This window comes from Herpailurus yagouaroundi, unplaced genomic scaffold (genome assembly GCF_014898765.1).
Source record: "Herpailurus yagouaroundi ecotype Mexico unplaced genomic scaffold, PumYag 139, whole genome shotgun sequence".
NCBI classification, from domain to species: domain Eukaryota; kingdom Metazoa; phylum Chordata; class Mammalia; order Carnivora; family Felidae; genus Herpailurus; species Herpailurus yagouaroundi.
This window is the reverse complement of record NW_024412394.1, coordinates 39,794,636-39,866,724: the sequence shown is the minus strand read 5'-3', so window position 1 is coordinate 39,866,724 and position 72,089 is coordinate 39,794,636. Positions and strand designations below refer to the sequence as shown.

General features: G+C 38.9%; 1 protein-coding gene across 5 annotated transcripts; it reads left to right on the top strand.

Moving 5' to 3' along the window:
- The first annotated feature begins 22,026 nt into the window (after positions 1-22,026).
- HMGN3 (high mobility group nucleosomal binding domain 3) lies at positions 22,027-54,275 on the top strand. Of its 5 annotated transcripts, none has more exons than XM_040474005.1 (7): positions 22,043-22,295; positions 41,942-41,992; positions 48,698-48,727; positions 51,688-51,738; positions 53,142-53,255; positions 53,376-53,475; positions 53,792-54,275. In XM_040474005.1, exons 1-7 carry the CDS (start codon positions 22,281-22,283, stop codon positions 53,803-53,805), a joined length of 375 nt encoding a protein of 124 aa, XP_040329939.1. In that variant the 5' UTR covers positions 22,043-22,280; the 3' UTR covers positions 53,806-54,275. The 5 variants fall into 5 exon arrangements, 4 of the variants coding, with proteins under 4 accessions (XP_040329938.1, XP_040329939.1, XP_040329941.1 ...); XM_040474007.1 differs by having other exon boundaries at positions 22,083-22,295; positions 53,376-53,418; XM_040474004.1 differs by lacking the exon at positions 53,792-54,275 and having other exon boundaries at positions 22,027-22,295; positions 53,376-53,628.
- Positions 54,276-72,089: the final 17,814 nt, after the last annotated feature.

Genomic DNA, 72,089 nt, shown 5'->3' with positions numbered 1-72,089 from the left:
TTGCTTGTGTTTCGGTGTCATCTAAGAAGACATTGCCTAGTCAAAAGTCTTAAATATTTAAAGCTCTGTTTTCTTTTAAGAGTTTTGTAGTTTCGGGGCGCCTGGGTGGCGTAGTCGGTTAAGCGTCCGACTTCAGCCAGGTCACGATCTCGCACTCCGTGAGTTCGAGCCCCGCGTCGGGCTCTGGGCTGATGGCTCAGAGCCTGGATCCTGTTTCCGATTCTGTGTCTCCCTCTCTCTCTGCCCCTCCCCCGTTCATGCTCTGTCTCTCTCTGTCCCAAAAATAAATAAACGTTGAAAAAAAAAATTTTTTTTAAAAAAAGAGTTTTGTAGTTTCAGATTTTACATTTAGGTCTTTGATTCATTTTGAATTAATTTTTGCATATGATGTGAAAAAGGGGTCCAAATTCATTCTTTTGTATGTGGATCTCCAGTTGTCCCAGCACTATTTGTTGAAAAGACTACTTTTCCCCCATTTGAATGGTTTTGGCACCCTTGTCCAAAATCAATTGACCATAAATGTATGAGTCAATTTTTGGACTCTGATTCTATGCCACTGATCTATATATTTATATTCTATGCCACTGATCTATATATTTATATTTATATTTATATTTATATTTATATATTTATTTATATAAATATATATTTATATTTATGCCGGTACCATACTGTTTTGATTATCGTTTTTTTGAAGTTGGGTGTGAAATAAAGAAGTGTGAGTCCTTTAACTTTGTTCTTCTTTTTTAAGATTATTTTGACTATTTGGAGTTCCTTGTAATTCAATATGAATTTTAGGATCAGCTTGTCCATTTCTGTTAATAAATCAATCAATAAATAAATAGCAGTTGAAATTTTGATCTGTAGGATCAAATGAGATGGTACTTCACAGCCATTAGGATGGCTATAGAAATAAAAAAGGGGGCACCTGGTTTCCTCAGTCAGTTAAGCATCTGACTCTTGGTTTCAGCTCAGGTCATGATCTTACAGTTTGTGAGATTGAGTCCTGCATGGGTATCTGTGCTGACAGTGCAAATTTTGTATCTGTAGATTAATTTGGGTGTAGATTAATTGCCATCTTAACAGTATTAAGTCTTCCAATCCATGAGCACTGGATGTCTTTCTATTTACTTAGGCATTCTTTAATTTCTTTCAGAAATGTCATAATTTTAAGTGTACGAATTATGTGTCTATTTGGCTTAGTTTATTCCAAAGTATTTTATTCTTGTTTATGCTATTACAAGTGAAATAATTTTCTTAATTTCATTTTTGGATTACTCATTCTATTGTATAAAACACAACTCACTTTTGTATATTGATCTTGTATCCTGCAAACTTGTGAACCTTGTTATTATTAACCATAATAGCTTTTCTGCAAACAGATATGGTTTTACTCCTTCCACTCCAATCTGGATTCTTCCCTTCCCCCCATTGAATAGAAGTTATAAAAGCAGACATTCTTTATTTGTTCCTGATCTTAGGGGGAAAGCTTTGGGCCTTTTGCCATTAAGTATGATATCAGCTGTGGGTTATTCATAGATGTTTATTCGTTTGAGGATATTCCATTCTGCCTCTAGTTATTGAATATTTTTATCATGAAAGAGTACTAGATTTGGTCAAATGCTTTTTCTGCTTCTATTGAAATGGTCATGTGAAGGTTTTTTTTCTTTTATTCTATAATATGGTGTATTTCATTGATTCATTTTTTATGTTGAAACAACCTTGGATTCCTGGAACAAATCCCACTTGGTCATGTTGTATAATTCTTTTTATATGTTGCTGGATTTGGTTTACTAGTATTTTGTTGAAGATTCACAAGGATATTGGTCTGTAGTTTTCTTTTCACATGATGATGTCCTTATCTGGCTTTTGTATCAGGGTAATGGTGGCCTTATAGAATGGGTTAGGAAGGGTTCCTTTCTCTCCAGTTTTTGAAAGAGTTTGTGAAGGATTGGTGCTAATTTTTCTATAAATATTTGGTAGAATTAGGGGCACCTGGGTGGCTCAGTCAGTTAAGCATCCGACTTCAGCTCAGGTCATGATCTCATGGTTTGTGAGTTTGAGCCCCACATGAGGCTCTGTGTTGACAGCTCAGAGCTTGGAGCCTGCTTCAGATTCTGTGTCTCCCTCTCTCTCTTCCCCTCCCCCCAACTCAAAGATAAATAAACATGAAAAAAAAAAATTTTTTTTTTAATATTTGGTAGAATTCACCAGTGGAGCCAAATGGTCCTGGGTTTTTCTCTGATGTAAGGTTTTTTGATTACTGATTCAATCTCCTTGCTTCTTATAGAGCAATACATGTTTTCTATTTCTTCTTGAGGCAGTGTTGTAATTTGTATCTTCATAAGAATTTTTCCATTTTATCTAGGTAATCTAATTTGTTTGCATATCATTATTCATAGTATTTCATTTTAAGCTTTTTAAATTTCTATATGGTTGGTTAAAATGTTCCCTCTTTCATTCCTATTTTAGTAATTAAATCTTCTCTTTTTTTTTATCATGGTCAGTCTAGTTAAATGTCAGTTTTGCTGATCTCTTCAAAAATTAGCTTTTAGTTTCTTTCATTTCCTGTGTTATTTTTCTATTCTCTATTTTGTTTATTTCAGCTCTAATCTTTATTCCACCCTTCTGCTTTCTTTGGGTTTTATTTGCTCTTCTTTTTCTAATATCTTAAGGTAGAAGTTTAGATTATTGATCTGAAACATTCCTTCTTTTCCTCAGAGCTTACAGCTATAAATTTCCCTTTGTTAACTGTTTTTTTTTTTCCTATTTCCCATAAGTTTTGGTATGTTGTGCTTTCACTTTCATTCATCTAAATTTCATTGTGGTTTCTTCTTGGAATCACTGGTTCTGCAGACGTTTTGTTTAATTCCCACATATGCATGTACTTTCAAATTTTCCTTTTGTTTTTTATTCCTAATTTCCTTCAATTGTAGTTGAAAGAACATATTTTGTATAATTTCAATCCTTTTAAATTTATTGAAATGTGTTTAACATAATTGCCTAACAATGGTATATCCTGGTAAACATTCCATGAGCACTTGAGAAGAATATGTATTCTGCTGTTGTTGGATAGAGAGTTCTATAGATGTGTTAAGTCTAGTTGGTTTACAGTGTTATTCAAATTTATTTGCTTGTTGATCTTCTGTCTAGTTCCTTATTCATTATGGCAAATGAGATATCAAAGTTTTCAAGTATTACTATTGCATTGACCATTTCTGTGTTCAATTTTGTCAGCTTTTGCTTCATATATATTGGGTCTCTATTAGGCATATATGTGTCCATATTTGTTGTATCTTTCTAGTATATTGACTTTTCATCACTATAGTATGTCCACTTTGTCTCTAGTATTATAAATTATAAAAATAATTTTTATTTTTGCTTATTTTGTCTGATATTACTATAACTACTACAACTCTCTTTTGGTTACTATTTACAAGTATCTCATTTCTATCTTTTCACTGTTTTTTAACGTTTATTTATTTATTTTTGAGAGAGAGAACATGAGCAGGGAAGGGGCAGAGAGGGAGACAGAGAATCCCAAGCAGGCTCCATGCTAATAGCACAGAGCCCAACATGGGCTGGAACAACACGGGGCTCAAACTCATGAACCGTGAGATCATGACCTGAGCTGAAAGCAAGAGTCCGACACTTAACTGACTGAGCCACCCAGGTGCCCCTCTATCCTTTCACTTTTAACATATTTTTGTCTATTAAAGTAAGTCTCTTAGGAGCATACTGTTGGATCATTTTTGTTGTTTTGTTTTTAAATCCATATGCCGATCTCTGCTTTCCCCCCAATCTCTGTCTTTTACGTAAAGAATTAATCCATTTACATTTAATGTAGTTATTGATAAAACAGGATTTGCTATCTATAGGTGTGCATTAGGTCTATAGATAATAAATTTTATTCTATTTTATTTTGCAGTTTCTTTTATATATGTTTTATGTCTTTTGTGTTCTTCAGTTCCTCAATTACTGCCTTCTTTTGTGTTAAATACTTTGTAGTGTACTATTTTAATTCCCTCATAGACTTTATCTTTTACTATATATCTTAGTTATTCTCTTAGTGGTTTCCTTGGGGATTACCATTAATATCTTAAGTTCAGCTCATTAACAACCTTAATTCCATCTGTAACTTTAATTCCTTTTTGCCATATAACATTCACAGGTTCTAGAGATTAGGATGTGGAAAGTTTGAGGGGACCATTATTCTGCCTACTACAGGCACCTAAAAGTCACTATGTCCAAACCTTTTTATTAAATGTTGCCCACAAATACGCAATCTCACACACACACACACACACACACACACACACACACACACACTAATAGATTCTACAAAATAAACAAGCAAATGACAAACTCCTGGTACTCTCCCAGTGCTTCCTGTATCTCAGTGTCTGGCTGAATCATTTGTTATTGTGCAAACTAGACCTAGGAATTACCTTTCATACTTTCCTTTCTCCCATTCTCCAAATGTCACTCATCATCAAATCATAGTACCTTACCTCCCCCAAATTTTCTGCATTTCTGCACTTCTACTTCCATCACCCTAATCTAAATCATCTTTACTAATCTTTTCCTTATTATTATGCCCTAAGAAGCCTTTTTAGGCATTTTTTCTAATTGCCCCATCCACAAAATGTAAGCACCACAAATATATTGCATAGCTGTAATTTATATATAAAAACAGTAAGTATATTGAATACAGGAGTTTTTTGTTTACTACCGGATTAAGAATGGCTGAGTAAAATTTTTAAGTTAAAAGATAATTTGGAAAGCTATCAACATTTAACTTAACATTAAAACTATATTTGCTGAGTAACTCTTTTTTAACAAATAAGCAAATTAGCTATTCATTACAAACCAGGTAGTCTGATACATGCTTTTGAAACATGTCATTTAATCTTTTTTACAATATTTAATTTTTATCAACATCGTATATGTACATTGTTTTAAATGTTAAATGAAGCTTACTATGGAAAATAGCAATCCTCTACTTTTGTCCTTTCCCTTTCCCAATTTACACGAGGTAAATTTTAATGTAATTTATATGCTTATGTAAATCATAAAGTATCAAATATGTGCATATATGCAAATGAGTGATTTATATAAATACATACTATTAATAGACACAGAATCAAGTTCTTTTTTAATCATTAAATTGTATTTTCCAGCAAAAGTATGACTTTAAGAACTGAATTAATTTCTTAAAAATTATTTTAGTTAACTTTTGACTCTTGCTTGATATTGGAAAATAAAATTTAGCTTCACTGGCTGCTAGATATCTATTCAGATATTGTTAAAATTTTTCTTTTCAGCATTTGGCAAGATGAATGATGAGTTGATTAACTTCTGTCAAGTTAAATAACAAAATATAAACTGTTTTTACTTAATTCTCAAAGCCCAACTCACACACAAGATCATTAAGATCAAACACAAACAACATCTACAAGGTAGCCAAAAGCAGCCTCTACCCAAGCTCAGACAATCTCTTGCAATAATTAACTCAAGATCAAATAATCCTACAAAAGAAAGTCCCCAGTTACAGCCACATATTCCTGTAGTTATATAGCACTGATCTTGCATACATTTTGTGTATCATCCATAAATCCAATGCCAATGTTGCTCATGTGATACCTCAAAACAACACTGAAATGCAATGAAAGACATTAAATACTGAGGAATAAGATTTTATCAATTAGAGTTGAGTTTTGGAGGGTTACAAACTATAATAATAATACTGAAGATTTTTTTCCCCAATGAACCAATTTTTGCTCTGTTGGGAGTGATATCACCCCTATGAAGAGTTCATGGTCTAAACAATTAGCATTTATCACTTGCATTCCTAAAATAATCTCCTGATAGTTCTCAATACCTCCTTCTTGCCTCTCTGATCTGTTCTTTGCAAAGCTGTCAGACTGATTTTCCAAAACAAAATTTGATCACCTCACCTCCTTCAATGCTTTCAGCAGCTCTCCAAATAGAGCAAAAAGGCATAACATTGCCTACAAATTATGCATGATCTGGTCCTAGTTCACATAATCTCCTATAAAAACCTCCAACTCTCTCTGCACTCCAGCAACACTGCCCTTTATTTCATTGAGCCATCCTTTCACCACAGGGACTTTGCATATGCTATTCTGCCTGGAAGACCCTTCTCTGCCTTCTTTGCTTATTTAAACGCTATTTCTTCAGATTTTTGCTTAATCATTCCTTCCTCAAGGGATCTTTTTCTGTTATCCCCAATGTTATCAAATCTGCCTTTAGTAAAATGTAACATCACCATACCCTCCCTTCAATGACACTCATCACAATTGTAATTTTATATTATTTGTTCTGTAAGTTCTATAGTCCCTAAGTTGTATGTGTCTTTTTTCCACCAGTAACTACCCAGTATCTAGAATAAATCTGGCACAAAGTAAGTGCTCAATAATTTACTGAATGAATCCATAATTGATGAATTGTGTTTTAAAGAACTCAACAGATTAACTAGTTTGAACAAGTAAAAAAAAAAAAAAAAAACCAACATTGAAATCCATACCACAATCATAAGCAAAGGCTTCATGAAGCAAAAATAAAACTATAATAACAAGTATAAACTATAAAAACAAGCAATATGAGTCTAGACCTTGAGTCTTCTATTATATTGTATTCCAGAAATCTTATTTTAGAGTCCAATTAAGCAAAACGTGTTTGACTGAGACTTGCCATATTGTCACCTTAGAATGCTATCAAATGTAGTAAATGCTAAAACTGTTCCAAATATAATAAGTCTTTGAAACTTCAGATCACATCCTGAGAACCTGCAGTGCCTTAGGGACATTGTTGCAAACCACAATTATCACAGCACAACTCAGCAGTCACAGACAACACGAGCTTGCTTTCAGCGATCTGTCAAAAATGCTGCACCAGTATTCTGCCTCCCAGCCTTCTGCTGTGTCTGAGCTGACGACAATGCCCTGGCATACAAGCAGGCATTCAGAAGTAGCTCTTACAAGCCTTAGAGTGTGAAGGCAGCCACTAACCTCTATCCACAAAAAACAGCCTTCATGCCACTTATGGCACAGCATTTAATACTGTCAATGCTGAGGACAGCATTAATGTAGTGAAAAGAATGACAGGTTTTAGTCAGAAATTTGGACTTAGTCCTATCCCCATCATTAATCAGTTGCAAGAGCTTAGAAAATGCACTTGACCCCATTTTACCTCTGTAGAACGTTAAACCGGATAAGTAGTTGAAACATTTTCACTACTAAATTCTCCTGCTAACAATTTTTAACCATGGACCTTGTATTTCAAAATATTACGTCTAGAAAAAGTCACTTAGTGAGCAATAATTGTTTCATTTTCTGTTTTGCTAAAAATTCTGACAAATCTCTAAAGGGGATTAGGAATGGCGGCCACACAGGGGAAGCTGTGGGAGGCAGAGGGCAGTGTAGGTGACTAGGCTAGAAGGAGATGTCACTTTCATCAAGTAATTAAGCAACAATTTGATGTCCTGTTTTTATAGAACAAAGACCCATAAAACTGAGCACATTAGGGGGAAAAAAGCCCAGCAAGAGTATGATTTTGCCAAGGCATTTTGAAATATTGAAAATAGCTCACGACATCCCATTACCTTTATAATTATTCAAAGATCTCAGACTGGACACACTGCACAAGATGATTCCCCAAGTCCCTAGAAAAAGTGCACTCCAAAATGAATTTCTATTTAATGAATTTCATGAATTCATTAAATGAATTAAATGACTTCTGTAATCAAGTTAGGGAAATTTTTTAGGAGGAGGGCAGTCATCCCTTATCCATGTAAAATTATATGTAAGAGGTCAAAAAAATTAAATTATGTAATTGAAGGGAAAATATATTTTTCTTGCAAATATTCACTTTATAAATATTTTCTATCACTGTTTTAAATTTTTTAAATGTTTATTTATTTTTGAGAGGGGGGGGGAGAGATACAGAGATACACAGAGAGAGAGAGAGAGAGAGAGAGCAGGGGAAGGACAGAGAGAGAGAGAGGGAGACGCAGAATCCCAAGCAGGCTCCAGGCTCTGAGCTGTCAGCACAGAACCTGATGAGGGGCTCAAAATTCATAGACCCCGAGATGATGACCTGAGCTGAAGTCGGAAGCTTAACCCACTAAGCCACCCAGGCGCCCCTTCTATTGTTTTAAATTCATTTACATTATGCATTCTCAGTGGGGCACTGTTGCACCAAACAGGACAAAAATTATTCCTTGGGGAGTGTTAAAAAAAAAACAACAACTGGGGCGCCTGGGTGGCTCAGTCGGTTAAGCATCCGACTTCAGCTCAGGTCACGATCTCGCGGTCCGCAAGTTCGAGCCCCGCATGGGGCTCTGGGCTGACAGCTGACAGCTGACGGCTGACGGCTCAGAGCCTGGAGCCTGCTTCTGATTCTGGGTGTCTCCCTCTCTCTCTGCCCCTCCCCCGTTCATGCTCTGTCTCTCTCTGTCTCAACAATAAATAAACATTAAAAAAAAATTAAAAACAACAACAACAACAACAACAACTTAATATTATAGTGGTATGTGGCTCTCCAAAGTGCAACTGTACCTTATAAAATATTATTCCTTCGTATTTCATTCCTTTTGTTGGGTTTTGAGTCCTTAGGGGTATCACACGAGCAGCACTGACATTGAATTCACAGAGGGTACCAAATGTATTCCAGGTCAGTTCTACAAAACTATGGCTAATAGAAGGCTGTGAATTGAGGACTTTCTCTTGCTTAATTGATCTTGATCTCAAAGTTGCATTGCAAGAGGTGGCCTGCACATGGCTCTGGGATGCTGTTGGCCTGGTGGCTACTTATGTTTGTTCCTCATGCTTTTGGGTACCAGTTGAATTTTGAAAATTAAATAAAAATAGTTCATATTTTACCGCTTAACTTGATAAAAACTATTTGATATTTTATTACTTATGTCAAGTGCTAAAAAGAAAAAATTCAACAATATCTGCATGATAAATTAGCAGCTAAATGAAAGGTTATGTTTTCTTTTTTTTTTTTTTTTCTTAATTTTTTTTTTCAACGTGTATTTATTTTTGGGACAGAGAGAGACAGAGCATGAGTGGGGGAGGGGCAGAGAGAGAGGGAGACACAGAACCAGAAACAGGCTCCAGGCTCTGAGCCATCAGCCCAGAGCCTGACGCGGGGCTCGAACTCACGGACCGTGAGATCGTGACCTGGCTGAAGTCGGACGCTTAACCGACTGCGCCACCCAGGCGCCCCGAAAGGTTATGTTTTCATATCAAGCAAAAGACTAAAGTTTACTTAAAAAGTTAAGAAATTATTTTATTTTTTCAATAGCTTTAGTTTTGCTTAAAAATAACACTTTTGAGGGATTTCTTTAAAAATTAAGCTACATTGCTATCATTATTATATATTTATATATATTGCTAGGATGGAATTTAGTTTCTTTTGTCTTTGTCTTTTTTTTTCTTCATTTAATAGCTCTCTTTTTTTAAATATGATTTTCTCAGTTCATGTAATTTTTTTTCTATTTAAGGATGGAAGGGATTGTCACACTGTCTACATCATAACTGGAACAGAATGTCATTTGTTTTAATTTTGCCATTTTGATAAAGGGAAAAATCAATAGCATACAGGGATTTTATATGTTTGATTTAAGCCTTTAAGAAAGAAGGAGCATGTCAACATCTGAAATGAAGATTACTTCTCCAGTCTAAAGACACTGACACACAGGTCATTTACTCTGAAGGGGGTCTCAGTACAGGGAGGTAACCAAAATGAAAGTTTTAGAAATGGGCTACAATTCTGTGAGCAGTGCTAATTCTCAGACTGTGGGACAAGAGCTGTTCACATTCTTCCTGTGTAAAGTCAGTTGCTCCTCACTTTGTAACTAAAATCTCTCATGGTTTCCATTTTGGGTCAAAAGCAAAAATGAAGCCTCATTAGAGTTTTTCCTCTTTGGCCTAGCAAGAGATGTGAGTCAAAATAGTATAAAATGCCAGACTAGACCAAAGATCTACAGAGGGGTTCTACTAAGTAGAAGAGATGTGTGGGATTTAAGGGATTTCTCCCTTGGACAGAAAGGGAGTCTATTCTATGTGAAGAAAAAAGGTGTGCACAGATATTTGGGTTACCAGAGATGCTGGTGTACTCGTTTTCTATTGTTGCTGTAACAAATTATCACAAACAGTGTCTTAAGACAACAAACAATTATTATCTTACAGTTTTATAGGTCAGCATGTCTCCCTGGGTTAAGATTAAGGTGTTGGCTGGCCTCCTTTTTGGAGGCTCTAGGGAATAATCTGTTCTCCTGCCTTTCCAGCTTCTAAAGGCCACCTGCATTCTTTGGCTCATGGTCCCCTTTCTTCAAACCCAGAAGTGGTGGGTTGAGTCTTCTTCACATAGAACTTCTCTGACCCTCCTTCTTGTCGCATTTACCTTCTGACCATAGCCAAGAAAAGTTCTCTGCTTTTAAGTTTTTATATTGGGCCCACCTAGATAATCAATAATAATCTCCCCATCTTAAGGTCCATACTGCAAAGTCATTTTTTTCCACGAAAAGTAACATATTCACAGGAATATTCTGGGAATAAGGGTGTGGATATCTCTGGGGGGCAATTATTCTGCTTGTCATAGCTAGTTAAACCTCAATATCTATTTTCCTGTCCTTCAAAAGTAGAACCTCCATGTTATTTACTGAAAGTAGGGAACATCACTGCTCAGAAAGAGGACCATGTTTTCTAGCTTCCTTTAATATGTTTAACGTGACTAAATTCTACCGTAGGATATAAGTGGAAGTGCTATATGCAGCTTTTGGAAGCTGCCTCAAAGAAAAAGAGCAATTCTCTCTTTCTCTTTTATCCTTCCTGCTCGCTAAAATGTACACATAAGGAATAAAGCTGGATCAGCCATCTTGGAAGAGGACATAGAAGCTGCATAATGAGGATGACAAAGTAATGAGTTAAGAAACTGAATCCTGGGGCGCCTGGGTGGCGCAGTCGGTTAAGCGTCCAACTTCAGCCAGGTCACGATCTCGCGGTCCGTGAGTTCGAGCCCGGCGTCAGGCTCTGGGCTGATGGCTCAGAGCCTGTTTCCAATTCTGTGTCTCCCTCTCTCTCTGCCCCTCCCCCGTTCATGCTCTGTCTCTCTCTGTCCCAAAAATAAATAAACATTGAAAAAAAAAATTTTTTTTTTTAAAAAAGAAACTGAATCCTAATTTGTCATGGAATTACCACATCAACCCTGTGATTTTAATGTGAAAAAAGTTAGCTTCTATCTTCCTAGCCTCTGTTATTAGGGGATTTTGATGCCCAAACATACTTATATCAAATGCAGTGTGCAATGACATTGACCGTTCAAAGTATACAAAACAAGATCAACAGGTAAGGCAGGAGACAGGGGGTCTTGGGATTTCTCCAGGCTTTGGCCAGCTACAGAAAAAAAAAGTCATGTGTATGACCATAGAATACAAAACAAGAACAAACAAAACACAGCAAAACAAAACAAAACAAAACAAAGCCTTCAAGAAGAAGGTGTAAGTAACCAAAGAGACACAATGGAGGTACAAGGTTCAAATACAGCAGCCTTTGCCACTGCAAGAGCCTGTTCATTATTTTTCTCTGCAAACTTTGAAAGAGTCAAATTTTAATTTTAAAAGTTAAAACCTTATCAGTTTTCCGTAGGGGGAAAAAGGACCCCAAATCTCAGTGGCTTAAAATAACAAAGGCTTATTTCTATTCACTGTGCATGTTCCATGCAGGTCAGCAGGGAGCACTGCTCATTTCAATAATTCAAGGATCCGGGCTGAGGGAAGCTCATCTTCATGTGTGCCTCTTTGTTCATGGCATCAGGAAAAAGAGAGTTTGGGGAATCATACACTGACTCTTAAAAATGGTGCTCAGCATAGCACACTATTTACAATAGCTAGAAGGTGGAAGCAACCCAAATGTCCATTGGCAGATGGATTCATAAATAAAATGTAGTATAGTCACACAATGCAATATTATTCAACCTTAAAAAGGAAGAAAATCCAGGGTGGCTCAATAGGTTGAGTGTCTGACTTTGGCTCAGGTCATGATTTCACAGCTTGTGAGTTTGAGCCCCACATGGGGCTTTGTGCTGACAGCTGGGAGCCTGGAGCCTGCTTCAGATTCTGTGTCTCCTCTCTCTCTGCCCCTCCCCCACTCAGGCTCACTCTCTCGCTTTCGCTCTCTCTCTCTCTCCAATGGAATACTACTTGGCAATGAGAAAGAATGAAATCATGCCATTTGCAGCAACATGGATGGAACTGGAAGGTATTATCCTGAGTGAAATAAGTCAGTCAGAGAAAGACATATCATATGTTTTCACTCATATGTGGATCTTGAAAAACTTAACAGAAGACCATGGGGGAAGGGAAGGGGAAAAAATTAGTTACAAACAGAGAGGGAGGGAGGCAAACCATGAGACTCTTAAATACAGAGAACAAACTGAGGGTTGATGGGGGGGTGGGGGAGAGGGAAAATGGGTGTTGGGCAATGAGGAGGGCACTTGCTGGGATGAGCACTGGGTGTCACATGTAAGCAATGAACGACAGGAATCTACCCCAAAAACCAAGAGCATACTTTACACACTGTATGCTATCAAATTGACAATGAATTATATTTAAAGAAAAAAAATTTTTTAATTCAAAAAAAAGGCAGAAAATCCTGTCACATACTATAACATGGATGAACCTTGAAGACATTATACTAAGTAAAATAGGCAGTCCAGACAAATACTGCACAGTTGATTTCATTTATACGAGGTACCTAGAGTAGTCAAATTTCTAGAGACAGAAAGTACAACCAGGGGCTGGGGCAGGTGGGGGAGAAAGAGAAGTTGTTGTTTAATGAGTACAGGGTTTCAGTTCTGCAAGATGAAAAAACTATGGAGATCTGTTTCATAAGCATGTTCATGTGAACATGCTTAACACTACAGAATAGTATACTTAAAAGTGGTTATGATAGCAAATTTTGTTATGTGGTCTTTACCACACAGAAAAAAAAATGGTGCTCTGAAAAGACAAATGACACTTATGTTCACATTTAATTAGCCAAAGTAAGTTATATAGCTATGCCTAACTTTAAAAGTGTTAGGGGGTGAGGGGCACCTGGGTGGCTCAGTCAGTCAAGCATCCCACTTCGGCTCAGGTCATGATCTCACAGTTCATGAGTTCAAGCCCTGTGTCAGGCCCTGTGCTGACAGCTCAGAGCCTGGAGCCTGCTTCGGATTCTGTGTCTCCCTCTCCCTCTGCCCCTCCCCCGTTCATGCTCTGTCTCTCTCTGTCTCAAAAATAAACAAACATTTTTTTAAATAAATGAAATGAAATGAAATGAAATGAAATGAAATGAAATGAAATAGAATAGAACAGAATAGAATAAAATAAAATAAAATAAAATAAGGTGGGAGGGGGAGAATGATAATCCCATTAGAAGTAAAGCTGACACAGGTGTTGAACAGTACTGACTATTATCACAGCCTCCTCTTCTGGAAGTGAAATCTTTCTTTCACTCTCCTTCCTGCAAACAAAATGCACTTATTAAATCCCTTTGCAGTGAAGAGAACTCGAAAGTCCCAGTGATGACATTAAGCTCAAAGCCCAGGGTCTCTGGGTGATGTGTGGTAGTCTTTATATCAGAGAATAATGGCCTCTGCAACAGGTCCATGTGCATGTCCTCTCAATCCACGGACCTGCCCCTCCCTGTAGTGGTGGAACAGGGATGATGTCAATCCCTGGGATGATGTCAATAAATACTCATATGAAAATAGGAAGAATGGGAAGCACATGGCAGTCATTGGCCTATTACAATTCTGATATTAGACTCAGCAGAAGTTGGTCTCATACCCCAAAGGTGAGGAATTTTTTCCCTGAATAGGTTTCATGTAGGTTTCCTAGGAGGGGCTCCCCTGTCTATTCAACTCCATGGTACTTGGATCTGCCCTTTGGGAAGCTCCTCTTTTTCCAATACCCTTCTGGGCGCCTTGTCTGAAGTAGGCATTGAAGAATATATCTGCCTTAGAGATTGAGCAGTTTTCTCAGTATACTTCTCATCCATCAAAGGTATGGAACCTAAGGGTCATTTTAAGTCTCATACAGCTACAGTGGCATTTAATCCAGGTTGGTGCCTCTTTATCAGTAAAACCATCTTCCAAACTTAAACTTGTTTGACTTCTTACCTGCTCTCATGTTTCCTTTCTAGACATATGCCTTTGCCATATTTCTGTGTTCTCTTGCCCCAATGCCTGTCTCCCTCTCCCTCCTCCTCTCCCTCTCTGTCTTCCTCTCTGTCTGTCTATATCCCTCTTTCTCTCTTTCCCTCCCTCCCTCCTGCCTTCTCTTCCTAATTGTAGGCTTTTTGAGCCTAGTAGTGACAATACCTTTCCCCCTGAACCATTTCATGTTATTTTGAGCCATTTGGTCCAATTGAAAGGAATTTCAAGCCAGCACACCCTAGTCCATGTTCAGTGAAGTGATCCTTGCTACAAAGCTGAGTTTTAATAGTCCCTTGTGGCTCAAAGTATCAATTTTATCCTTTAATGTTTGGGTTGAGAAGCAGTTGCATTTGAATCCCTGAATTTGTAGACTTTCTTTTTTATCCTTACAAACGGACCAATTTTTCTCCAAACTTATCTCTCTCTTGTATTTTGCCAAATGCAGTTGCTGGCAGCCAGTTAAATGGGAATAATAATGTTTTCAATCTCTTCCCTAAAATTAGGTAAATTAGGTAATACCTTCGAATTTACTGAAGGCAACACTTTTACCAAGTGTTTCACCACTAGAAAATCCATTCTTCCAGTCTTCAGCAATGGTTTCTTTCATACTCTCTGACCAGCTATGAAGTCAATGCCACATATTTTAGGCTTTATTTTATTATTAAAACAGCACCCCAAGCTCTTAGGTTCTAAGTTCTATGTCACTTTGTAATAAGATAGATAAACCTGTGGTAACAAATCCCCCCCAAATATCAACAGCTTAAATAAGAGGTTTATTTTCACCTGTGTCCCATATCCACTTGAGGAGACTTCAGAGGGCTCTGCTCACAGTGGTCACTCAGGGACACACATAGTCTGCATCTCAACATCTGCTTCTATAACCACAGATTCAAATGGAAGAGAGGGTGCCCCTTAAAGCTGGAAATATTTCATAAACAACACTAAGAGAAGTTCTATAGCTCTGATTTCAGATGCAGGGAACAGAACCCATTTTACCTAACTTAAGGAGGAAGAAATACATTCAAGGAATCAATGGCTCATGGACGGTAGGGAGGGCTAAAGAAATAGACTTGACATTGAACTTTCAGGAAACTCCCCCAAAGTCACACCCCAGAACCAGGTCATCAAAGGAGCTGTGTGCTCTTTCTGCCCTCATGACTCCACCAGTGTCAAGACTCCATGATAATAACAATGCTTTCTCAGTCAGGAAGCCACTATTGTTCCCCGTTCCAGACCACACCACACCTGCTACAGTCTACGTGTACAAAGTGGATGCAGAGAGTCCTGTCTATCAAAACCCACAAAGCCAGTGCCTGGGATCTCTGCTGATATTGTTGCAGGAAAACAGAAAGCAGCAGACACAGCAGACGTAGCCTAGTGTGGCCTCCTCCTAATCTCTACTTGCCAAATTTCACGCTAGTGCATCTAATTGGCCAAATCCAAATCACACCCAAAACCCGAGCTGCAGCGAGCTCTGGGATATGCTTTTTAGATTCTAGCATCTACAGTACAAGGAGGCCTACTACCACAAAGATGGAGTTGAACAACAAGCCAAAATATCCTGGCCTTAGGCCATAGTCTAGGGCAGCACATTCTACAGCATCAGTTTATAATGTTTATCTCTGCCTATTTTAAAGTAATTTTAAGAGGTTTACACTAAACATTCATAATCAGGCCCTCAGGGATTCAGGGAAAGTTAAAATTTTTCTGTGTTCTCTTTTATAATCTATGGGGGGTTATAATACACTTTCTTGAAACAAAATATGGTAAGTACTATGCTGCAGGCATACAAGCGTTCGCATAGTTACTGTCTCCGGTTTTCACACCAATTCTGTGAGGTAGTCTACCAGTTAGGGATTATATTCAGCTGCATGTCACAGGCACCCACCTACAGTGGCTGGATCAAGCATGCTGTTTATTTTCCATGCATTAAAAAGTAGTAGAGTGGTAGCCAGTACAGGGCCCGGGATGTCTTTCTCTTTCATCCTTGACTTGTCAGGCTCTCATTCTCTTGGACACAAGATAGATGTTCTACTTCTAGACATTATTATCAACTTCCAGGATGGAGGAGGGGGAAGAACAAAGGCAGAAGGCAGCTGTGGGGCTGGGTCTGCCCCTGGCCCTGTTATAGGTGGTGTTTACAGCACTACCTTGTGACTTTGGCACACATCTCATTCACCAAAACAGTGTCATGTAGCAACCTCTCTGCTGGGGAACCAGAGAGGTAAAGTTTTTGCTTTGCTTTGGCCAGGCCCATTGCCAAAATCAGAATTCCGTCAGTAAGACAGAAGACTAGTGTGAATACTCAGCCAGTAACTAGCAGTGTCTGCCTTGGATACAATTATCATCATTTTACGACAACAACAACAACAACAACAACAAAACAGAGTTCAAAGAGGTTAAATAATTCGATTGCAGCTCAATGACTTGGGATTTTGAGTTCAAGCCTTATGACTCCAAATTCAGGTTTTTGGATAAGCATTTATGCAAAAAAATAGTTAAAACTTCAGAAAATTTTTGACATATAATATATATAAAGAGATAAATTGGATTAATCAGAAAAAAAATTTTTTTGTTAAAGTTTCCAAAGAGCAGAAGTGGGAGTAGGAATGAAAAAGAGGGGAAGGATGAGATTTTATGGGGGAATAACACAATTCCATGTTTTAAAAACAACAACAAAAACAGCAACAACTCTGTGCTTAAAAGCAGCCTTAAAGACTATGGCACATTTCAGGCTAGTTTTCCACTGCTGTATAAAAATGTATTGCTTTGAGAATTATGAAAGTTATTAACCACGCTAACCTGAAAAATCATCTCCAATTGCCTTATGGTGTTTTTCAGAATGATTCTCATTTCTCTAAGCCTCGATTTTTTTTAATTTGTTTTCACTGAGAAAAGGAAATGGTCTGATCTGCCCTGAAAGGCAGGACCACTGTGAGCAGTGACAGGAATGGGGCTGTTGGATGTTTCTTACAAGATTCCAAGGATTCTGAGGTTTGAAGGAAATGCAGAAGACATCGGACATGGGTAGCCAAGCTCCCCAGCTTAGAAGGCAGGGTGTGGTCCTGACTGAGAGTGTACTGGCAATGGCAGTAATCTACAAGAATGTGTAACTCCGTCTCAGAAATCTGCAATAACCCCTAAACTAGTCTCTGGCACTTTGCAGCTTGTGGCTTTTCCCCAAAGGGAAGAGATGTGTCTTTTCCTTGCTGTGTCCTCACCATGAAGCTTCAGGAGTCCCTTCCCTTAACTTTAACCTCCTTGAACATGGTTGGATCTTGGCACTGGACATGTTCTCAATCTGGCAGAAAGGGATGGCTGAACAAATGTAGCCCAATCCCCGGTTCTAGTTACTGAGCATGGCTAATTCATCCCCAAATAGTCATTTGGGAGCTACAAAGAGCAAATTAATTACACTCTGATGAGTTTAAGCGGCAGCAACAAGAAGAAGAAGAGGTAGACAACACAGAGATTGAACCTGAAAAGGACTGAGGGTGGGAAAACTGTATAGAAGAACTGTGTAGAAGAACACACATAGGGTAAAGAATGTGCACATAGATTAAATTTGATTGAAGGCTGGGAAAAACAACAAGTTGGTTCCTGTTGGAAGATTACAGAATGCCCTGGCCCCCTTGCTGTTAATGCAATTACAAGGTATGCTTGTACAACCACTGAAATAATACAACATTGAAAAGGTGTGGTTTGTGGAGCTTTGGGCAAGTTAGGTTCCCTTTGAGGATGTGGGGTCAGGGAATTTAATCTTATCAGAGGCTCAGGGAGCTGCCTAGAGTGCTGCCTGGGAAGATAGGAAGAGGCGCTATTCTAGGGACCTCAGGGTCTACAGTTTTCAATGATCCTTCAGGCTCCTTGCAAGTCAAGAGGAGGGAGAAGAATGTGGACTAAGCATGTAGTGCCAGGCTAAGCTGGAACTGAGGAGAAAGCAAAGGGGAGGCCCATGGTAGGGAAATTTCACCTACAGAATTATGCTCCTTCTCTGGAAGTGTGTTAAGGAGGCAGCAGCCTTTTATATCATTTGAATCTAAGTACCAGCGGTCAACAAAAATTTGTTGAGACCTAAGGTAGAGTCTAAAATTCTCAAATTCTAGTATAAAAATCATAGGACAAACTTGTTTGAAGTGCATATTCCCAGGTCCAGGCATGAAGAATTCTGATTCAGTAAGCTCGGGTTAGGGCCTGGGTACCTGCATTATCATCAGGCAGCTCCTATGATTTGGGATTCATGGCTCTTAGAGTATCCTGGTTACTTTGTAAAATTAAACATGGTGCCTTTAAAAGTTAGCATCCAATCAAACTAGAGATTTGACTGATAAAAATACAAACAAAATAGAGTATTCCTTTGCTACCTCTTGTCAATTGTTCTTGACGTTGTTTTGTTATACTCCTGAATTCATTCACTTCGGGAATTCTTTGGCCGATTACCGAATAATTTATTCCAGAATTAGAGTTATCAGAAGCAACAGTCTACAGATTCTAGATATTAATTCTCCAGAAATTTGCCATTAATTACAGCAAAACCCTGCCTGTGCCTGCCTGAAAGAGGGAAGAAGTGACAGATCAAGAGGGAGGTGATCCTTTCCCTTCAAAATTTCCTTTCAAGATTTGAAGATTAAACACCCTTCTTCCAGAGGAAGAAATTACTGGAACCCCAAAGATCCACAAGATTCATTAGGGCTGTGAAGTAGCTTTAAAGTTTTTTCACCAACACCCATCTTCAAATACATTTCAAGTTACAACCTAGAACACACACATTTACACACACACACACACACACAAACACACACATGCACACAACTATATGCGTACATGTGTGATGTGTATGTTTATGTGGGAATGTGTGAAAAATGGAAACATTTTATAAAACACTACTTAACTTTACCATGTGAAACACTCTGATATTTTCCATGCTCTGCCCTTTCTTTTCTTTTCCCTTCTCCTTCTTTCTCTTTCTTAATGATACTCATGATACCATCAACGACTTTGTCCTGCTGTTTGAAAAATGCTGAGGCAGGTTTAGGATTCCAACTGTTTCAAGTAGGAAAGAAGTAGAGAGGAATTGGAATTGGAAAAGAAGTTTGTTCACTAATTTTTCCTTCTTTCTTCCTCAGGCAGTAACTCCCTGCATTTATCCATCATCTGTCTTCACTAAAATAGTCTCATAGAGAAGACTATACTGGCTTAGAGGTTGATGTTTCAAAGCAAGAGAAACACTCAGCAGAATATACTGCCAAACAAATGAGTCTTTACTTCTTACCACGTTGACCTTGCCTCCTCACGTGGCATGCTCCTTTCTGCTCAAGTGTCTTATCTCCTAATCTGGAATTCTAGCTACCCACTAAATCATTCTCTTTGCCTACTCTTCTTTCCTCCAGAGGTCTGTGCTTATTTTCTCAGACGTTGGAAGATACTGAAGATACAGGGAGAACTCTATTCCCCAGTGTTCTGCTCAAGCAGGTGTAATCCACTTCAAAGGAAAGAGAATTCATGCTGTTATTCATTTCAAAACTAACCTGTTATTTTTGTCACTTATAAATGCACTAAGAGGCTCAAATGACCCAAGGTTCCCACAATCAACTTTCTTTATCCAACTAGCTAGTTTCGTTTTCATTGCAGTTATTTTATTATGTGCAGTAAAAACATTCACAATTTTGTTTGTTGTTGTTGATAGTTTAGCCTTGAAAAATATAAACTAAAGAAGCCAACTTTACACTTACCATCACAGAGGGAAAAATTCACCCTAGACTACCTTTGTTGTGAAGCCTTTCCATCTCCGTAAAGAAAAAAATTTTCAACCCAGATTACAAGTGCTACCGAGTATCCTTCCACACATATCTCATTAAAAGTGTCTTCACTGGCTTTTTTCTTAACCACCTAGCATTTTGCAAATTAACTCTCTTCCAAGACAGCTCCATTATAAATATTATTTTTATGGTAAAATTATTAACCTCAAAGTTTATCCAATTCTCAAGCAATGAACTGGTTTTATTCAGATTATTTTTAGTATATTGTGATCCACTGAATGCCTGAAAGTGAAAAATCTATCAAAGACAACTGGGATCATGTCAAAATGACTAATTTGGGCAATATGAGTATAAAAAATAGTAATAATAGCAATAGATTGAAGTGTACCAAATACATAAAAATCCATAAGTTCCTAAAGATATTACAAAAAGAAAGTCATTGACCACTTCTAGAGTTTGCTAGGATGCTAATTTGTTATTCTGAAAATTAATAAGGAAAAAATCCAAGCATTAAAATTATTTAATGACATTGTTTAATGCATATTTTCAGCATCTGCATGACCAAAGTGAATTTGGCCATGTTTGTGGTGTAAGACTTCAATACATTTTCCTATGATGTGAACTTTTGCCTTTCAATATGATTATGAAACTAAGCTTGCCTAATTTTACCTTTTCTGTAACTTCAAAAGAATGAAATTATTCAATATGGTCTTTTGTATTTGACTTCTTTCATGTGGCATTTTGTTTCTGGCATTCATTCATGAAGGAATATTGTATTCCTTTTAATTGCTGAGTAATATTCTATTGTGTATGGTTACCATAATTTGCTCACCCATTCACTAGTGCTTTTCCTGTATCTGCTGAAATGATCATATTGGTTTTTTTCCTTTATTCTATTATTATGGTGAATTACACTGATTGGTTTTCAGATGTTGAACCAACTTTGAATTCCTAGGATAAACCTCACTGGTCATGATGTCTTATCATTTTAAATGCTGTTGGGTTTGATTTACTAAAATTTTGTTCAAGATTTTTGTGTCTATGTTTATAAAGGATATCAGTCTCTAGCTCTCTTTTCTTCTGAGGTCTTATACCAGTTTTGGTATCAGGGTAACACTGATCACGTAAAATAAATTCGGAAGTGTATCTGCAAAGCCTGTTTAATGCCTTGCAGAACTTTGACAAACATTAAAATATGTATATTTTAAATACGCTTATTTAAATGTTTCAAATGTAAAATAATCTGTTCTGACCTTGTTCATTCTTTTTCTGATTTCCATAACAAATATACCCTATTCATCTTTGAGCCTAGTTTGAAGTTGGCTGAATTAAAATGAACATTTAAAAAAAAATTTTTTTTTTAAGGTGTGCCTGGGTGGCTCAGTTGGTGAAGATTCAGACTTCTGCTCAGGTCATGATCTCACCATTCATGAGTTCAGTTCATGAGTTCAAGTCCCCAGTAGGGCTCTGTGTTGATAGCTCAGAGCCTGAAGCCTACTTCAGATTCTGTCTCTGCCCCTCCCCAGCTCACGCTCTGTCTTTCTGTCTCTCTCTCTCAAATATAAGTAAACATTAAACAAATTTTTTTTGAAGTTGACTGAATTAGTTATTTGTAATCACAGATTTTAAGATATTAAAACTAAGTAATTTTAGAGATTATTGTCACTAGATATCTAGAACAGGAAGCTGAGACCCTTAGAAATTGCCACACTCTTCCAGAACAGGGTATCTTCCCTCTCTTACAGGTCTCCATCACATAACATTCATTACGAGCCTTTATGGGTAGGAAACCTATAAAGTGCCTGCTGTGCATATACTTACACTATAAAGTTAATGTGTCCATCCTTACTCTTTTTCCTGTCTCTAAAGGCCCACGCTGTTCCTAGTGACACAATCCAAAAAGGGAGCAGGAAAACAATGAAACTCCAGGACCCTGTAGCTTGGAGGTTACTAGTTGAACTGGGCATGCCCAGTCACCAGGCAGATTTTTTTTCGATGAAGTGGAAACTACAACAGCGCTTACCGTGTGCGCGGAGGTGGGCGTGCCCTCGTGGAATTTAGAATGTTGCCGCAGCCAATGGGGCCTCGCGGCCGGCTGCCGGGGCTCCTCATTGGGTGAGCGAGGAGCCGAGCGAGTAGAGGGCCCCTGGAGGGAGCCGCGGAGGTGCAGGTCGGAGAGGCCGGGTACGCCGTGCCCTGCGCGTGAGCAGCTGCAGGGGCAGCGGCAGCATCCAGCGGCGGTGTCTGCAGTTCCACCCCGTTGCTTTACTTTTTAGCTGCACGAACGTAATCATTATGCCGAAGAGAAAGGTAAGTCTCACCAAAAAGATTTCAAAGGCCTTCAAATTGTGCTTACAGCAGATCTTGTCATTGCAATGGATTGCGCGGAATGCACTTGGTAGTAACTCCGGGTTTGCGAATCTTTTTGCTTCTCCACGCTTGTTTTCAGATGCCTGTTGCAGACATTCCTCCTTCCCTCCCTTCCTCCCTCGGTCCCCAAGGATTTCTGAATGTTACTTTCTCTCCAGCGACGCCGCTTCCCTTCTTTTTTGAACTCCTGGTAACTGGAATGGTTTCCACCTTCCAACAAGAAGAAGCAAAAGCGCTTTCCATTCCCCTTTCCAGGAGGGGAGTTTCCTCTTTGAAACTGCCGGGTTGTGGAAAAGCAGTGATTGGGGGAAAACAAGTCCATGCATAGAGAGATCGCAAAAAATAAATAAGTCGGGCAGATGTTGGGGTTATTCCCAGGTGGGCCTAGCCCACGGCTGGGCGCGCCGCGTTGGCTCTGAGGCCAAGAGAGAGGGAAAGCCATGTTTAAAATAGCACTCACCCCCCTGCTCGCCTCCGCTGCAGACCCGTATGTACCAACTCCAGTGTCAATCAGGGCTGGGGACGGCGCAGGCGGGGCCGGGCTGCTGGGACCTGCCCGCAGTTCGCGGCGGGAGCGGCGGAGTTAGCCACGCACCGGACGGGACGGCGCCAGTGGCGCCCACTCTGGCTGCCAAGGGCAGGGGCCACCGGGTCCACTCTGGCGACCCAAGCCCACACGCAGTCGGGCAAGGCGGGGTGCGCGAGCTCCCAAGTCCCTCGGTGCTCACCGGGAACTGGGATCATTTTCGTCTCGGCTTCGGTTCCTTTTGGACTATTACGTCCCCTTCCGCGCGGGTCGCGGACACCAAGTATCGCACACCGCGACGCACGTTTCCGTAGGTGCCGGGCTCGGACCCCGTCATTGTCCCGGGGAGGGAAGGGAAGGCTTGCCTCCACCCTGAGAAAACCGGTGTGTGGCGGCTGTTCTGAGAAAATGCTTTGCACCATCCCACCGCCTGCCAGCAGTGTGAGCCAGTGAGTGTATTAAATTTGAGGCAAAATTACAAATAATATCCTGCATTATCAATTAAAAACTGTGGACTGATTGGTGTAAATGAATGCATTACTTTAAAATATTGAAGTTTCAAAAATACAGAAGGTTTTGGTTTCTTACCTACCATTACTAAGAATTTGGTGGAAACTTGTCTCCACTTTTTAACAAATATAACGAAAGTGTTTTTTTTTTTTTCTTAGAGTTTATCGTGCACATACTATGTGTTTCATATTGTGGGAAGAATTTGGCTTGCATGATTTCATTTACTCCTCAGTACACCCCATTGAACTAGGGCTTAGAGACATGAGTTACCCAACATTTCACCAACCAGTTGCTAGTAACCAAGGTTTAATTAGATACTGTAGGTTCAGAGTCCTTACTTTCAAACATTATTCACTCATTCTTTTCATTTAGTGGTGGTAGGTGAAGAGGAATTTAGGAAATGCAGAGATTCCCAGTCCTAGAAAACGGATGGCATTTACTAATATTTGAGATTCATTATTTAAAATTAATGTTTATGAAAGTATTGTTTTTCTAGCCCTGTTTTACTAGAACTAAGATATTTAAAATGATGCCACTATTTTCAGCATTTTATCTGAGGTTCAGTGACAGGGTTGGGAATTCTAGTAGAGTCACATCCTTACAGAGAGAATGGTGCCTTCCCCTTTCCTGAGAATTATTAACAAATTTAAATGAACAGTAACTTAGATGTGCACAAAACCCATTATTATAATGGACCCTGATGTGCTGGAGTCCTTGTTGTTAAAGGGCCAGAATTGGTGAAATCATTCTTACCTTCCCTTGCTGTCCACCTTTCTAAAGGAAACAGTAGGGAAGAAAAGAATTACAGTAGAGGAACTGTCTTTTGGTTATTGTTTTATTTCCCTGGAAGGCAGGGAGCACCCCTATGAAGAAGCTAGCCAGCCATCCTGGGACTAGAGGCAAACCTGTGTACAAGTACCTGAATGTCATCCCTCAGGACATCAGAGTATTCTTCAGAGATGGAAAAACTGTCCTTGATTAGTAAGAAGGCTCTTCATTTATACCTGGAGCCCAAAGTTGATACCTGAAAAGAAGCAGCCACAAATTAAACATAGCTAACGTGGCCATCCCATCTATCAGTCAGACCTTAGAGCTGCCTCACAGAATCCTGGAGTTTGTTGGAGCTTACATTGGAAAGCACTATCTTTAGGTAAAGCCTGCCTGGATGCAAAGAGAAGAACTGAAAACAATCTGTGCCTAGCTTTTTGAGATATGTAAAGCTGGGGCAACTGCTAAAGCATTTACATACTACTCCACATTATTTTTCTTGACTAAAGGGACTGCCTGTTCTACATTATAATACATTTGAGGAAAGTGCCCCACAATACCTTTTTTTTTTCTCCATCTTGGCCCTTTTTTTTCAACTTTTCCCAGAAATCAAGAAAAGTTATTTAATGAACACCTGTTTAGGCTGTTCTGTAGTGTAGGATCTGGAATCCTACCACTGCTTTAATGTCGTAGGGATACATAGTTTGCTCTCATGGAACTTATATTTAATTCATTGAAGATGATAAGAGTGACAGGCACTAAACACTTGAATAATGTTAAGACTGTATATATGTGCCAGAATATATAGTACAGGTATAGATTCTAAATGCTGTAGAATTGATAGGGAAAAAAGGTTGAATTTGGGCTGGTCTTGCAAGGGTGGGTGGGACTCAAATATATACAGAGAAAAACAGTCATTTTCTGTTATCAGGCATTTCACTGCCTCTTCTGATTATTTCTTAACCAGCTATACAACTTAAAAGCCATAATATCCACATTAATATAAAATGTTCTTTTATTTCTTAATCATATCTTTGTTTTATCTCTTTGTGTGATAGTTATAGCTATGTTAAACCAAATAGGTGTTTTTTTTATAACTGCTGTAGAATTTTTTGAAGCACTCAACAATAAGGAATTCTTTCATTAGCATTAAATCTCCTTCTGAGTTTGTAAAATAAGAATGAAATTCAGTTTCCTGTATTTATTACCTAATGGGTGATGGGTCATTCACCACCTATTAATAGTGAGTGACATAGCAAGGAAAATGATAATATGCATGAATGCAGTGGTTGTGAGATAATGAGTGACTGAGTTCTAGAGTGTTCTGGTCAGACATCCATGAATGCCTACACTGGTCACGTTGTTATATGATGATATGATGTCCTACAAAGAGGCATCAGCCAGTGAGGCCTAGACTCATAGCCTGGCATGATTAGCAACAGCAAACACATTTTCACATCCTTCTTTTTATTTTTCCAGTATCTCATCACTAGAACTATTGGAAATATTTAGTGTATCACATCAGAAGTTCTCTAATGAGGCAGTTGTCCATGAATTTGGGGTATAAACCTTCGTGTTTCTTTATACACTTAAAGGCTTAAGGAAGAAAAGGCTGTCTGCCTCTAGCTTTGAAATTTGAAATTAGGGTTTTTTTCTTTTAAAGTAGAAAGGCCCGATAGTGCTGGGCTTGGCACGGAGGATGATTAACTAACAATATTCAAGGTTTCTGATTAATGTTTCAAAAGAATATCACATGTGAAAACACCACAGACAGACTCTGGAAGTGAAAATACAGATGAATGTGACTACATGAAAATGAATATTTCTGTATGACAAAAAGAAAAACCTATTGTTAATAAAATCTAAAAACTTACGAAAAACTGGGAAAAAATATTTGTACCACAGATCACCAAAAAAAGTTTGCTAGTTTAAAAATATAAAAGAGTCTCACATGTTCTTATGGAAAAGATGTATATTTAGAAACTAGCAGACCCAAATAGATGAAATGTTTAGATTTGCTAGAAATCAAAGAAATGTATATTATTAAGAATTAGGAGATGTGATTTTTCAAAAAACCAGTCTGGTAAAAAAGATTGGAAGTATCACTGCTAAGTGCTGAATTGTACTGACACTCTAGCAGCAGTCAGGCTATATGGATGGGAATATAATTTACTTTAAAAAAAAAAAAAAAAGCTTGGGGCGCCTAGGTGGCTCAGTTGGTTGAGCGTCTGACTTCAGCTCAGGTCATGATCTCACAGCTCGTGAGTTCAAGCCCCGCATTGGGGTCTGTGCTGACTGCTCAGAGCCTGGAGCCAGCTTCATTCAGATTCTGTGTGTGTCTCTCTCTCTGCCCCAACCCCCTCGCATTCTGTCTCTGTCTCTCTCAAAAATAAATAAATATTAAAAAAAAAAAAAAAGCTTTATTGGAGGTATGATCTACTTCCCATAATGTCCATTCATCTATGCAAATCAGTAATTTTACATACATTTATAGAGTTGTATGACATTACCATAATCCAGTTTTGAGCCATTTCCATCACTGGAGAAAGGTTTCTCAAGTTTTTTACAGCCAGTCCCTGCTCCCACCCCAGTCCTAGGCAACCACGAATCTACTGAGATTTGCCTTTTCTGGAAATTTTACATAAAAGGAATCAAACAATATGTAGTCTTTTGTGTCTGGTTTCTTTCAGCATAATGTTTCCGAGGTCCATATGTGTTCTAGCGTGAATCAGTATTTCATTCTTTTCTGTTGCCCAGTGATCATCCATTGTTCATCCTTTCACAAATGGATGGACATTTGGATTGTTCCAGGTTTTAGTTATTATGAATAACGCTGCTGTGAATATTTATATGTAAGTCTTTCATGGGAACATTTTCATCTGTCCTGGGAACTTTCCTAACTGTAGAACTGGTGGGTGGTTTGAAAGTCTATTTTTAACGTTTAGGTAACTTCCAAACTGTCTTCCAAAGTGATTGTACATACCATCAATGGATGAGGGTTCCAGTGTTTCAACATCACTGATATTGTCAGTTTTAGTTTAGTTTTTTTCTTTGTAAGGTTTGCATTTATTTTTGAGAGAGTAAAAGTGGGGGAGGGTCAGAGAGAGGGGGGACAGAGGATCCAAAGCAGGCTTCATGCTGACAGCAGTGAGCCTGATGCGGGCAAACTCCTGAACCGTGAGATCATGACCTGAGCCAAAGCCAGACACTCCACCGACTGAGCCACCCAGGTGCTCCTGGTATTGTCACTTTTTATGTTTATAGCCATTCTAATAAATTTAATTTGTATCTCCATAATAACTAATGACAATGAGCAACTTTTTGTGTGCTTACTAGCATAATATATGTCTTAGGTGAAATGTCTATTCAGATATTTTTGCCCGGTTTTTAATTGGGTTGTTTCTTATTGGGTTGTTAGAGTTCTTTAAATATTCTAACACAGGGCCTTTATCAGCTGTGTGATTTGTAGATATTTTCTTCCAATCTGTGGCTTTTTAAAATTTGGAAAAACAGATGTTTTTTTAATTTTGATAAATCCATTTAGTGTCATGTTTAATAAATCTTTGCCTAATCCAGAGTCACAATTATTTTCTCATAAAGCTTTATAGTTTTAGCTCTTATATTTGGTTCTATGATCCACTTTGAGTTAATATTGTACCTAGCGTGAGATAAGGGTTTAAACTCTCTTTCTCTCTCTCTTTTTTTATTTTTTGGCATGTTGATAGCCAGTTTTCCCAACACCAGTTGTTGAAAAGACTATTCGTTTGCCACTAAATTGCTTAGGTACTCTGGTGGAAAATCGGTTCATCTTAAATGTAAAGGTTTCTTTCTGGGCTGTCAGTGATATTCCATTGTCTATATGCCTGTCCTTAGATCAGTACTGCATTATCTTGCTTACTATGGTTTTAGAGTAAGATTTGAAATCTGGTAGTGTCAGTCCTCCAGCTTTCTTCTTCTTTTTCAGAATTGTTGTGTCTATTGTATTCTTTGCATTTCCATATAAATTTTAGAATCAGCTTATAAACTTCTACAAAAATACCTCCCTTGACTTTAATAGGGATTGAATTGAATCTGTAAATCAATCTGGGGTGAATAGCCTTTTTAACATACTGAGGTTTCCAGTATGAATATGAAAGGGTCTAACTACGGGTAGTGTGCCATCCAGATGCTTACTGAGTTTAATTGAGTTAATATTGAGATGGTACCTATATTTGAGTAAAGGCTCCAAAATGGCAGGGTTGTACATTTTATTCATTCATTCACTCATTCCATGTTAAATAAACATTTATTGAGTATCACCTTTATGCAGAGTATTATCATGTTGGGAGAATAAGTGAATTGGATTTTTTTCCAACCCTTTTTGAAGTGAATGAGTAAATGCCCCTATTTTTAAGGATCCTTTAGTCTGATAGGGTAGGTAGTATACACATGTAAATATTTATAATTTATGGCAAGAAATGATAATGAGCCACAAGAAAAGATAAAAGCATTGAAAGGTTTGGCCAGACCACATGTCCAGAGAAAAAATACTGACAAGAAATTGTTTGGTTAAAAGGGTTGAAGGTGATAGGTTTTTTTTTTTTTTTTTAAATCTCAAGAGGATCAGTGCTAGTTTGTTATTAAAGGTGATCTGTCATTGGTTTTTCTGTGAAGTCTTGCTTTCTTTGAAATATGAGGAAGTTAAATTCAAGGCCTGTTAACAGTTGAGATTAGATTGTATGCAGTAACTACCCTCACTCATTAGTGCCTTTCTTTTAACTACTGTCTTGTATTTTTATTTTTATTTTTTTACTCTCTTCTATTTTAAAGATAGTTGTCTGACAAGCACCATGTTTCTAAATTGGGACACATTGTTTGATTACCTAATTTAGATTTAACTTTGTAATCTTCCTAATTTGACTTGACTGTGAAATATTTGATGGCTCTGATGTTATCTCATATCCCATGCACCTAGCACAAGTAGTATAACTATTTGTTGAACAAGTGCATGAGTGAATCATTTCCAAGGGAAGAAAGTAGTAAGTTTAATTATTTCATATGTTTGTTGAGGAGGTAGTCCAGTAGGGTTCTGACATGTACCGTTTACTGGCTGTATGATTTAGGGCACATTACTTCACTTCCCCCTAAACTTCTAAGTTCCTAGTTCTCTAAGACTCAGTTTTCTTGTCTATCAAACTGGGATACAAATATTCTTTACCTCATTGGGTTGTGGGAGAAATTAAATGAGATTGTGAATGCAGAGTACTTCGCATAGCACTTGCCATGTGTAAAACACATGGGGTGTTCGTTATTGTGATAATGATATTTTCAATTATTCAGAGAACTACAGTGAAATAATAATAAATAAGCACCATGCTTCCATTTGGTAGGAGGATAAAATGGCACACAGTGTGGATAGGGAACAGGTAGATCACACAGTTTAATTAACTGCAGTTACAGAAATAGATGTTCAACAACTGAATAACAAATGTAGTGTTTTTGAAGGAATATAAGCTTTAATCTGGTGCATTTTTACAGGGTTGTGTTTTCTCAAAGAAAAAATATGTTTAAAAATATCTCCATATAACATTAAAATTCCCTTGGCAAATCAGTTATCAAGTGATCCTCTTTTCCTATACTTTCCACCTAAAACACTGCTTTTGTTTATACCCAAGTTAAATATATTCCACTTTCCTGCAGGGTACAATTTGGAAATGGTGACTGAAATAAACACCATTTAAGCTGTCTGCTTTCGCAGTACCTAGTATGTTGAAATATGATGTTAGTCTCCTGAGTAATTTAAAAATCAGTGTTGAAGATAACAAACCAAATCAAAATGTTGAATTCCTTTTTCACTGGCTGCTTATTTTTTGTACATTTCACTGTCTTCTTAGAAGAGTTCAGGCAAATCAAGTATTGGTTCCTGGTCATGGTATTTATTGATTCCAGTGTTATTATATCTTGTGGACACATTCAGAAATGGCCATTTAGAGATGCCTAAGGCAAATGCATATTTGATCACACTTAAAGTAAATGATACACTATTCAGAAGTCGGGAAATAGAAAAAACAGTTTTAAATTTCAAAATGAGTTGCAAATTTAATATTTCAAGGGAAACACAGCAGTAACAACATATAAATACATTTATTACTATTAAAATTTAAGTAGCTACCATTTATTAAACGCCTGGATGTACCAGACCTTAGCTATTATATGCTTTACATTCATTAGTTTAAACCCAAGTATGTGAAGCTACTAGAAACAAACATATATGGGAAGTATTATGGTGTAATTTCATATTATTTCATGTTATTCTCACAACATTTATGTGAGGCTATTCTCATCTCACAGATACGGTAACGACAGCCACGATAACTAACGTTGAGATGGCTTTCTGGAACTCAGGCACTGTTCTGAGCACTCTGCATTAATGAACCGAACCCTCCCACCCACCCAGTGAGGTATGCACTCTTCAGACTGTGGTCTCACAGAAGGCCCCCATGATAAGAAATGGCCCAGCTGGGATGCAGTCCTGGCAGTCTGGCTCCAGAGCCTGTGCTTTTAACCGCCGAGCCCTACGGCCTTTCTCATACACAGAAGAGAATATTGGGATTTAGGAAGATTAAGGAATTCCCCCCAGGTCACACAGGTAGGAGGTAATAGATCCAGGAATTCTAACCCAACCCTCTTTACCCAAGAATTTTGCTCTTAACCATTACACCACAGTACGTCCCATAAATGTTTATATCTAGGAACCTCATGTAGTTTTACTTAAACTAAGATGCCCAATGAATGAAACAAGGAAAAATCAAGAGTTATATAAATACGTAAATGTTCCTTTGATTAAAATGTTGTCTTTATTAATAGACATAGGCTGATGGCCATTTTTTTCTAGGTGCCAGTACAAGTTACCCAAGAAGTATTTATTATTTATGATCATGCCCTAAGGTTGGCCTCAGGGTCAGGCCTCTGCTTCTGAGAGAGGCACATACATTATCGTGAAGGCTTCTGGTATGCCAGTAACTAATAGACTGTAGAGCCATATACAAGATATATATGCATACATGCACAATTTCCTCACCCAAGTATTAATATCTTTGAGTGTTGAAAGTCTAAGACTCAGTGTTTCTTCAAATTACAATAAACTGCTGGATTTACTATTTCCAAGATATATTGTCTTCATTAATTTGTTCTATATAGGCTAATAGAGATACTCCCCTGTGATCAGAAACACATAAGTACACTTGCATATTATACAATATATTGAGAGGTTGCAACGTAAATATTACATTACCATTACTTAAGCATTGGGTTTAAAAAATGAGCCGGTGCTTTTGTTTTGGGAACTCTTTGAATAGATTTATAATTTGGAAAATCTATTGAACCTAGGACTGAGTGGATTTTTATTTCAGAGTTCTGGTTTACCAATTATTTAATGTTTAATTACAAAATTTATTTTTTTAATTTAATGTTTGTTTATTTTTGAGAGAGAGACAAAGAGACAGAGTGCAAGCAGGGAAGGGGAAGAGGGAAAGGAAGATAGAGAGAGAGAGAGAGAGAGAGAGAGAGAGAGAGAGAGAGAGAATCCCAAGCAGGCTCCATGCTCACGAACTATGAGATCATGACCTGAGCTGAAGTTAGAGGCTCAACCAACCAAGCCACCCAGGCTCCCCACAAAATTTGTTTTTAAAAGGTATACTATAAAGTGATAATAGTTTAAAATTATAATTTGATTATGTGACCCCATGCAAAGATAAATACAAAGTCTACCCTGGGTTCCTTATTTATTTTTCTTTTTTTCTCTTTCTCTCTCTTTTTTTTTCTTTGTGGATATAAGCTGTGGTTTTTTTTTTTTACAATACTGGGCAGAATTCTATTTTGTAGGAAATCATGAGTATTAAGTGTGGTGTATGTGGGCGATAAACTTACCAAAGATTTGAGGTGGTCAAAATGTGAAGCTTTGAAGGCTCCTTCTGAAGTTCTACATTCCATATAATAAATTTTTTAAAACTCTATTCTTTCTACTTCTCATGGCTTTCCTTTACCTCTTAGTTATAATTTTTAATTTTATTATCCCCCTTTTTTGTGGCCACAGGTCAGTCACATCAGAGCTAGCTGATTAGTTTTGCAAAAATACAAGGACATCGTAAGTGTGCTTACCATTTGCTAGAAATTAATTCATACCAGGGCAAATAGGAAAATAAAGTAACCATCTGGAAAGATCCCTGGTATAAAAGTTGGAAGACTTGGGTGTAGTGTGGACTCCACCACTCTTCAGAAGGGGAAAGTCACTTGACTCTTTGAACTTCTACTTTTCATCTGTAAAATGGGACTATTAAGGTCACGCCTCTGTATTCCCATGCTATTGAGAGGACCAAATACAACAACAATGTAAAAGTACATTGAAAATGTAAAGTGCGGGGCACCTGGGTGGCTCATTTGATTGAGCCACCGACTTCAGCTCATGATCTCACAGTCCGTGAGTTTGAGCCCCACATCAGGCTCTGTGCAGACAGCTCAGAGCCTGGAGCCTGCTTCAGATTCTGTGTCTCCCTCTCTTTCTGCCCCTCCCCTGCTCATGCTCTGTCTCTCTCTGTCTCAAAAATAAATAAAGACATTAAAAGAAAAAAGAAAAATGTAAAGTTCTACAAAAATTGATTGTTTTAATAGATAAAAATACTTTTATCTGTGTATGTAACCATTTAAAAACCCAGAATAGTACATTTATGTGCATCTCAACATACAGTATTTTTAATGGGACATTGTTTATTGTTATTCCAAGAGGCTCACCAGTGAGGGGAAATAGGAAACACTCCACTACATATTATGTGTTTGTTGGCTACATCTATAGATTAAAATATTTCCCAATCTGGAAACCCTTTGCTCTTCTAGCATCCTAGATCTGCACCTAATTTTTAAATTTGGAAAACTAACAAATCAGTCTGAGTGTTGTAGTAGTTAAGGGAATGAACTCTGAGGACACCTGGGTTGTTCATCAGTTAAGCATCCTATTCTTGATCTCAGCTCAGGTCTCCATCTCAGGATCATGAGTTCAAGGCCCACATTGGGCTCCATGCTGGGCATAGAGCCTACTTAAAGAGAGAGAGACTGAGAGAAAGAGAGAGAGAGGGAGGGAGAGAGAGAGAGGGAGAATGAACTCCGAACCAGCCTACTTTGGTTTAAATCCCAGGTCTTCACTTACAGGCAAGTTTACCAGCTGGGTAATCTGGAGCAAGTTACTTAACCTCTCTGGTCTCAATTCCTCATTTATAAAATGGACATGATGCTAGTTTACCAACTAGCAGTTTACCAACATTTAGATCATTGCCTTGCACATAAGTGCAGTATACATTGTTTGTTATTATTATTATTCCTCTTGGTCCCTTGTCTCTTTCACTTGTACTCATGAAGAAACTTGGGCACAGGGAAGTGAGATGTGAGCCACACTGGAATTCAGGCTTCTGACTTCAACCAGGTGCTTTCCCATTGATGCAGTACAACTCATATGAAAAACATAACTCGGGTAGAAGAGGCAATTCAGACCAAGGAGATGTGTGAAATATTTAAGACTATTTCATTGAAGATATACTTCCGTTATTGCATTATATATATATTTATGCTAATAAAATTTCACTGAACATCCTAGAACATGGCTTATTCTTTATTTTTGGTTATCATTTGTACCTGAATACAATGTGAGATATTTTCCCTAAAAGTATCCCTCAGAAAAGAGATAGTTGCTATTTATTTCAGTTCATCCAAAGTCTTCTAAAGCAGAGTTTTTAACTCAATTATTTTTATCTCTAACAACAAAATAGAATTTGGGGAAGACATACTGGCCTGACATGACATTAATAACTGCAATTTGGATTTATATAAGTTGATGAAATTAATAGACATAAGCAAGGAAGGAGGTAGCAGAGAAATGTAATATTAGTTTGATTATTAATCCTCTTAAAATGATCTCTCAATTGTAAGTATTGGGTTTTTAAAGATTATTTTACAAAGCAGTGAAGTATTGGAGGATCCCAAACATAGGCCTACGGGATGAATGAAAAACAATCATGCTAATGTTAAATAATGATCCTGTGGTTTTGAATCAATATTTTAGTATCTGTTTCATGTGTCATAGGAATATTTGAATTTAAGAGAACTACCTATTATTTTAAAAAACCTCCAGAATTTCATGGGCATTGCCCCCATTTGAGGAGGTGGGGGGGAATTCACACTGTGTTAAAAAGTTGAGTTCTGTGTTCATTTTAGCCGAAGAGTGATAAGAGTTAGTTATGGGCACATTTCTCTGGGTGGATTACTTGGATTTTTTGTCCCAGAATTTCTTCTGCTAACCAGCTCACTATTAGACTGCTTCTTTCCTGTAGCCTTGGGTTTATAACAGAAAACATAAAATTAATTTTTAAAGAAATTTTGATAAAGAGATTAAAAAAAAAAATACTGGCCAGGGCGCCTGGGTGGCTCAGTAGGTTAAGCGTCAGTAGGTTAAGCTCAGATCATGATCTACGATTCATGAGTTTGAGCCCCACATCTGTCTCTCTGCTGTCCGCACAGAGCCTGCTTCTGATCCTTTGTCCCCCTTTCTCTGCCCGTCCCCTGCTCGCACTCTCTCTCTCTCTCTCTCTCTCTCTCAAAAAATAAACTTTAAAAAAGAAATACTGGCTAGCAAGTTAGAGAAGAATCACCTCAAAGTAATACCTTTCCTGGGTTAAAAGAAGTAATTACTGGTTTATTTGCACTGTTACATCTGCTCCCTAATCTCCTGAATTGGCACAGACAACCCAGGAGTTGAGACTGGATTTGTTCTGTGACTGCTGGAAAATGATTGCTTGAATTGCATAGATACTGTAGGCTCTCAGGTAGTGCACTTACAAAGCAATAGCCCTTGTCTCTCAGTCTTAGAAGAAAATCTCTGAGAGCCAACACTTACCAATCATTAAGACTTTTTGGAACTTTGACATAAGGCCCAGCATTTGTTGCTGAGACTCCCGAGCCCTCCCCCTTTCTTCTCTTGTGTAGCTTAGAAGAAACATGGCACAAGCCAGGTACTAGCCTCACCACGTCCAGCCGTCTGCCACACCCTCCATATCTCTCTGCTGTGAGAAGTCCACAGGCTCATGCTGTTTGAACTGTTCCCAAGCAACTGTTGAAGGGTATAAGGAATTTCCCATCTTCTCTGATATCTCCCTGAGTTTGGAGAGAGAAAATTTGGCTTCTGACCACTGCCACCACCGATGCCCTTCAATCCAGTGATAACTGCTATTTATTGGAAGAGAAACTCGGCAGTTGGGGAGTTTTTGCCTGTTGATTCCTTATGGGTTGTCTGTGGGATAAAAATTCCAAGTTTCTTTTCTTGGTTTCCTAAAAGGACTGCTGGTCCTGTTTAGTCTTCCGGAAAATGCAGTTGTGTCCCCTCAATGCATTTTTGTGTCCTCAGGGGCGGGGCTGAGGTATGTCCGCATAAAGAAAGAATGGGGATGGAACAGTTGGTCAGCTGCTGAAGGAATCTGTGCTCCCCGTCAGCTCTCCTACGCTAGCCCAAGGAGAGCTCTGCATCCTTGTGGTAGTGCCCTTGGCTTCCCATCTTGCCCCACTCCAGAGCCTTCATATCAGATGAAGCAATTATGAATGATATGTCTTCTTAAAAAAATTTTTTTTTTTGATGTTTATTTTTGAGAGAGACAGAGCATGAGCGGGGGAGGGGCAGAGGGAGAGGGAGACACAGAATCCAAAGCAGGCTCCAGACTCTGAGCTGTCAGCACAGAGCCTGACATGGGGCTCAAACTCACGGACCACAAGATCATAACCTGAGCTGAAGTTGGACACTTCATGGACTGAGCCCAGGAGCCCCGGAATATGTCTTGAACAGAAAAGGAAGAGGCAGTATATAAGCCAGGTTTATAAGCCATTTAAGAAATGCAGAAAATGCTATGAGTAAACCTAGGGCCCTGTTACACTAGACTTAATGGAACAAGTTTGCCTCTAGTCTTTTTTTCTCTCATTATTGGTAATATTTTTATTTGAGAAAAAAATTTAAATACAGAAAAATCCAGAAAATAATGTAACATACTCATTTACCCACCTCTCAAATTCACACATTTTAATGTTATCATTTTGCTTCAGGTTTCTTTTTAATAAAATAAAATGTTGCAGGTGAAGTTCAGTTTTCCTTAGACCCGCCCCCCCCCCCCCCGCCTTGGTCTCCTTCCATTGTCAGCCTCCCTAGAGGTAACCGTTATCATGAATTTGTTGTGTATCCTTCCAGTCCATGATTTTATACTTTTATGGTATATATGTCATATATAAATCCTTCATATTGACTGGTGCATGTTTTAAAATTTGTAAAAGTGTAGTCATATGCATATATTATTCTGTTTTTTCCTGTCACTTGACATTATAATGGATAAGTATAATTTGTTTAGGTATATTGTGATTACTAATGTATTTGGACTTTTTCTAATGACTTATTTTGTGGGGTGTTTTTTTTTGTCATTTGTTTTTTTCCTTCCTTATTAATATAATAATTGCTTAATTTCACTCCTCTTGATTTGGAAGTTTATAGATCCTGTTTCTTATGTTAAAAATTTTAATGGCTATCTTTAAATTTTATTTTAGCAAAGTCTAAATGATTCTGTGACTGTATCATCCTCCAGAATAAAACCAGGACCCTAGCATGCTTTACCTTCTCATCTGTTCATCCTCCTCTCATTTTTTGTGGTTATTATGGTCTAGAACTGTGCCATTCAGTATGGTAGTCACTAGCTTTGTAAGGAAATTAAGCACTCTTTTTTTTTTTTTAATGTTTATTTATTTTTGAGACAGAGACAGAGCATGAACGAGGGAGGGTCAGAGAGAGAGGGAGACAGAATCCAAAGCAGGCTCCAGGCTCTGAACTGTCAGCACAGAGCCCGACGCGGGGCTCGAACTCACTGACTGTGAGATCATGACGTGAGCCGAAGTTGGTCGCTTAACCGACTGAGCCACCCAGGCGCTCTTTAAAAAGCACTCTTTAAAATTAAGCACTCTTTAAAAAGAAGAAGGTGAATCTTTTAAATTTCAATTTTAACTTAAATTCAAAATTTGTATTAGATACAGTTATTGGAACAATTTAAATATGTTAGGAACAACCCAGATGTGTGAAACTACTATAAACTTGAACTCCAAATATAGATAGGTGAGAACCTAACACTTATATGGGGTATGCTGTTAAGTGTCAAGTACGTGCTGCATTTTGAAGATTTAGTGTTAAAACTTTGTGAAATATCTCATTAATAATTTGTAAATTGATTACATGTTGAGGTGATAAAATTTTAGATAGATTCAGTTAAATAAAATATTAAAATTAATTTCATCTATTTCTTTTTGCCTTTTTAATGTGGCTATCAGAAAATCTGGAATTAAATGTTATATTTCTATAGGACAGCACTGGTTTAGGATTTCTAGGGAAATGTTTTTAAACACAAAAAAACGGGTATTATTTACAAGTAATAATTAATTGGGTTTGCCAGTATTTTATACATTACTTCTTATATACTTTTTCATCTGAATTCATTTTTCTTATTACTGAATTTGCTTTTTTACTAACAGTTCCTTATTGAAATGCTCTGCTGATGGCAAAGTCTCTTAAGTATTCATGTTATGAGTTGTCTTTATTTTTCCTTCATTCTTTTTAAGTTTATTTATTTTCAGAGAGAGAGAGAGAGAGAGAAACATGAGTGGGGGAAGGGCAGAAAGAGAGGCTCGCAAGCAGTGCAGAGCCTGATGTAGGGCTCAGACTCAAGAATCGTGAGATCATGACCTGGGCCAGAATCAAGAGTCAGATGTTTAACTGACTGCGACACCCAGGCACCCCTGTTTTCCTTCATTCTTAAGTGATAGCTGGATATAAAGTTCTAGGTTGACAGCCTCAACTGCTTGAACCTTACTTCATATTTTCTTAAACTTGTATTTGCTGGTAAAAGTAATTCTTTGTAGATAATCCATCTTTTAACTCTGATAACTTATGTTTTTTAAATGTTTATTTATTTATTTTGAGAGAAAGAGAGCATGCATGCAGGGAAGAGGTAGAGAGAGTAGGGGAGAGAGAGAATCCAAGCAGGCTCCATGCTGTCAGCACAGAGCCCAACACAGGGCTCAATGTCACGGAACACCAGATCATGACCTGAGCCAAAACCAAGAGTCAGATGCTTAACCAACAGCCACCCAGGCACCCCTTACTCCGATAACTCTAAGATTTTTCTCACTTTACTACAGTTTTACTACAACATGTTTCATGGTATCCATTTGTTTTGTTTCCACTTTGTTCCTTGGCATAAGCTTTCAACCTGGAGACTTGTGACTAGTACCTCTGTTCCTGGCCTCTGAAATGTCTGTTAAGTATATTTGGAGCTTCTCAATTAACCACCATATCTGCTATCCTCTCTTGCGTATTGTTTATTCCTTTATTGCTCTTTGTTGCATTCTGGGCTAATTCCTCAGCACTCTCTGACAATTTACTATTTCTTCTGTCCCTGGTCTAGAGTTTGTTTTGAGAGGTTTTTTTTTTTTTTTTTAATTATTTCAATGAGTCTACTTTTATTTTCAGAATTTTGAATTCAAAGATGTTCAACTACCTGTTGGTTTTTGCCAAAGTTCAGGCCTTCTAATGCTGATTCTCTGTCCCCATCTGGTCACCAGGTGTTCAGTGATCCACCGTCCTGCCACCTTGCCCTCAAATCAGCACTCACTGGTACTCCAAACTTACTAGAATCTCTGCTGGGCCTTGCATCTGGCCACTGTGTCTGTCTGGGGGGGGCCCCCCCCCCCACTTTGCTGGCTCTCAGTTCAGTACCTTTGCCTCTTGGGTGCTGAAGGAGCTTCAGATATGTGAATGAGACCTTTTTGTTTGACCATGGTTCTTTACTCTCTTGACCATGGGTTCTGGGTTCAAACTGGATTAGCATAAGTCTGCTCTGTCCTGGGAAATGATTTGAGAACCCCTCTGTCTTGGAATTCTTCAGATCTAACTCGCCTCATCCTTCCCATCAGCCTCCCAGAAGGTTGAAGTACATCTGAGATCATCGCCATATACCCCCAGTCCCCATTTCCCCCTTCTCTTTGTCTTTATTCCTCACAGCCCCTTGGGACAAAAACTTTGGCCTTCTGCTTCAATCCCTTCATACCATGTCCTGCTTCCTGTCTCCGGCCTCATGGCTAAGTGTTAATGGTAGACCGGGCGTGTGATAAGACAGCCTGAAATGATAAGTCCTTCTGAAATAGTGTATCTGTTACTCTGTGCAACAAAAACAGATAACAAGGTTACAGGGAGTTTTATGTGCTCACCTTTAAGGGTCTGTTGAATATAATTTGATATTTAATCATTTGGAAGACTCATTAAGATACATATTTCGTTGCATAACATCCGTATAACAACTCACCAACTCCAAAATGCTCTAACATCTTGCTTGATCATAAGCCTGACGCTTGGAGTTCAGCAGCATCATCCTCTGTCATTCATGGATGAACAGACTGAGCCACTGATCAGGTCACTGGCCCAGATCACTACAGCTCCTAGGTAGAGAGCCAACACTCAGGCCCGGGTCCTGACCCAGGATAAAGATCACTTGGCTTGTTTTGACTAAATTGGTTATGGGCTTGTTAATAGAAAGCCCTTATGGAGAGATTGCCAGAGAAACCAGCTTAGCCTTGAGCTGTAGCTCTTCACATTTCTAGTCTTATGTTCATTCACCTGAAGCCATTAACATCTTCAGTTATACCTGCTTTTTTTTATGTGGTATCTTTCCGGGTTTCTTTTTTTCAGTAATTTGTACCTGACACAGACATTTGGTCAGTGTTTAGAAAGTGATCTCTCAATCATATTGCTGTCACTAATCTACTGCATAGAAGAATCTTGAAAATTTTGTCACTAACATCCATTTTTAACTTTTTTTAATGTCAGTTAACATCAGAATAGTTGTGTGCTGCTTCTTTAAATGCCCACCAGCTACAGGTGAATTGAAATCTACCAAGTGGCCTAACCGGTATGAATGAGAGCCCAGTGCTTCTGGACAACGGAGTGGCTGGTTTGTGTCCAGAAAGTCGAGTTTGCAGCATGGAGTTGAGCAAAGGGAAATAGCCCATGTAGGGACTATCTTCATTTGCTGACACTTTCTAAGATTTTGCTATCTCCAATTTGACTGGCTAATAGGGCAAGATGAGAAGCAGTGTTTCCCTTCATGACAGAGAAGTTTCCAGGGAAGAGGGGAAAACAGTTGGCTGTTTGGGAAACAAGAAAGAACTCCATGAATGTGGGAGGTTCTGGAGAGAAGTGAACTGACAGACTCTGGGTTGAAGGTTTACTGTGTCCTCTGCCTTGAAGAAAAGCTTTTGACTTTCTAAAAGACTTTGTATACTTCTAGCCTATGTTTTACATGTTCTTTTATAATCTAAATTTTTTTAAGTTAGCATTATTTTATGTGGACTTTCTGTGTATTCACATAGCCTAACTTTTTTTAATCCCATTGCATTAATAGTTACATAGTTTACTTAAATATTTCTGTCATTTGCTGATCATGTGAGTTGTTTCGAGTTAGTCCATATTAGAAACAGTACAAATAAAATGATGTTTTTACAGGTTTTCTTTGTGTCCTGGTTCCAAAATAAGAATTGCTGTATCTTTATATGATTAGTCGGTGTGTCTTTCTCATATTGGCATGGTGTTTTTTGAAAATATCATGTTAATTAACTGTGTCACCAGCCCCACCAAACAGTGGGTTTTATGATCTTTAAAATGTTTTTCTCATTTTATCAGCTGAGGCACTACTACATAGCTGTTTCATTTTGCTAAAGCCAAACATCATGGCAAATGTCGGTTTGCTGTTTTCTCTTGTAAACTCTTACTCATATCTTCTGCCTGTTTGTGTCCTAGAGATTGGGTATTCACCTACTACCTTTGTATGGTTTTAAAATATGTGAAATAGTTTAACATTGTAACTAGTTTAGTCATTTTCACCTTGTTTACTGTCTTTAGCCAGTAAAAATACATTGAGATCTGCAGGGTGTGTCACATGAATGTAAGCATATTTTTCCCAGAGTCGTATGCCCCCTAGAAAGTAGTCAGGTTTGAGCTGTCACCAGAGCGGGCAGGTGCTGCCCCAGGGGGGCGTGGATCAAAATTAGGAAACAAATTAGCTGGAGTGGCAGGGCGTTTGGCTGTCCTGCCAAGCCTGTGAATTTGGTCAAGATGCTGAAAGAATAATAATCCATGACACATTTGTCAAGTCGTATCAAGAAGTGGGCTAGACATCAAAACTAGGCAAGTATGGGACAGAAATATGCTTTTGTGCTCAGGCAGGGCTTTCTTAGCATCCTGCTCTCATCTTAGAGAAACAAAGTCACTGGAGCATGTGGTGGCTTCGTGGCACCGCTGCCACTGGCTCTTGGGTCCCTGCCCTTTAACTAGTGGTAAAATCCTCAACAATCCAATGAAAATTGCTGAGGGTGAACGCACATTAAAAACACATCAGTTTTTATGTGCATATCAGTTCTTGCACCACTCCTGTTTTAAAATTAGAGCAGTTACGCAGATTAAATGCTCTGTGGGGGGTGTGTGTGTGTGTGTGTGTGTGTGTGTATGTATGTGTATATATATATATATATATATAAAATGTATCCTCTTACAGACTTACTTTTTTCCCACAAAATATCTGTTGACTTACGTGGTCTGGAGAATTGAAAGAGCTATTTTTTCAAACCTGCCTCTAATGTGTGCTTTCCAGTTTAAATACAATCCACTGAAATATTTTCTTTCCAGTCTCCGGAGAATACAGAGGGCAAGGATGGATCCAAAGTAACTAAACAGGAGGTAAGTGTATCTTTGACTTCCTGTATTTAATTATTTTAACTGGAATTTTTTTTAACATTGTGAGGATTGTATGCATCTGAATGAATGCAATTCTGAATAAGGCTGTTGAGACTACATAAACCAGAGATAAAAGTGTCACTGTGTAGCACTGCTTGGCGCAGGTAAATTTCAGTTGAGATCACTGATGAGACATTTTCCACTTACTATGTTGTTTATGTTTCTACCTGTCGGTCCTGCTGTCTGTTAAAGTAGATACTGAGAATTCCTTCTGGGCAAAGAGCGAGATAGTAGGTAAATTCATCAAGGAGAACAAAGTCTGCCTTTCACAGCAAGGAAATGAAAGATGGTTGATTTAATAAATTCTCTGCTCCAGTGAGTGAATTACACATTTCTTTTTTAGTTCTGAATATTTGCCTAAAAGGAGTCATCTCTAGAGTCAAAAACTGTGGAAGGACACATGAAATGTCGAAATACTGAACTTTTTTCTTTTTTTTTAATCAAGAATATTCTTAGGGCTTTGGATAATGAATTGGGCAACAATTCAAAGAAACTCTGTATTAAAATACAGAAACCTCCAAAAAACTAAGAAATTGAGAGAGATGGTTGCATTTACCCACTGTGGTAATATCATGAACTTCTAAAAGGAGATGGATGAAAAAGTAGCAAATTAGAGGCTAACTCTGATGACAGCCATTCACTTTTGCACAGAGCTTTACAGTGTGTGGAACAACTGCAGTTCTTACCCTTGAACTTATAAATAAAAGAGGTCACGTGAAAGACAGAAACAGTATTTAGTTACAGATTCTTTGATTGAGGGATTCATATTGTGGTTTAATAATTCAGAGGAGTTTGTCATGCCTAGCAGAACCGCTCCACAAATGTGTACACGGAAATTTGTTCTGCCAAATGGAAAACCTTTAACAGAATCTATAACTAAATCAATGTAAAAGCCAAACGAACAAAACTGCCTGTCACCAAGGCCCCACCATGCATTGACCCAGCATTTAGTGTCACAGAGTTTGGGAGGTGAAGTTTCTAATCTCAGGTCAAGTTACTAAACACATGCTCGGACGAACCAAAAGATGATATGTGCTTGGATTTTCTTAAAAATGGCAAAACTATAAATTGTAGGGCAGTTGGCTAAGTATAACAGATCTTAATGTTTTTAGATTTGGACACAAAATGCGTTTGGATTTTTCCTTTAGGAACTGCTATTTAAATGGATCTGTCAGTCAGAAAACCTAGAAACCATTACACATGATAGATCTTGGATAGTGCTCACTGTCTTTTCCAGCCTTCTACACGGAGCAGCCAAGCTGGTTAGAATATATGTAAAAGATTCTTGCTTATACAGCTGTCTTATACATATTCTGTTAGCCCCAGAATTTTAGTTATTTAGGTTATTTATATATTTTATTATTTTTAATATTTTATTTTATATTATTGCACGTACTACATCGTGGCCAACAAAAATCGTTCCTAGAAAACACTCTTTCCCGGTCATGTAAGCTATGACCAGATTAAAACTCATGATTTGTCTTCAGGACATCAGCGCGCTTGTTTGAAAAGTGAAAAGGTCAGCCAGCTGGTGGTTTAGGGTAAGAACTCTCAAACAGTATATTGATTGATTCCCCCACCACCACCAAAATTGACTGAATTTTCTAGTTATGTCATTGTGTATGCACAGCCTTGACTATAGTGAATAGATATCAGTCACAAAGCGGGATCCTGTATTGAAAATCCTCTTCCACTGCCATGATGTGTGAAGGGCATGGTGCAGAGTATAGTTTTTGGATAATAAATGACCAAAACAGTACTTTAGAAGCATTTCCCTTGGCAGTTTGCAAAGCCCTTTCACATTTGTTATTTTATCTGATCCATTTAATAACCCTGAAATGAGGGCAGAGCACATTCATTCCTCAACAGCAATGTATTGTGTACCTTTAATGTTCCAAGCACTGTTCCGGGCTCTGCAGAATCCACAGTGAACCAAAGAAGGAAAATCTCTTCCTTCATGCAGCTTCCATTTTAGTGGGGGGAGAAAGAGAGTAAAATAAAATCATTGGATATTTGCTATGAAGAAAAATAAAGCCAGGAAAGGGAATAATGAATATCAGAGAATTGCTATTTTTGGTAACAGATAGGCAGATGTTATTATGTCCAGCTTTACTAGAGGGAACAAGGTCCTGAGAGAAATACATTATTTTCCACAGGTGTCACAACTTGTATATTGCAGAACCAGGAAAATTATCTGAGCCCTGATTCAAAATCCTCTGTCTTCTAGGGCACCTGGGTGGTTCAGTAGGTTGAGCGTCCGACTTCGGCTCAGGTCATGATCTCATGGTCCATGAGTTCAAGCCCCGCATCAGGCTCTGTGCTGACAACTCAGAACCTGGAGCCTGCTTCTGATTCTGTGTCTCCCTCTCTCTCAGCCCCTCTGCCACTTGTGCTCTGTCTCTGTCTCTCTCTCTCAAAAACTAAATAAACATAAAAAACAAAATCTTCTGTCCTCATGCCACTTTTGTGGTAATCATAAAAACATGGTTATCCAGTGCCTTTTCTCTGTCCTCTCCATTCCTTAGCCAATGCTCTGATATCCATGTTTCCCCACTTCCCATTTTTGCAAAGAAGTTAATTTCCTTTCTTTTGTATTTTTTTAATTTTTATTCATTTTTGAAAGAGAGAGGCAGGGCACAAGCAGGGGTGGGTGGAGAGAGAGGGGGACACAGAATCTGAAGCAGGCTCCAGGCTCTGAGCTGTCAGCCCAGAGCCCGACACGGGGCTGAAACTCACAAACCATGAGATCATGCATGACCTGAGCCAAAGTCATGCTTAACCAACTGAGCCACCCAGGTGTCCCAGCAAAGAAGTTAATTTCCGTTTGGCTCCTCATTTATCTTTGGAAATTAAAAGCAACTTGACTTTTGGTGTTTGTTTGCAAGTACACATGGTCCCTGACTTGTGATGGTTTGACTTACAATTTTTGGCTTTACTGTGGTGCAAAAGCAATACTCATTCAGTAGAAACCATGCTTCCTGGTTTGCTCTTTTCCCAGACTAGCTGTATGTGGCACGATGTGCCCTTGGGACGCTGGGCACTGGCAGTGAGCCGCAACTCCTAGTCAGCCCTGTGATCATGAGAGTGAACAACCGATACACTAACAACCCTTCTGTACCCACACATCCGTTCTGTTTTCCACTTTCAGTCCCGTATCCAATAAATTACGTGAGATATTCAACACTTTATTATAAAGTAGGCTTTATGTTAGATGACTGTGCCCAACTGTAGGCTAATATACATGTTCTGGGCACATTTAAGGGAGGCTCAGCTCTGATGTTCAGTAGGTTAGCTATATTAAACGCATTTTCAACTTAAGACATTTTCAACTTACTGGCTTTATCAGGATGTAACTCCATTGGAAGTTGAAGAAAATCTGTACATGGTCAAACTTAGAAGCATTAAGAAATCTTATAAAAATAAACATACGTCCAGACTCCATGGGAATGGCACATATGTTTCAAGCAATATTCAGCAAAGTCCAGTGATTCTACTTGAATCCAGCTACACTAGTGAACTTTGCCATAGCGAAATAAGACTTCCATGTTCTTTTGCAACCAGGACGTTAAAGTAAAAGGCTCTGTGTCTTTTGGAGTAGCCTTCACCAGAATTTGCTCCAACCCAGGGAATGATGAATTAATCAAATGCTTTTTGAAGAATTTCATTGTACCCAGCACCTATACACCACATTGACAAACCCTCCCATTCTTTGTCTCTGTACCTCTGGGTGACATACCATTCTGAAAGTCTTCTTTCCTCCTCTGATAACCACTTTTGGCCACTTCTCCTGAAGATTCACCATCAACAAATCGGGAGAAATTCTTATTAGCTCTTTTTTCATGGCAGCCCTGCCCAACAGTCTGAGTCTCAAGGGAATACTTAAAATTCTAGTGCTCTAAGGAGGAAAAAAATAGCAGTCTAGTCTATTTTATATCCAATAAATATAGCCCAATCATTTATAGATTTTAAGGCTGTGAAAGCTATGGAACTTTCCAGGAAGGTGTACATGCTTGCATGCATAACCATGCTGCTGACTGTGAGTGAAAGGTTCGTCTCAGCCTCCACTGTTTGCAGTGAAAAAGAAAATCTCTTATGATGGTTGCTGGAAAGGAAAATTTGAGAAAAATCCTTTTTTTATAGCATAGAAAGAAGAGCTGGTAAATTTTAGACAGGAAGTCGTAAAATGATTTTACAGTAAAAGATGTGCTTTTTAGAGATGGTTAGTTTAGACAGCCTGGAGAGGCAGGCCTTGTTTTTGCATTAATTTCCTAGGCTTTTTATTTTGAAACTCTTGTACTGGGCCTGAATTATAAAAAGATAGGGAGTCCTTTGGATCAGAACAGCTTTCAGGCCCTGCAGAGCAGTGCTTGCTTAGGTTGGAATGTTTTCTGGAAATCCCAGAGGGCTCTCTGACATCCGCCTCTTCAGTTTGCCCAGGTGTTCCCATGGAGAAGAAAGGAGCAACAGCACCAGAGTTGGAAAATCTGTCACATGATTTGGCTTTACTTCAATGAGATTTTCCTCAGGACAACTGCTTGGTGGATAGGAAGGCAGTGATGAGTAATAGTTAATATATTGGCTTCTTTTCAGGCACTAAACTAGACAGTATCCGAGTAGTGGCCTTAGCACACCTCACCTCAAGTTCACACTAGTACACATTTCTGGTGCTTACCCATGAGAAGTGCAGTAGGGGTACAGATGTGAGATAGATGAGGTGAACAGTGAGCTAAGGCCAAGGCAGTACACATAAGTCAACACCAAGTGGAGAGGGGTTCAAATAAGGTCCTTTCACCCCTTCTGAGCATAGAGGCTGCCATTTTTTTCCTTAGAAGGTATATTTTCTAAGCACTTTTCTGCTGGCTGTGCTTCGCTTGGGAGATGGTGGTGTAGTTCATCAGGCCATGCAGAAGCATCAAAGATGAACTCTGGTAATTAGTGGATGCTCCTTTGCTCTTCCGTGTTCAAAAGAGCATCTGAAGAAGCACAAGTTACGCGCTTGCTGCCTGGTTTGATGGTTACTGTTGTCTTTTCTTTGGTGATACCCAGTTCATTGCAATTAACTGTACTGAGAAAGGCAGCACAGGATTTGGGTTCTGGTTCCCTGCGACTCATGGGTGTGTTTTCATGAATGCACCCATCAGTGCACTTAGGATAATCCTAGCAGACACCGTGGTATTTCCTGTGGGGCGTGTGATACAGGCATGCCTCCCATACTACATGTTGCACCGTACATCCCCTTACCTGGTGCAGTGAATATATCATGGCCACCACTTCACCGACACAGTCTCCTAGTCTCTGCACATTCTGTTAGCTGGCCTTAAGTCCAGCTCTGATTTTTCTTCAGGACCCCAGGGTTAAAATTATTCATGGAGGCTCTGGCCCTTCATTTCCTTCTGTAGTTTAAAGAGAGATGAGTTTAGCTTCCTCTGGCTATTTTCAGCCAGAAAGTTCTGAGGTGTGAAGACGGCATGAAATATTTCTTCCAGTTTGGCCTGACCAGCTGACCTATGCTGACCTCAGCACGGCTTCAAGAATTCCATAATTCCTTGCAATTTTGGCATGGGTTCCTCCTGACCATCTTTGCTGACCCCCTTAAAGAAATTATTTGAAACATTTTAAGCTATTGTAAGGGGGCAAAGTCTGTATAAGGCAGCCTGAATTAGGGAAAAGATTGGAGTTCATTTTTTGAGCAAGTATTTTTGAGAATCTACATGCTAGGTGGTACGCATACTGTTCTACCAGAGACAGAGCAGTGAGTAAAACAGACAGAGTATGGAGTATTTATTTCTGGAACACTTTTCAAGAAAGGCAGTTATACTTTCAGAATGTGAAATCCCTTGGGGAGCCATCTTTTGCTGATGGTAAGTAGAATATCAGTTCTGTATGCTTATTTCTGAAACTCCTAGAACCGTTGTTGCTATTTTAAATTTTCTTTGCGGCCTCATTTGCTTAATTTGCATCCTTGAAGAGAAAAAGATTTCCTTAAAAATACTAATCTCAACCCAGTTTTTCTAAATTTTCTCAACTTCCAAATTAAAAGGAAAGACTAGTGAACCTTTTACTCTATCTCAATCTTTCATTAAACATATGCATTTAGCAGATAAATAAATGTGCTTATTTTGTTACAGATAAGAGGAAGTGTTTCTTGTGAACTGCCTAAGATTTATAGTCATTCTCTTTTCTAACATAGTAACAAGTCGGGGAACTCCTATTTTGGTTTCTACACAATTATGTAACTCTTCTTTTGTATTAATTTATAAGTTTTAGTTCTATTTGTAAGGAACAAGAGTCAGACCGGAACTAGTTCTTAAATAGCTCCTCAGTTCTCGTATTGTCATTTTTATCACACAAGTAGATTACAGGTCAGAACCTAAATTAATCTTCCTTTCTTTTTCTTACCCGCAACAGCCTTAATTAGGAGAGGCCATTTCTTTGAATAGTGTGTCTGCACCTCTTTAGAAAACTTCCTGTTGAGTATTATGGTTCCCAGGGCACTTGAAGTATGTTTTAGTATGCTTGCTCACCTGGAGAGGGTAATGGGAGTCATACATTACACTCTTTCAACAAAGTAAGATACCAAGAATAAATTTTTAAAAATCAGCTGGGTTGTGTCTAATAAAACTGCATATTTTTCCATTTCCTTTGTAGCCCACCAGACGGTCTGCCAGATTGTCAGCGGTGAGTACTTTAGAACCTCCTTGTTGTTAGTTCTTATGAGTAAATATTCCCTCTGTTCAGGACAAAGCAGCAGAAGGAAGATTAAGGTGTTATTTCCCTTGAGTTTTTTTGTTTCCTTTTTGGAAATCAACGTGGGTCACAATCTGTGGCAAATGTGACTGGTGTTGCCAAGCAATTCAGTTGATCAGATATGTCAGTGAAAAGTAGCTGCCAGCCCCATTACCAGGCGTACAAAGCCCAGGAAGGTGTTTGATATTTCTAGATCTCTGAAACAAAAGAAGCACATTAGCAAAGTCCTACCCTTCTGATTCTGCATATGATGTGCTAAAGTGGAGATGAATTATGATCCTCTCTCCACGGCCTATACTTTATTCAGAAACATGCTAAAAGTCATCGGAATCCATGCGCTCTAGTCCCATTTCAGAACTAGAGAATCTTTGGAAAAGTAATGATTCCACTTTGCCACTCAGAGTCTCCCTCTGTGGGCCAGGCCTGGGGAAGAGACCAGGGTTAGGATCATTAAAGCTGGGATGGGCAGCTGTGACCAAGCCTTGGCCATGAATGCGCTCCAGGCCTTCTCACCAGGCTGTGCTCCCTGCTGGCTCTTGTGGTCCTTCTTGCCGCCCTGCAGAGGTACCAGCCATTACTCTGCCACGAGAGGTCAGCCTGGCTCTCTGGTGGAGGATGTTGGTTAAAATAGCCGCAGCCCTTGCTGAGACCTGAGATGTAGGAGGAAAGGCACTGGCTTCTTGGCTGGCAGGAGCTGCTAGCTGCTTTAGCCTTCGGGGGAGCATGGATTCATGTCAGCTAACACCTGTGCCTGGCACAGTATAGGGAATCAATGCAGAAAGGGCTATGAGGTCACTCACAAGTTCCGAAGTATAGCCAATTTGGGGTTGGGTGAGACAGTTTCACCTAAGTCCCAACCTAAGGAAGCAACATCAGAGCCACTGGAAAGATGAAGAGCCGGGAGATGCAGTTGTGTGTGCACACAATTAATCTGGATTCTGCCGAAGTCCCTCAAGATGGTGTGCTCTATCCAATATTAACTCTCACCATTGTTCAGTACTTATGTTTTAACTTCCGTTAGGCTTAGCTGTAGATTGTACTACAAGCCGTTGTATTCTGTGGATCTCCGTCCCATTAAGGGAGTAGACCTTGTAAGTCAAATAAAAATCAAAATTTAAAACAAAGCTTTTCCCGAGCACCATGAACCAGCCTTCCACTGAGATCATTGCCTGTGGTACTGACACAGAGCCTCCTCGGTGGCCAGTGGGATTACAGCCTGCAAAATCTCATCTTTTCCTGTTCCATCAAAACACTTAAATGCTGTATGGAGGAGAGGTCTATCTTTACAGAAAATACAAAAGGAAATCATTTGCTGTGAATTGTGACAACAAATACATGTTAATGCAATATGTCAAAGCCTCACATTACAAAATTTTTTAAATTCTGAAAACTTAGTAGCCGTGCAAGCTGCTGTTTAGGGAACAGACTACAGATTCAGGTGGTAAGAAGCTTAATAAAAATATCCCTTACTTTTCAGACCCAGTTGTCCTTTTTTATTTGAAAAGTCCTAACAGCCAATTCTTCTGGAATTGAACTGTCTACAGTTTTACTTTATGCGTTTGATGAACAGGGCCAGATTCAATATGAACCTGAACCACCTACAGGCACCGGGGACAAACATGTATTTTCTCCAGAGGGGGATATCCTGGGCAGTGTTTTCTGTTTAAAAGCCATTCTCCGGGGCGCCTGGGTGGCGCAGTCGGTTAAGCGTCCGACTTCAGCCAGGTCACGATCTCACGGTCCGTGAGTTCGAGCCCCGCGTCGGGCTCTGGGCTGATGGCTCAGAGCCTGGAGCCTGTTTCCGATTCTGTGTCTCCCTCTCTCTCTGCCCCTCCCCCGTTCATGCTCTGTCTCTCTCTGTCCCCCAAAAAATAAATAAATGTTGAAAAAAAAAATTTGAAAAAAAAAAGCCATTCTCCCTAGTGTTGGGAGAGATGTACACTTATTTTTTTCTAGCTTGATGAGAGAAATATTTGCCCTAAAATAGCTATAGAAAAGCAGAGGCTTTAATGGGTTATCTTCCCCCATGTCCTCATGTGCCCCCACCCGCCCCCGTCTCCGTGCCCTGGAAAGCAGGTGAGGGCTGAAGCTCTATATGTTATGGAGGGAACCATGGCCACAGGGCAAGCAGTGCTCATGGCAGCAGGGAAGAGAACCGCATGAAGCAAGAGAAAAATAGTTGCTTTGTGGACTCTTTGGCTAAGTTTAAGAGAAATCTTAAACTTTGGGAGCTAACAGTGGACATTTTATTATAATCATGTTCTTGATAAAAAGCTCTAGAGGCAAATAAGCCTAGTGTCTGGGTGGGCGAGAGATTCTTCTCACCTTGAGCTGGCATTGGAGAGGATGCGAATAGGAAGAAGCTGAAGCTTGGCTACAGAACTTGAAATTGACATCAGAGGTGGAAGGATGTGGAAATGATTTTGAAATACTTCACAGGCAGCGGTCTTCATTACCGGATGGGCTTTGCCTGCAATTGTGCTGTGATTTCTAGACTGTTGGGAAGGCCAGTGTGACTGAATTCATTGAGTCATTTGGCCGAGGGCCTGAGTCATTCCTCTTGCTGCTGTGCTGTGATCAAAGGAAGTACAGAGACATCAGAGCTAGAAGCTTAAACCTGTTCCTGGAGAGCTACTCTGGACTGGGGAATAAAGAGTCGGCTTTTAAATCTCACCTGCTGTTCACTTGAGAACCCAGGATGAAAATAGTCACGAAATGCACGGATCTTTATGCTGCTACCTGATGCCAAAAATAGAAAGAGGTTTTTTTTTTTTTTTTTTTAAATGAACAAAATTGTAGTCAAAATGAACTGGTGTCTTCTGCAGTCTCGTTGCATTCCTTTTGGTCTCGAGGGTTGTCTTTTTCAGTATTTGTGTAATTTATCTTTGCAGAAACCTGCTCCACCCAAACCTGAACCTAAACCAAGAAAAACGTCTGCTAAGGTAAGAGGTGCTCCTTTGACTGACTTTGGCCTTTTAAACAATGAATAAATTATAATTTTGTATCGAAAAATCCCCCAAGGAAAAATCACATGTAATGATTCGGGCTAAATGTACTGACTAGGAAACTGTCACCATTGTTACAAAAGGCATAAAGCACGGTTTTACGCTTTCCCAGGAAAGTGTTTCCCATTTGGTCAGTAAAGGCGAAGGAAGTCAGAGCATGGTGCTCGGAGAAGCCGCCTGTCCAGGAGGGTTTGTTAGCAGGGCGCCAGGGCGGCTCGGGAGGTGGGAGGCTGGGCCCTGGTATTGCAGCTGCCAGTAGCTCAAGGGCTTGGGGGAGGGGATCTGACTTCATATAACTGGTCTTAGCGGCTTAGTCTGATGACTGACATGTAATAATTAACACTAGCCAGTTATTAATATCAGCAAACATTTATATGGCTCTTATACTATGCCGGACCCTGTTCTACTTGCTTTTCTTATGAAACCCTCGCATCAACCCTATGAGGTAGGTACACATACCCCATTTTGCAGACAAGGAAACAAGGAAACAAGCAGAGAGGTATGAAGAAACTTGTCCCAAATTGCTTTTCTGTACTCTGCCCTTCAGAGCAGTGTTGTGAATTGTTTGAAAGGATGTGTATTTGTGGCATGGGTAGGTGATTCTGAAGCAGAACTCGCCCCTGTGGCTTAGTCTTCAAATCAGGAACTTTTCTGGGCGCCTGGGTGGCTCAGTCAATTGGGCATCTGACCCTTGATTTCGGCTCAAATCATGATCTCACAGTTCGTGGGCTCGAGCCCCGCATCAGACTCTGCGCTCCCTGACAGTGCAGAGCCTGCTTGGAATTCTCTCTCTCCCTCTCTCTCTTCCCCTCCCCAGTTCGTGCACATGCTCTCGCTCTCTCTCTCAAAATACATATATATATATATATATATATATATATATATACTTGTTTTTAACAATCAGGAACTTTTCTTCACCTGGTACTTCATTTTCAAGCATTTTCTCAGCCTTCTAGTCACTCAAGCCCCACGTCCCCACATGAGGTGTTTCTGTTGCTGGCTTCTTTCCTGGTTTCTGCCTCCTCCATCACTTCCCACTGCTGGTGCCCTCCACGGCAAAACCACTTCTCGGTAGTGAGAGAGGAGGCCCACTGAACAAATACATGAGGAGAATCACCACCTTTTTCCCAGAGGAGAAAGTCAGTGGATATTCTAAGCAGCCCATTACATTTTCACAGAGACTCAGTCTAACTCACTCGAGGCACTGCCAAATTGGGTTCCCCTCCCCCTGGAAAGCCACCATGTTGGCCCTGGTTTTGCTTTACCTTGTGTTTGGGCGAGGTTGGCTCATTTTTACTGACATCACACCCTGTCTAACATGCCTTGTTTCCCTCTATTAGAAAGAACCTGGAACAAAGATTAACAAAGGTGCTAAAGGGAAGAAGGAGGAAAAGCAAGAAGCTGGAAAGGAAGGTACTGCACCATCTGAAAAAGGTGAAACTAAAGCTGAAGAGGTACTTTCCATAAATACCCCCCACTGATTGAATCAGTGTCTTAAAAGAAATTGCTCAATCCTTCAGCCGGTGATAGCACGTTCATAATGACTCTTTTTATTGCCCGTAATGTTATTACAGATCCACATCTCTCGCTCAACTGTTAATGTCTCAACCTCCAGAGGTACCCCACCCAGCACACTGTCAGTAAAGGGGCAGATTGAAACAGTGAGAGTTAAGGGTACAGTAGAAAATTCTGCATGTTTGCAGTGACTAGAATCAGATAGTAGTGTGGTGTTTTTTTTTATTATGAACAGTGGGAGCTTACAGGTAAAGCTTCTGTGGTCGTTTGAAAACCAGAAAGCAATAAATGCAGCCAAGTGTTTGCCTACTATATTCCTGCCTTGTCTGTTTCACACCCAGAGTTGAAATAGGTTTTGCAATCGAGCTGCTAAAAACCAGATGTTCAGAGTGTGTGTGTTGGTCGGGTGGACTTTCTTTTGGCTGATAGTAGCTTTAATAGTAACTGTATCTCCCCCCCCCTTTCTTTTTCACAGGCACAGAAAACTGAATCTGTAGATAACAAGGGAGAATGAATTGTCATGAAAAATTGGGGTTGATTTTATGTACCTCTCGGGGCAACTTTTAAAAGCTATTTTTACCAAGTATTTTGTAAATGCTAATTTTTTAGGATTCTACTAGTTGGCATACAAAAATATATAAGGATGGACATTTTATCTTCTCATAGTCATGCTTTTTTGGAAATTTCCATCATCTTCAAGTAAAATAAATATGAGTTTATTATTGAAAGCTATGTGTAAGATTGATTGAGCATTCCATGCACTTGCTTTAAAAATTGGGTCCTGTGGATACTGTGGTGTTTCTACTGTGCGTATTTAAATTTTTCACGCAGTTTTTCTAGAGCAATAATCAGTGGTGCTTTTGTACCTAGGTTTTATGTGGTTTTAATGAAACATGGATAGTTGTGGCCACCTGCTGACTATTTGTGGTTTAAAATAAAAGGTTTTCTTGCCTGCAAAATACCTGCCTCTTAGTAGTGTCTTTACTATAAATTTGGGCAGTGTTTCATTTTGTTGTTGCAAAGAGGTGAAGAATAATTCCAGTGCGTGCCATAACAGCATTCCTAATAAGTCAAGTAGGATTATTTCTTAATTCTTGGGCCTGCAAAAATGTTATTATTTTAATGAAACCATCGATGAGTGCTAGTGTGGAAGAATTACATCTAAAACACTTTATATCAGAAGTGGTCAGCAATGATCACCATATAATAAGCTTTTCATAAAACATTACTTTTTTAAAGTTCTTTATACACAGCATAGAGTTCTGTTAAACCAGAGAAAAACCATAAACTAGTGCTGATCCTTGAAAACCTCTCCCTTTCAAAATATACTAAATCACATTTTACTAAAATACTTTCCCATTTGTTGAGGACTTCACAGCCTTGAAAGCTCTCTACCCGGCATGACCACATTTTAGCCTTGCATCAAGCTAAGAATGGAGGTAGCATAAGTAATATTAGAGGTCCTTTCTAGGCTAAGAAATGGGGACTTGGATGTTTATGCCTTACTTCAGGAAAGAGAAAAACCAGGATTTGAACCTAGTCTTTCGAATTTTAAACATAGCCTGTCTCAGTCTGTTCAGGCTGCTGTAACAAAATACGATAGTTTGGGTGTCTCATAAACAAGAGAAACTTATTTCTCACTGTTTTGGACACTGGAAGTCTAATATCAGGGTATCAGCATGGTTTGGTGAGGGCCCTCTTCTAGGTTGTAGAATTCTGTGTGCTTACATTGTGGAAGCTCTCTGGAACCTGTTCACAAGAGTAGTAATCCCATTCATGTGGGCTCCACTGTTGTGATTTAAGCACCTCCAAAAGGCCCCACTTCCTAATACCATCATCTTTGGTGGGTGGGATTTCAACATAGGAAAATAGGGGGATCACAAGCATTCAGACCATAACAGGCTCCTCTTTCTGGAATGACATAGGTGTGCTGGGAACATAGGAACTACTTTTTTTTCTTTCTTTCTTTCTTTCTTTCTTTCTTTCTTTCTTTCTTTCTTTTTATGCTTATTTTTTGAGAGAGAGGCGAGCAGGGAAGAGACAGAGGCAGACAGAGAATCCGAAGCAGGCTCACTGCTGTGAGCGCAAAGGCAGACTCAGGGCTTGAACCCACGAACCTTGAGATCATGATCTGAGCCAAAGTCAGACACTCAACCTACTGAGCCACCCAGGCACCCCGCCCCCGCCCCCCCACAGAGAACTACTTTATAAATATAATTATTTGGTTTTTCTTTGCATTCCTGAGAAGTTTGGAGACTGCATGAGCACCCAAGAAAGCTGAATTCTGGGGATTCCTCTTAGATGAGGACTTGAATCTTTTAAGATGGAAAGTAGCACCTGAATTGCTCAGAGGCTCTTGTAAGGAGGCTGTAATTCCTCAGGGCCTTAGCATATACTGTGGGGGCTCAGAACTTGTGTCAGTGTCCCCAGTCTGTCCTTAATCAACCGCATTTACTATCCATATTATACCCAGAAGAATCTTTTTTTTTTTTTTCAACATTTATTTATTTTTGGGACAGAGAGAGACAGAGCATGAATGGGGGAGGGGCAGAGAGAGAGGGAGACACAGAATCGGAAACAGGCTCCAGGCTCTGAGCCATCAGTCCAGAGCCTGACGCGGGGCTCGAACTCACGGACCGCGAGATCGTGACCTGGCTGAAGTCGGACGCTTAACCGACTGCGCCACCCAGGCGCCCCTATACCCAGAAGAATCTTATTCATAGCTTTTTTTTTTTTTTTTTTGCTTCTGATTATAAAATGTACCTTAATTTGTGTTGGACATGCTGAACACCACTTTTACCCAAAGAAAAATAGCTGGTATCCAGTGAATACGAAAATATTTTCAATGTGCAGTCAGTACACAGTTGACCTATGTTCCTGGCCTGCTTCCAATTCACAAATGCAGTGTAAACTCCACAGGTCTACTTTTTAAACAATAACAAAAGTGCCACAGGTGATTTTTTTTAAATAAACATAACAATAGTACAGAAGGAGAAAAAAGCCAACAACCTCCTTTCCCGCACTCCTATGTCCTAGAGGTAACACTGCACACCATTTTCTCTGTGACTGTGTATGTATGTGTGTGTCTGTGAATGTACATTCACACACATGTAGATGCACATATAACTGTTAAAGGAGAATGTTGTACACATTCTATTTTGAACTTATTCAGCCAATAAATTATAGTTATAGGTAAAGATTATTTCTAATACTGCAGTGCTGCCAGTGATACTGCAGTAAACCTTCTTGTTCACAAAGCTTTTGCCTACGTAGATTTTTTTACTTAACTAATTTTCTAGAAGTGGAATGTCTGAGTCAAAGGGAATGTACATTTGACATTTTGACTATGGCCAAAAGAGTTGTACTCATCCACTTCCATCAACAGCATATAAATGACATCTTTCCTTACCTTTGCCAGCACGCTTATTTTGGCCAGTCTAGTAATGAAAACTAATGCCTCACTGTTCTAATTTTAGTGGGTTTTTTTTAAGTTTATTTATTTGAGAGGAGGGGAGAGGAACAGACAGAGAGAGAGAATCCCAGAGACTCTGTGCTGTTAGCATGGAACCCAACACAGAGCTAAATCTCACGAACGATGACCTGAGCTGAGATCAAGAGTTGGAGACTTAACTGACTGAGACACCCAGGCGCCCCAAATTTTTATTTTATTACTAGTAAAATAGAGTTTTTCATATATTTAATGGTCATTTGAGTTTCTTCTGTTAATGATGATGTTTTTCTACTTTTCTGTTGGGGATCACTGTGTTTTAGTCATTCACACACAAAAAATGATTATTTACAATGATCATTGATGCTATTACTTTTATGCAAACACACATATCAGGGATTCTGTAGGTCATTGGTACGTGTGTATTAAAGTTTATGGGTATTATCGTTACCACATTAGCAAAGTGAAGGAATACTGTAGAGCAGATAACTACCAAAATCACGTAAGAGCCCTAGTTTGGTTCCCCAAAATTTGATCTGATGGTTATCCTGCTGTGAGTCTGGATACACCGCCTGCAAACAGATGGAAGTTTTGGTCCTACCCATGACTGCCACATTGCTTACCTCAGCAGTGAATTTATACATGTTAAAAAGTAGCCACCTTCTCCAAAACACCTATCTGCTAATCTGACGGAAAATCCTAACCCTACAAATCTACAATGACTTTTGAGTCATTGACGTTCCCTGTGGTTAAGCAGTGTACTGCTTGTATAATCATATGTTTTAGTTCTGATATTCTCCCTGGAGATGGCCCCATGGATTGTAGTATTAGAGTGCAATGTTCCTGAAATTCCAATTTTTAAATTCTAAGAAAAGATAATCTGAAAGTCAAAATCCATTGGTCTAACAATAGGTGAAATCTCCCATAAAATCTTGAATGTACATTTACATAATTCAGGAATTTGAAACAAGGTTATGAAACAAAGACTGTTTTTTTCCTGTCCCCAAATTTTAGGGGACTTCATTCTTAGCCCGAGGTACAAGTGCTGTCCCCTTTGCCAATCCTAGCAGGCATAGGGAACTCATCTCAACTTTTAGCTGTCACATATGCTAACAAACATGTCTTCTGAATGCTTTGCACTTAATCATGAATTCCAAACTTGTATACTGTTTTTCTATTATTTTATTCAGAACATTGACTTTAAATCTCTCAGAATAACTTTAATGATTAAGATAATAAGTAGTGGTTCGCCTGGGTGGCTCACTTGGTTAAGCATCCGACTTCCATTTAGGTCATGATCTCATGGTTCATGGATTCGAGCCCTGCATCAGGCTCTGTGCTGACATCTCAGAGCCTGGAGCCTGCTTCAGATTCCGTGACTCCCTCTCTCTCTCTGCCCCTCCCCCACTAGTGCTCTGTCTCTTTCTTCAAAAATAAATGATAAAAAAATTTTTTAACAGAAAAAAGATAATAGTTTTAATTTATTAATAATTATTAATATAAATTATATGTGAATATATATTAATATATAAATAATATAAACTATTTAATTTATTAATAATAAACAATTTATTCAATGCCCTGTGACAAATATCTTACATAAATTGATTTGGGAGAAAACTTGTGAATTCTGTATTATTTTAATGTTTCCATCTCCTAGTAAAAATGAACCCAATTTTCCAATGCCAAATAGAGTTCAGACTTATTTAAAACTGCTAAGGGAACTTTGTGATTATGTATTTCTCCTTCATGAGAGAAGAGTGTCTTTGAAATTCCAGTTTAAAATGATATTTATATATAAATGTCATGACATTGAATTAAGCAATGGTTTATTAGGTATGACACCAGAAGTACAAGTAAGCAAGTAAAAAAGTGGACAGTTTCACAAAAATTTCAAGAGAGAGAACAGCCACAGAATGGGAGAATCTATTTCCAAATCATATATCTGATAAGAGTCTAATATCTAGAATATGTAAGGAATTCTTCTTACTATTCAAAAACAAACACTTTTTAAATATAATTTTAAAATGGGCAAAGGATTTTTAAATAGATGTGTCTCCAAAAACATACATCGATAGCCAATATGCAAATGAAAGGATGCTCTACAGTTAGTAATTAGGAAAATGCAAGTCAAAATCATTATAAGATACCATTTTACATGCACTAGGATGACTTAAAAAATAGCAAGTGTTGGAAAGGAAGTGGAGAAATTGGAGCCCCTTTTCATTGCTGGCGGGAACCTAAGATAATGTAGCCTCTACAAACAACAGTTTGTCATAACCAAACGTTAAGGAGGGTTACCATACGATATAGCAATTCCACTCTTGGTATGCACCCTAAGGAACTGAACACATATTCCCACAAAAACTAGTACATGAATGTTTATAGCAGTGTTATTTCTAATAGCCAAACACTGGAAATAATCCTGATGTCCATTAACTGATGAATGGATAAGCAAAATATAGTATCTCCACACAATGGAAAATTACTCAGTCATGAAAAGTGATGAAGTACTGATACATGCTACTACCTAGATGAACCTTGAAAACACCATGCTAAGTGAAAGAAGGCAGTCGCCAAAACCACTGATATGATTTCAAGTATATGAAATGTCCAAAATGGGCAAATTTCATAGTGGTTGAAAGTAGATATGTGATTGCCAGGAACTGGAGGGAGAGGAGAGTGGGGAATGGTTGATAATGGGTACAGAGTTTCTTTTTTGGAGTGATGAAAATTTTCTGGAAGAGTGATAATGGTTGCACAACCTTGTAAATATACTAAGAGCCACAGATGCATACGCTTAAAAAATGACATTTGCAAGGCTACTGTGCGAGCACAGGACTTAGAATCAGGAGGTCTGGTTTTAAATCTCAGTGCTAACTCACTAAGTGTGTGAACCCACATAGGTCATTTAATTTCTGCCTCTCAATTTCTCCTCCTTAAAATAGAATTAATACCTGTTTGACAAAGCTGTTAGGATAGAATGAGATAGTCACGGAGAAATCACTTAGTGCAGTGCCTAAAATACAGTAGGTTTTCCATAGATGCCAGTTGAATTGAAAATGGATGAATACAAATGAGCCGTGTAGGCTTTGATGAGTGTATATCATGTATGATCGTTGTAGGCTGTCAGCCTCTAGTCAATCTCCTTTGAACAGTACAAAAGGAAGAATTGTGTTCCACTTAGAAGGCAATATAGTGTAATGGTTAAGCTTATGAATTCTGAAACCAGACTGCCTGGGTTCAGATCCTCTTTATTAAATACTGTCTGTGTGACCATGGACAGATTTACTCAGTCTCTCTATCTATACTCTGTATAACTTAGAGTTCCCATCTGTAAATGGAAAGAAAAGTAGTTCCTACTGTATAGGATGTTATAAATGTTAATGGTACAAAGTAATGTTCAGGAAGTATTATATTTAGTCAAAACGTGGAGCAGATGAGAGGTTAGGTCCTTGAAAGGAGCATTGTCTCATTCTCCTTTGTAACACACAGTAGAGGCCAAACTAATACTTGTTGAACTGAATGTGGCCTTCCAGAGACAGAGAACTAAGTTCAGGGTTGTTACCATTGCTATTTCCATCTCCAAATTAAGCTAATTGGATGGGGTAAATCAAACATACAAACTACAATTCTGGCCAGTCTTCCTTGAAATTAACATAAAAATTAAACCATTTTAGTTTGTATTTAATGTCTTTTAAAACACCAATGCCATAACTTTAAGAACATTTTTTCTGTTAGTTGTGGTATTATTCTTACAATAATACTTGTTTAACCTGTGTACTCACATACTTATTTTAATTTAGAACCAACTTTACTTTCCTAGAAAAATACACCATGATCTATAATTCCTTTATTTCTAGATCACAAAGCACTTCACAGTTAAACAGGGAACATTCTCTTAGAGATAAATACACCTGGACCTAAGGTAATGGGCCTCATTGAGTTCCTTGAAGCCAAATCATCAACTCTGAAGATGGGAAGAATCCCTGGGATCATGCAGTTCCTCTCTGATACGATTTAGATTTCCATTTACAACAGGACCAGCAAAGAGTCATAAAGGAGTTATCCCTCAAACAACTCTCAAAGTTAGGAAGTACTTTCTTATTATTGAGCCAAGAGCAATCTCCTCGTAGCTCTCCCCATTGATCCCGGTTCCACCAGGACCAGGGACATATCGAAGGAACTGATTCTTCCCCCCAGCAGTCCCTCAAACGTCTGAAAACACCTATTATGGTGCCTCATAAACACTTCGGTTTCTCTCATTCGTATGGATTGTGGTATTGGACCTAGATCTTTTTAAAAATGTATAATGCATTTAAATTAGTCTCATAAATTCAGAAGGTTGAGAAATGGAAACAAAATTTCAACACATTAGGTTGAACAGTATGAAATAGCTATCTTCTCTTATGGACCTTCAAAAATGGTGATTTCATATGGTTCAACCTACACTTTTCCTCAGTTTTTCCCCCTTTAGGAAACTTGATTAGTGAGTTCATGCTGTTCTCTAAGTATGTTTACAAGGCAAAGAGCACTTCAAGACTGCACCAAAGTCTGTCTTCCAGATTTATCCATTCATCAAAAATACACAACATCTAAATGCTGAGCATTTTGCATGGCATTAGGGCTTCAGTAGTGAGAAGGTCAGTGTCCCTACTTCTTAAGCTTAGAGTTTAGTGGGAAAACCAACATTAATTACTTAGTAACACAAATAAATACATATTTACAAGAGCGATTACAGAATTTTTTTTTTTAATTTTTTTTTTCAACGTTTATTTATTTTTGGGACAGAGAGAGACAGAGCATGAACGGGGGAGGGGCAGAGAGAGAGGGAGACACAGAATCGGAAACAGGCTCCAGGCTCTGAGCCATCAGCCCAGAGCCCGACGCGGGGCTCGAACTCACGGACCGCGAGATCGTGACCTGGCTGAAGTCGGACGCCTAACCGACTGCGCCACCCAGGCGCCCCTACGATTACAGAATTCTAATCTCTTCCATGGTAAACCCTTCATGTAGTTCCTGTAATGGACTCCATTTTGAGAAAGATACTAGCCACAAACAAACCCACAGGAAACTAAGATAACTTACTGAATAGCATTTTTAAAGTATTATTCACATGGTTGCTATAAAGCACCTGTGAAAAATGACAATTTGGGCTTGGCATAATAAATGTTTCGTTGTTCTTCCAGGAGATAATTGCTCCTGTATTTCTCATGCCTTTTCCAGGGATATCTTTTTGACTTAGAAGACTCCAATCCCACAAGTGACTCCTGAAAGTTAACTTGACAGGTGAAACAGATTTTTGAGGGAACAGAGGATAGGAGGAAAGTGGCCTAGGAGCTGGAAATCACAAAACTGGATTGACCTTTGTGGGCATCTGATTTAGCTTTGCTCTCAGAGCCAAGTCTCTTTTGAATTCTAGAAAAAACTTTTTTTTTCTGCACAATTTTTTAGGTCTTTTAATAGTAGGCTCCAAATCAGGACAAGGTGATTTAAAAGTATATATGTACTGTTTTTGATGGAATTCAATTTAAGAAATGGGTAATGAGTGATACACTTAAAAACTGGTTTACTGAGCACATACAAAAAGTCCCAGGAGCTGCACTGAACTAGCAACTGTTATGCAGCTATAATGTTCTGAGCACTTTGCTACAGAAGTAATAACAAACCCAAAAAGAGATGCGAGTTTTGGCTTCAGTCTTATGAGATAAGACACGCCTTGGCTCTATGCATTTCTGGATTCTTTTTACAAGAAGTTGAATACTGATTCATCAAAACTGAGATAGAGTAAAATCCTCCATAAGTCAGCAACTGTTAAATGTCTACAATGTGCCCCATGGTGGATAGCAACAAAAGGAAACATTACTGACCTTTTCTGTCAAAATGAGTTGCTTTTCCCTTGCATTCTCATAGCACTTTTCTTGACCTATATTTTGTACTTATTTTATTTCATCTGGTACCATAAAACAATGCTTCCTTGTCTGCTTCTCTAAGTAGAAACAGAGAGGCAAGGAGCCTTTCAGCCTTGTATTCTCCATAGCACCTACCTAGTGCTCAGTACATAGTAGTTACTTAATGAATGTTTATTGAAATGTTTAGGTATACTAAATTAAGTCAAACTTTTCTCTCCACTTTCAGAGTCCTGCTAACCTCAAAGGAAGGCAAAACTACAACACTTCATAAGAGAGGAAAAAAGACCCTAGCATACAATATTAAGTGTTAAATGTGTACAGTTCAGAACTATCTTGAGCATCTGTGGGAAGATTCAATGGTGGGGAAAGCATGGAGGCTCCTGATTTGTTAAGGAGGCATGGATGAGTCAGAGAGGAGCAAGAGGACCTGTCAGACAAGGGAACAGTCTTTATAAAGGCTGGAGGCAAGTATGTAGTATCAAATATATCTAGAGTAGGTTCATCTCCCAAAACTATGTTTTGGGTACCTGAGAAAATTGATTCACCACTGCCTGCTTCCCTTATGTAAAATGATTGGGTTGGATTTGATTAATGGCTTGTAAAACCATTTTCAAAACAGTAAGGTACTAATAATTCTCTCTTGATAATGATGGGAAAACTGCAGGGGGCTGTATGACTCACCCTCTTGACCATCACCTCATCCCTAGGGGCAGCTCCTAACCTCCTAACGTTCATTGGCTGAACCCATGGAACCCAAGTGTGTTGAACCAAGGGATCTCTGAAGGCCTGGGTGACAGGATGACTCTTCCCAACTACCAAACTTGCTCAGTTTGTGCAGAAAGACAGGGATACATGATGACCGGAGTAGAGCATTGATGGTAGGAAGCAGAGAACACTGAGACTATGGACATAAATCACTCAGCACTGTGCCTAGCACACAGTTGCAATTCAGGAAATGTGATATAATGTATGTGGGAATGTGATACTGTGGGCTAGGAATGTGAGTTCTACATGGTCATGGAAGCATTGAATGGCAGTTACCAGTGTTTGGATTTGATCCAGCAAGAAACATGGAGCCCCTCTGGCTTCTTGCCCTGAGAAGACACAGGATGAGCATGGTGTCCAAGGAAGAGGATTCTGGCAATTAATTCAATTTTTAACCCATATTTTCCCTTTAATTAGAATATAGTCTGGATATTGCATTTCACAGGATTATGATTAGTTTTTTCTAAGGTGTAAAATAGTATTATAGTTATTCTTAGGAAATCTATGCTGAAGGCTTTTAGGGATGAAGCGTTGTGATAGCTGCAACATTTTCAAATAATTCAGATATGTACACACGCATACATATACAAATATCCATCTACATAGATATAGCAAATATGGCAAAATATTAATTGTTGGATCTAGTGGTTTATGTAAGAACTCCTTATATTATTCTGTTCTGTATACTTGCATGTTTTCATAAAAAAAGAGTTGGAAAAGAAGTGGGGGGAAATGTTTTCCTTTGATCTTCTTATAGGAGGAAGAGAACAATTAATAGTGATAATCACTAATGATACTCCTACACATTAGGAGAATACTTACTCTGTGACAGTCTGTGACGTAAAAAAATTGGCCTAACCCAAAGCTCCTGAGAAGTAAACCTTTAAACTCTTACAATTTCCCAAGTGATAGGAGTGTTTTTGTTATTCCTGGTAGGCACCTTGGGCCATGAGTATCAATCCAAACTGGGGTGGAGTAGGATGAGGTAGAAGACTGGAGACTGATGGGCAGTCAGTCAATGGGCAATCAGTCAATTAGTCATGCCTATGTAATAAAGCCCCAGTTAAAACTCTGGATACCAAAGCTCTGGTGAACATCCCAGCATGGCAGTATTGCATGTGTATTGTCACACATCGATACCAACAAGGTTAACACATTCTGAGGAAAACAGAAGCTTTGCCTTTGACACTCTGCTAGACTCCACTCTATGTGTCTCTTCCTATAGCCTGTTCTAATTTGTATTCTTCCCCTTAATAAATCATATCCATGACTGTAACTCACTTCCGGTGAGTTCTGTGAATCCTTCCAGTTTTATCACATTATCAACCCCAGGAGTGGTTTTGAGAACTCCTTGAACTTGCAGTTGGTCTTAGAAGTGACCACAGTCTTGGAGATTGTGCCATTAGGCTTTGCAGTTTGGTGAACACAGGCTCAGATATTCTCCTTTGTATTTTTGTATGAATGTTAAATACTCATAACCTAAGCATAAATGAATTGCAGTAGGACCTACTATGTGGCCTATTTCACAGATAAGGAAACTTAGGAACAAATAACTAATTTGCCCAAGTTTATATAGTGAATAAATGGTGGAACTAGAATTTAAACTGTGGCAGGCTGCTCCAGAGCTAGTGCATCTTGTTGATAAGGAAACAAGTCTCTATCAGGAATACAAGTGAAAAGAATTCCAGAGTACATAGGTCCAAGGAGCAATGTAGGTTGAGTTCCGTGTCTTCCATTCTCTAGCTGCAGAAATGTATAATAATAATGCACCTTCAGAATGAATACCCTGAGGCACAGCAAGACACTGCCCTGAAAGACAGATTCAGTGATGTTTAATACTACTCACTTTGTTTTGTAAGGCCATTAAGTGGACTAATTAATTTTATAAAGAAGTCCAAGAATTCTAACAGAATGGGCTTTCTCATAAACGTTCCCCTTATCCAAGTAACAAGACCTCCACATTCTCTGACCATTCTAGTTAATAGGAGGCCTGCTGTAAAATTTCAGTGGCATGGAAAAATTGCTTTAAAAGCGAGAGCAGTCCCACACCTCTTTCCACTAATTGATAGTTGACAGTAATCCAAATCTAAATGACATGTGCTTCAGAATTCAAAAATAGGAATGGTAAAAACTTTAACACCCTAAAAAAAATAAGATGAGGAAAGAAGACCTATCTCACAAATGGAGCTCCTATAGACTCTTCTTTGCAAAATTCAAAATGTTCCAATGGGAAAGGTCTAATTTTCAACAAGCCACAAATTTCAAGACTTTGCAAGCACTTTGGTAGTTTCATAAATCAACTAGCTGAATATGTGTTCAATTTTAATCAAATTGTCACAAAAGCTTGCAGACAAATGGTACTATATAGGTGCAAGCAAAAAGTGTGAATGACTGTCTGCAGTAGTCACCAAAGTCGGGCATTTGCTCTTTGAATACGTGCACTGATGTGTGAACAATGCCCTTACACAGGTTGTGCGATGCTATTCTTCTCTTGCCACCCCCAAAAAAGCCTGGAGGTAAGCAATTCACTAGTGGGGGAAAAAATTAAGCAATGCCAAGAGTACATGAAAACAAGAGAGATCCAAGAGATTAAACCGCTGGTGCCGCTTTATTCTGCTAACTTGAGCCTAATGGCCAAACGACTCTCTTAAGAGGTTTTAGTTTGTGCCTCTCTATGGAATTCCTTAAGTGACTTATATTTCATCTAAAACATAAAACCCACAAGTCCAAACACTATGTCTTGACATTATGCTTTACTCTGATCTCTGCTATCATCATTTTCTGATTTTTTTCAATCATTAAAAACAAATCGATTCTAAAACGTAATTACACACTGTTCCAAAACCTCATGTAGGAAAAACAGAAACAAAACAAAGAAAGAAGAAAAAAAACACACACTACAAAAGGAAAACAGGAAACAGTGTTTCCATAAACTGAGAATAGTGCAAGGGCCTGAAATCATTATTACACTGTATGTTAACTAACTTGGATTTAAATTTTTAAAAATAAATTTTAAAAAAACTTAAAAAAAACCCACAATACTAAAAGTGCCTATCTCATAGGAGTGTTGTGAGGATTAAATGAATTAATATTTTTAAAGTGCTTAGAACAGCACCTTGCACGTAGTAAGCTGTATAACTTTGTTTAATACAGTTTTTTAACACAAGCAGAAGAAACGTCTGGGTCACAAGTGGAACGAAGTGAGTGAACATGAGAAACCCGCCTTTGTCCTCCTTCTAAGTAATTTAGCACTGTGAGGCAGTTGTGGAGCAGATAGAATTGAGGTACAGTGGGAGAAATGTGTTTCAACCAAGTCTCAGCTAAGTGTGTTACCCCTCGGTTTATTTTCATTATATGAGTTTTTTGATTCTGCATACTTTGAAGTTTGCCTCAAGGGAAAAAGTTGAATTGGGACTCTTTGTGACTAGAATCTTTGGCCTAGAAGGTTGGCACCTTCGACTGTTTCTCATGCCAAGCCTTTGAGATTCTGTTCCCGTTCCAAAAGCTGACAGGAGCTTCCTTGCAAGTTGTTCTAAAAGAAATGAATGAGACTAAACTCCAACAGATTTCTGCCTTTATGGACCCTTAACTAGCCTAATTAGCTTGGTGAATTAGCAGTACGAAGGCCAGAATGCAGAGTGCAGCAGGCCCCAGCACTGGGGGTGGACACATACGAGGCCCACAGATCACGAAGCAGGACCAGTCCTGCGGCCCGTGGGGGACACTCAAGAAAGGCTGCCCTGAAAACACTGCAGAAAAGCTGCTGCCATCTTTTGGCTGATTGCACAGGAACATGGATTTTGAACCATGAGCTATGCAAATCTATACCCACAAAAAGGCTTTGTAATGCCAAACCTGGTGAGCATAAGATATTACATCGTTTATACTTTTGGACTTGAAAAAAATGAAGGAAAATGTTAATTAAGGTTGTTCTGAGTAGCTCTTTTCCATCCCCAATGGGAGGGAGGAAATGACTGCCAATGGAAAGTGGCATTAAGCAGGGACAGAAGGGACCCAGGGCTTCTTAGTACAGTTGTACTAGACCCAGTCAGAGCCACCCCCTTTGCATAACAAATATTTGTCTCCTCTATTATACTGTACTAATGCTTATAGGTAATATACCCATAGGTGTAATTTTAAAAACTCAATATACTGCTCTAACTGCAAAATGCAAAAGAATTTAAAAGGAAAGTAATTTATAATAAACTATTTCTATATGTAAATGTTTGATCATGATTTAACAAGAAGACATAATGGAGTAGATAGATGCACAAAATAAGTTTAGATTGAAGAAAACACAAATTCAGTGAATTATCAACATACTTCCTTTATACTGGAAACTTTGAAATCGGAGTTAAATATGTTTATATATGCATGGAATCACTGCAACACAAGAGCTGCAGTCGTATCAGAGACTCAGATACTACAAGGGCGCTGCAGTTGGTGATGTGGTGTTCTGAAATGGTGCACGACACTTGTTAAAGCTCCAAACTAAGCAGTGTTTAAAACTATGCAAAAGGTATTCAGAATACTCAGTATGTATATGTTAAAACAGAGTTAGGTTCTAGGCTTAGAAACTTATGAGCGTGATTTCTTTTTTAATCTACCTGAATATCTGGGGGGCCTGAGTGGCTCAGTTGGTTAAGCACCAGACTTCAGCTCAGGTCATGATCTCACCATTCATGGGTTTGAGCCCCGCGTCGGACTCTGTGCTGACAGCTCAGAGCCTGAAGCCTGCTTCAGATTCTGTGTCTCCCTCTCTATCCCTGCCCCACTCGCACTCTGTCTCTGTCTCTCTCCCAAAAATAAATAAACATTAAAAAATATATATACATGAATATCCAGTGGGGACATGAGAACATCATGAGAGATGTAAGAATGCTACACTGTGTGGGATTGTTCACACACTGCAGGATGTCCAGCATCTCTGGTCTCTGCCCAGGAAATGCCAGCAATTTCCTCCAGACACCTCTCACCCACCTCCCCACTTCTGATCATTGTGACAACTAATAATGACTCCACAAAAGACCAGAATACCATCTGAGGGCAGAGGGGTAGGCTCCATTAAGGAACACCACTCTAGAACTTTAGTATCCTCTTGGTGAAGTCAGAATGGGAATGAATCTGGGCATGAGGTCAGGTCCCAAGTGATGGAGCCTCTGCTGTTGTTTGGGGACCTGATGGCATCAAGGTCACAAATACACCTCCTTTCCTGTGTTTTTCCATTCTACCTTTTTAATTTTAGTGTACTTTTTTTTTTTAAGTTTATTTATTTATTTTGAGAGAGAGAGAGAGAGAGAGAGAACCTGCACACAAGCAGGGGAGAGGCAGAGAGAGAGGGGGAGAGAATTCCAAGTGGGCTCTGCTCAGTGTAGAGCCCGATGTGGGGCCCAAACCCACGGACAATGAGATCATGACCTGAGCCAAAGTTGGAAGCTTAACCAACTGAGCCTGAATACCCCTGTACATTATTTTTTTACTCAAATGTTTTGAAAGTCAAGTAGTACATAACAGTTGCCTGCTATATACTTCCCCATCAAGCTCTTTCCCCAAAGGTATATACTTTCAGATATTTCCTCTGGTATTATGTATCCATAATTCTAAATACGTTTTTCTCTCCCTTAGGGATTGATGTGTTAAATCATAATCTTTTAAAATTTATATATAATTACATTATGATTATATATAATTTTATATTTTATATATAATTATGTAATTAAATAGAACTTTATATTATATATAATTAATTATAGATTAAATTATATTATTAAGTATAATATATAATAATACATATTATTAAAGTAATTTATAATCATAAATGTTATCTATTGGCTTTCAAATAGGGTATATAAATGTTTATGCCATATGTACAGCATATATTAAAATTAAGCTACTTTCACTTGGTGTTTTAGAATTTACAAGCACACACAACACTTGCACACACATCATCTCATGTGATCCTCACAGAAGTTTTGAGAGGGTTATTGTTAGTGTCATTCTCATTTAAAAGATAGGAAACTGGAACACAGCTCAGTGACAGATCCAAGATCTTGACTTACAACATAGCAAAGACAAGACTAGAGCCCAGAATGTTTGCTCTTAATAGACTTGTTTTCTACCTTGCTTCAACAGCTTATTTGTCTATAGACCTATTCTGCTTGGATTCCCTTCCAGCACTTCAAGGCCCTGTTCCAATGCCACTTTCTTCCTGAAACTTTGCTGACCCTCCCCAGGCTGTGAGTCCCCAGCACTTTGGCCCATACCTCCATAATAGCACTCATCACAATGAATCATGACTTGTCCTTTTCACACTGCCTGAAGTTGGATCATGAGCTCATCAAAGCCCTAGGCAGTTTCTGCTTCCTCTTTTTTGTCCTCAGAGCCCAGCAGGTTATAGGGCACATGGAAGGTGCTAGTTATCCAGGAATGTGAAGAGGCATCTGTGTGTCAGGACTTGTGTTATGTGCTGGGGGTACACAGATGACCAGAACAGAACACATTCCCTGGCTTCCAACCCTCCAGTTGGTAAATACGTGAATGCTTGAGTGCTACTTTCTGAAATGGATAGAGAAGCAATGATTTCAAGAGGATAGCCACACAGACTGCAGTCCACTCAGATTTGGCTTGCTTTGTACCTTAAAACTTAAAAGATTAGCCAAAACAGACTGCAAGAGATACTCATGGAGGATGAACTAGATTCATAAGGTAATGAAGATCTTGAGAGAGGAATGGAATTAACAAAAGAGGCCAGTAAAGGTATATTCTTACAAGAACAAAGATGAAAAATGATTTTGGTGAACAGAAGTGAGCTATAAGTAAGGCCAATAGAAGTTTACATTAATCAAGATGGGAATTTATAAATGCGTGGATTGATATTTTATCTGAAAATTTTTTAATAGCTTTAACAATAGAGAAGATATCTTTGGCTTTCAAGATGATCGGGGAGAAAGGAGAAGAGGAACAATTTTTTTTAATATGAAATTTATTGTCAAATTGGTTTCCATACAACACCCAGTGCTCTTCCCAAAAGGTGCCCTCCTCAATACCCATCACCCACCCTCCCCACCCTCCCACCCCCCATCAACCCTCAGTTTGTTCTCAGTTTTTAAGAGTGTCTTATGCTTTGGCTCTCTCCCTCTCTAGCCTCTTTTTTTTTCTTCCCCTCCCCCATGGACTTCTGTTAAGTTTCTCAGGATCCACATAAGAGTGAAAACATATGGTATCTGTCTTTCTCTGTATGACTTATTTCACTTAGCATAACACTCTCCAGTTCCATCCATGTTGCTACAAAAGGCCCGAAAAATAAATAATCCAGTGAAGAAATGGGCAGAAAACATGAATAGACACTTCTCTAAAGAAGACATCCAGATGGCCAACAGGCACATGAAAAGATGTTCAACGTCGCTCCTCATCAGGGAAATACAAATCAAAACCACACTCAGATATCACCTCATGCCAGTCAGAGTGGCTAAAATGAACAAATTAGGAGACTATAGATGCTGGAGAGGATGTGGAGAAACGGGAACCCTCTTGCACTGTTGGTGGGAATGCAAACTGGTGCAGCCACTCTGGAAAACAGTGTGAAGGTTCCTCAAAAAATTAAAAATAGATCTACCCTATGACCCAGCAATAGCACTGCTAGTAATTTACCCAAGGGATACAGGAGTGCTGATGCATAGGGGCACTTGTACCCCAATCTTTATGGAAGAGGAACAATTTAAAGAGATAAGCCATGGGGCACCTGGGTGGCTTAGTCAGTTAAGCATCTGACTTCAGCTCAGGTCTGTGAGTTCCAGCCCTGAGTTGGGCTCTGTGCTGACAGCTCAAGAGTCTGGGAGCCTGCTTTGGATTCTGTGTCTACATTTATCTCTGCCCCTCCCCTGCTCACACTCTGTCTCTGTCTCTCTCTCTCTCTCTCTCTCTCTCTCTCTGTCTCCCTCTCACTCTCTTAAAAAAATATATTAAAAAAATAAAAGAGAGAAGCCTTTAGAGGCAATATGATAAGAGAAAAGGAGTAAGGCTTAGCAATAAGCTAGTAATGGATATGAAATTGAAAGGAGTTTATAAAGTTATCAAATCAAGTGGTATTGAGAAATTATGAAGGAAAAGAGAGGAGGCTTTGTAGGGGGTGAGTAATTTTTTCATTGTCCAGTTGAGCAAGAAGTGAATGCAATGAACACCTAGTAGGAATTACAATATATAACATACAGACTTTATCCATAAATGCTATCAAAAGGTATTTGAATTGCCAGTTATGCATTTCTTTTCTTTTTCTGAGCCTAAAAGGAAAATATCCTCCTTTACCTTTGGTAAATAAACACAGTTGTAAATAAATGTATTGGGGGAGTACTGTGTTAGCCAAATACTTTAGTTCAAAGAAAGCATTGACTATTTGTAAAGAATAATGTAATAGGGGCACCTGGGAGGCTGAGTTGGTTAAGTGTCCGACTCTTGATTTCGGATCAGATCATGATGTCATGTTTCGTGAGATCAACCCACATCAAACTCTGCGCGGACAGCATGGAGTGTGCTTGGGATTCTCTCTTTCCCTTTCTCTGCCCCACGCTCTCTCTCTTTCTCTCTCTCTCTCTCAAAAATAAATAAATAAACTAAAAGAAGAAGAATATGCATAATAGTAGATGCATACA

Bases quoted from the DNA above. Each gene is read 5' to 3' on its own strand.
- HMGN3 (XM_040474004.1), top strand. The intron at 48,728-51,687 runs GTGAGTACTTTA...TTATCTTTGCAG, and splicing joins GGTCTGCCAGATTGTCAGCG to AAACCTGCTCCACCCAAACC. The intron at 51,739-53,141 runs GTAAGAGGTGCT...TCCCTCTATTAG, and splicing joins CAAGAAAAACGTCTGCTAAG to AAAGAACCTGGAACAAAGAT.